Genomic DNA, 72,089 nt, shown 5'->3' with positions numbered 1-72,089 from the left:
AGCATTATACAGATTTACTTCAAAATCCATATCATGATGGGTCCTTAGGTGAATTTTCTTCGTTTCAAAATTTTCATGGTCTTCAAAATCCATCCTCTCCAAGACATAGCGTCTTGCATGGCATGGGGTAAGCTATACTCGAATTGTAAAAGATGAAAATTACATGTTGAAATAGTTGAAGTCATGCTTAATTATGAAAAAACACTTGTCGCTGTTGCATACCGTTTCAACATCGAAGGTCTCCTCGAGCTTAATGCTGAAGCGCTGATCATCGTCCAGGTGAGGCCTGTCGCACAAACCTCGATCGTCGTGGCACCACCCGCACTCCCCCGGGAGACTTTCGTCGTTCGATGATGACATTTCCTACGTTCATAATTCAAAGATTAAACTTCTACAATTAAATATATGTACTACAAAACCTAAATTGGATCATTATTGTTCATCACGGGTTGACTATCGGTTTGTCGAGTCTTTTCTTGAAAACTCTCAGCTCACGTGGTGTATACATTCGACCGATGGTGATGGTCGCTCCTCCATTTGTCCCTGAGTGCATTACACCAAAATGTCTAGCACACGGGAACAAAGGAGAAGCGACCCCCACGACAACAGTCGGAATTCTTCGTCCTCTCATATATATCTGGTGGAACTCTTCCTCACCGATTCCTCTCTGACATTTGCGACCGTCGGTGATGGTAGCTCCTCCTTTCGTTCCCGAGTGCATTACACCAAATTATCTAGCACACGGGAACGAAGGAGAAGCTACCCCCACGACAACAGTCGGGATTCTTCGTCCTCTCATATATGGTGGAGACTCGACAGACTTAAAGTCAACCCGAAATATCGTTTAATTATCTTTCTAAAAGAGGATTTGGCTGGTCTCACCTCGATGTCGGAGGGGACGGTGACGAGGACGACGGCGGGGATGATGGAGGGGCCGGGGGCTCCTAGATTTCTGCGAAAACAAAAACCCTATAAGCTATCAACTAATCATATGCATATGCCTTACATAGTGCTCTCCAATTTCAGCATTCAAAGTAGGAGTAGTTTTCCAATTTGAACATTCAATAAGAAAAATGAAATAGCAAAATAAAGTAGTATTCAAATTAGGATGCATTCAATTATAAGCAAAACTACATCATCTCCATGCGTCCGTACATCGTCGAATATTATCACTAATACACCTCGAATACTATCATACATATCGCCAGTACAGCTAGAACCGTAGCGCCCGACGGGTATCGGCGCGGGCGGTGGACACTGAAAGGGAAGGAACCATCATAGGATCATAGCTCCAGTGAGATCCCTGAAGAACCTGCCAGGTATTGTCAAACCTGCCCTCCAATGCAACCATGTAGCGACGGACGTGCTGGTCCTCCTCGCTGACACGGTTACGTACCACCTCCGCGGTGTCCGGAAGCCTCGGCACCGTCACTGGCCCACGCGACCGCCACCAAACAAGGATCGGGTCAACGACGGGCTGGCTCCTCACCAACCTACGCCCCCGGAAGGTAGCACCTCCCAAAACCAGCCCGACGGAGCCCAGTCCCGGACATGGCCCCTCTGATCAAGCCGGCCTCCTCCGCCGAGTCGACGACGAGGATGCGGGATAGGCATCGTCGATGTCGATGCCGGAATAATTGCTTTAACTAAAAAAATAAACTAGTTCTATTAATTTCCTTACTACAAATAGAATAAAGTAGTACTTACTAAAAATAAACTAGCTAGTTTAACTAGTTCTATTATTTTTCTAACTAATTCTATTAAACACTTTCTAAGTAGTACTTACTAAAAGTTATCGGGGAGGGGGGTACGTATATCGACAACGACATACCCGCTAAAAAAATAAGAAGAGGAAGAAGAAGAAAAAAAAGAGGAGAAGAAGAAAGGAATAGAGGAGGAGATCGAAGAAAAAAAAGAAAAAAAAGAGGAGAAGAAGAAAAAATAGAATAATATATTATTCTATTTCTTCTTCTCCTCTATTTCTTCTTCTTCTACTCTTTTTTTTCTTCTTTTTCATCTTCTTATTTATTTCTCCTCTTCTTCCTCTCCTCTTCTTCTTATGCTTCTTCTTCTCCTTCTTCCTCTTCTTATTTTCATTTTTTCTCTCCTTCTTTTTCTTCTAAATATGAACATACATAAATGACTTTGATCATACACAATTTTTAGATTCCTACACAACATGAACATATACATAAATTGACAAAGAAAATTCTGTGAACAAAAAAAATCATAAAAATTCTATGAACAAAATTACAACAGAAAAAAATCATAAAAATTCTATGAAAAAATTGATACATTCTTTGCATATATATGAACATACAAACATTTGCATATTCAATAATAATATCACAAAAAAAAAATCTAAACTACACATCTAAATTAATACATCTAAATTACAACAACTAAATTAACTACACATCTAACTACACATCCAAATTAGTACAACTAAATTACAAATCTAAATTACACATATATAATAGCTAGCTAGGGGGCGCGACGACGACCATTACAGGGAGGAGGAGGGAATCGGGGCGGCGCTCACAGGGTGCGCGGCGACGGCGACGAGGAGGCAGCGTCGGGGCGGCGACGGCGTCGGGGCGGGGCGGGACGACGTCGGGGCGTGGCGCAGGGGCGCGGCCGGCGACGTCGTGGGCTCGAGGGCGGTGGACGGCGTCGGCGTGGGCTCGGGGGCACGGGCGACGGCGACGGCGGCGGGGCAGCCTGGCGGCGTCGAGGAGGGTCGGTGTCGTCGGGCGGCAACTGGCGATGAAATCTGAAAAAATGCTAAGTGCTGGCTTATATAGGAAAAGCTTTAGTCCCGGTTCGTGGCACGAACCGGTACCAAAGCCCACCTTCAGTCCCGGTTGGTGCCACGAACCGGGACCAAAGGCCCCTTTTCAGCAGCCCAAAGGGCAGGAAGCAGAGGCCTTTGGTCCCGGTTGGTGGCATAAACCGGGACTAAAGGGGGGGCATTGGTACCGGTTGGTGCCACGAACCGGTACCAATGTATGCCTTTAGTACCGGTTGGTGGCACCAACCGGGACTAAAGGCCTTGTGCTGCCCGCATCGCGGCACGAAAGTTTAGTCCCACCTCGCTAGCTAAGGGAGCTCGAGAGTGGTTTATAAGCCCCACTCCCGCTGCCCTCTCGAGCTCCTCTCAAATGCAGGCTTTCGGGCCTAAACACACTGTATCTGCCTGTGGTCCTATTGGGCCTTCTACGGGCCTAAATCCTGGCCCATGGGTGGGTTTCTAGTCGTATTCAGGCCGTGGTGGACCAGTAGGTGGCGTTTTTTTATTTTTTCCCAGTTTATTTCTTTTCTTTTTTGCTTTATTTATTTTATTTTGTTTCTACTTACAACAAAATACTTATTTATTTTATTTTATTTTGTTTCTAATTACTTACGTATTTTACTTTATGATAATTCTTTTCGCTATTAAAGTTTCTAACAAAAAAAGTTCTTTATGAAAATTCTTTTTGCTTTTAATGATTTTGAACAGAAAAAACTTTGATAATTTTAGTTGCATCAATTTTATATAATTTTAGTTTCAGTAATACTAGAGGTTGCTTAGAATGTTTTGAACAGAAAATACGTTGATAATTTTAGTTTCATAAATTTTATTTATGTTATTAAAGTTTATTTTATTTTGTTTCTACTTATATATTTTATTAAAGTTTATTTATTCTGTTTCTAATTACTTATTTATTATTTATGATATTTGTTATTTTTATGCGTTTACTGTTTATTTTGAGCTATAAAACCCTAAAATTGAAAAGCACTAGAAATGAACTCTGAAAAGGTTGAAAGTTGGCATGGTATCATCATTTCACCCACATAGCATGTGCAAGAAAGTAGAGAGGGTTACGGCAAAAACTGGATGCACTTCGTGTACAAAACGGACAATCTCTTTCGAAGTATCAGGGTTTCATTCGGAAACTCGTCTGTTACAAAGGGATTTCATTTTTTTGAACTTACTTGAACTCCACAGTTTTTCTGTGTTCAAAATGCACCATTCAAAGCCACATAATCAATTTTCAACCCTTTCTGACTTCATTTGTTATTTTTCATGCATTTACTGATTATTTTGAGCAATAAAACCCTGAAATTGAAAAGCATTTCAAATCAACTCTGAAAAGGTTAAAAGTTGGCATGGTATCATAATTTCACCCACATAGCATGTGCAAGAAAGTAGAGAGGGTTACGGCAAAAACTGGATGCACTTCGTGTACAAAACGGACAATCTCTTTCGAAGTATCAGGGTTTCATTCGGAAACTTGTCTGTTACAAAGGGATTTCATTTTTTTGAACTTAATTGAACTCCATAGTTTTTCTATGTTCAAAATGGACCATTCAAAGGCACATCATCAATTTTCAACCCTTTCTGACTTCATTTGTTATTTTTCATGCATTTACTGATTATTTTGAGCTATAAAACCCTGAAACTGAAAAGCATTTCAAATCAACTCTGAAAAGGTTAAAAGTTGGCATGGTATCATAATTTCACCCACATAGAATGTGCAAGAAAGTAGAGAGGGTCACGGCAAAAACTGGATGCACTTCGTGTACAAAACGGACAATCTCTTTCGAAGTATCAGGGTTTCATTCGGAAACTCGTCTGTTACAAAGAGATTTCATCTTTCTGAACTTACTTGAACTCCATAGTTTTTCTGTGTTCAAAATGCACCATTCAAAGCCACATCATCAATTTTCAACCCTTTCTGACTTCATTTGTTATTTTTCATGCATTTACTGATTATTTTGAGCTATAAAACCCTGAAATTGAAAAGCATTTCAAATCAACTCTGAAAAGGTTAAAAGTTGGCATGGTATCATAATTTCACCCACATAGCATGTGCAAGAAAGTAGAGAGGGTTACGGCAAAAACTGGATGCACTTCGTGTACAAAACGGACAATCTCTTTCGAAGTATCAGGGTTTCATTCGGAAACTCGTCTGTTACAAAGGGATTTCATTTTTTTGAACTTACTTGAACTCCATAGTTTTTCTATGTTCAAAATGCACCATTCAAAGCCACATCATCAATTTTCAACCCTTTCTGACTTCATTTGTTATTTTTCATGCATTTACTGATTATTTTGAGCTATAAAACCCTGAAACTGAAAAGCATTTCAAATCAACTCTGAAAAGGTTAAAAGTTGGCATGGTATCATAATTTCACCCACATAGAATGTGCAAGAAAGTAGAGAGGGTCACGGCAAAAACTGGATGCACTTCGTGTACAAAACGGACAATCTCTTTCGAAGTATCAGGGTTTCATTCGGAAACTCGTCTGTTACAAAGGGATTTCATCTTTTTGCACTTACTTGAACTCCATAGTTTTTCTGTGTTCAAAATGCACCATTCAAAGCCACATAATCAATTTTCAACCCTTTCTGACTTCATTTGTTATTTTTCATGCATTTACTGATTATTTTGAGCTATAAAACCCTGAAATTGAAAAGCATTTCAAATCAACTCTGAAAAGGTTAAAAGTTGGCATGGTATCATAATTTCACCCACATAGCATGTGCAAGAAAGTAGAGAGGGTTACGGCAAAAACTGGATGCACTTCGTGTACAAAACGGACAATCTCTTTCGAAGTATCAGGGTTTCATTCGGAAACTTGTCTGTTACAAAGGGATTTCATTTTTTTGAACTTAATTGAACTCCATAGTTTTTCTATGTTCAAAATGCACCATTCAAAGGCACATCATCAATTTTCAACCCTTTCTGACTTCATTTGTTATTTTTCATGCATTTACTGATTATTTTGAGCTATAAAACCCTGAAACTGAAAAGCATTTCAAATCAACTCTGAAAAGGTTAAAAGTTGGCATGGTATCATAATTTCACCCACATAGAATGTGCAAGAAAGTAGAGAGGGTCACGGCAAAAACTGGATGCACTTCGTGTACAAAACGGACAATCTCTTTCGAAGTATCAGGGTTTCATTCGGAAACTCGTCTGTTACAAAGAGATTTCATCTTTCTGAACTTACTTGAACTCCATAGTTTTTCTGTGTTCAAAATGCACCATTCAAAGCCACATCATCAATTTTCAACCCTTTCTGACTTCATTTGTTATTTTTCATGCATTTACTGATTATTTTGAGCTATAAAACCCTGAAATTGAAAAGCATTTCAAATCAACTCTGAAAAGGTTAAAAGTTGGCATGGTATCATCATTTCACCCACATAGCGTGTGCAAGAAAGTAGAGAGGGTTACGGCAAAAACTGGATGCACTTCGTGTACAAAACGGACAATCTCTTTCGAAGTATGAGGGTTTCATTCGGAAACTCGTTTGTTACAAAGGGATTTCATTTTTTGAACTTACTTGAACTCCATAGTTTTTCTGTGTTCAAAATGCACCATTCAAATCCACATCATCAATTTTCAACCCTTTCTGACTTCATTTGTTATTTTTCATGCATTTACTGATTATTTTGAGCTATAAAACCCTGAAATTGAAAAGCATTTCAAATCAACTATGAAAAGGTTAAAAGTTGGCATGGTATCATCATTTCACCCACATAGCATGTGCAAGAACGTAGAGAGGGTTACGGCAAAAACTGGATGCACTTCGTGTACAAAACAGACAATCTCTTTCGAAGTATCAGGGTTTCATACGGAAACTCGTCTGCTACAAAGGGATTTCATTTTTTTTGAATTTACTTGAACTCCATAGTTTTTCTGTGTTCAAAATGCACCATTCAAAGCCACATCAACAATTTTCAACCCTTTCTGACTTAATTTGTTATTTTTCATGCATTTACTGATTATTTTGAGCTATAAGACCCTGAAATTGAAGGCAACATATAGCTCTCATGAATAGATAAGTGACCAAATTAATAAAAGTTCATCATCACATTAAAACCAAATTACATACATAGTTCTCATTGAACAACATATATATAGCTCTCCAGAGCATTTAATTAAACCATACATTGAAATTATGTAAAACATTTCAATGCAACAACAAATGCGATCATAATCGCAACCAAGGTAACAATTGATCCAACTGCATAATGATACCAAGCCTCGGTATGAATGGCATATTTTCTAATCTTTCTAATATTCAACCGCATTGCATCCATCTTGATCTTGTGATCATCGACGACATCTGCAACATGCAACTCCAATATCATCTTCTGCTCCTCAATTTTTTTATTTTTTCCTTCAAGTAATTGTTTTCTTCTTCAACTAAATTTAACCTCTCGACAATAGGGTCGGTTGGAATTTCCGGTTCAACCACCTCCTAGATAAATAAAATCTATGTCACGTTGGTCGGCATAATTTTCATAAACAATAAATGAACCAAATAGTTATAAAAAGATAATATATACCACATCCGAATCATAGACAGGACGAGGGCCGATGGGGGCGGATACCAAAACCATTGCACTATATAATAAGAAGGAATAATAAAAGTAACAAAATTAGACAAGTATCTTTATGAAGTAAGAATTTTTTTCTTTCAGAAAGAAGATAAGAACAAGAGGCTCACCACGGTGGTGCTGGCGACGAGATCGGCGCGGGCGATCGACGGCGGCGAAGACGGGGACGGGACGTGACGGACCGCTAAACCTAGACAAATCTCGGGGAAAATGGAGCTCGGAGGTCGAGTTTCGAGAGGAGAAAGATTAACTAGTGTGGCTCAGACATTTCATCGAACACCTCATGTGCATAGGAGGTGAGCTAGAGCACCCAAATGCCCTCCCCTCGACGGCCAGAAAAAATAGAGCACTGTGGAGTGCTTTGCTGCGGCGATGGGGTATATATAGGCAGCTCATTTGTCCCGGTTCGTGGCTAGAACCGGTACTAAATCCGGGCCTTCTGTCCCGGTTCAAGCCAAGAACCGGGACCAATGTTTGTGGGCCAGGAGCGAGACCCATTAGTCCCGGTTCGTGCCTCGAACCGAGACAAATGGTTCCATATGAACCGGGACCAATGCCCACGAGGCCCCGGCCGGCCCCCTGGGCTCACGAACCGGGACGAATGCCCCCATGGGTCCCGGTTCGTGACTGAACCGAGACTAATGGGCTTGCCATGCCCGAACGAAAGCCCTGTTTTCTACTAGTGATGCCACTAAAGTTCTGGGATGAAGCATTCATGACTGCTACATATCTTATTAATTTGCTTCCTAGTAAAGTCATCAAATTTGAGACTCCCATCACACGTCCTTTTGGTATTACTCCTGACTACAAATCACTTCGTGTATTTGGTTGTGCTTGTTGGCCCAACCTTCGTCCATATAATGCACACAAAGTTGCATTTCGTTCCAAGAAGTGTGTATTCCTTGGATATAGTCCAATTCACAAAGGAGTTAAATGCCTTGATGTTTCCATCGACAGGGTTTATATCTCTCGAGATGTCATATTTGATGAGTCTGTCTATCCTTTTGAATCCCTTCATCCTAATGCCGGAGCACTCCTCAAGAAGGAAATCCTTCTTCTTCCACCACATCTCCAAAACAGTGATCATGGGGGCGATAATTGTACTAACCCAACTGATGATCCTACTACCAGGACTGTGTCTTTTGATGTGCAGGATCATGCAGCAGAAACCGGTGCAGAAATTGGTGCAGAAAATGATCACAATTTTGTAGAAAACGATTCGGTATTTCATGTGCCAGAAGAAGACAAAGCAGACGCGGAGCACGAGGCAGATCCGGCGTCACCTGGAACTCCTGTGAGCCAGCTCGCCTCGGATCGGGCGTGCAGATATTCGCCGGATCGCGCGCCAGGCAGGAGCCCATGGCGCCAGTTGGAGGGCGACGCGTCACCACGTCTAGACGGGACGCCACATCCCGCACCGCGTCCCACGCGCGGGCCCGAGATGTCGACGGCGACAGGAGGATCCGGGTCAGCCTTGGGATCCCAGACCCATGCGCATGTGCCGGCCGGCAGCGCGGGATCTTCTACGGCTGCTGCTTTTGATGGATCGCCCACACCGCAGGCTACACGATCGGTATCGGGATTTGCTGTGGAAAGTGAATCTGAGATGTCTCCAGGATCCTCTACAGCTGACCCTGCTGTATCATCTCCTGTGCCGCAGACTGTTACACGAAGAAATCAGTCTCAACCAACTACAGTTTCACGTGTCACGACTCGGCTCCAAAAAGGTATACGAAACCCAAAGGTCAGAACTGATGGCACTATAACATATGGCATGTTGTGTATCATAGGAGAACTAGCAAAATTAGAAGATGCATTAGGGGATCCAAGGTGGAAAAATGCAATGGATGAAGAGTACTCAGCTCTCATGAGGAACAAGACTTGGCATCTTGTACCTGAGAAAAGAGGTAAAAATATCATTGACTTTAAGTGGGTCAAAGTATCAAAAAAGGGCAGATGACACAATTGACAGGTATAAGGCATGTTTAGTTGCAAAAGGTTTTAAACAACATTATGGTTTAGACTATGAAGACACCTTTAGTCCAGTGGTTAAAGCTGCAACTATCAGGCTTGTGCTAGCTATTGTTGTGTTCAGGGGATGGAGCTTCAGACAGCTAGACGTTCAGAACGCGTTTTTTGCATGGTGTTTTGGAAGAGGAGGTTTACATGAGACAACCACCTGGGTATGAAAGTAAGAAAACACCTCATTATGTGGCTAATTTTTTTTAAATAATACATTTTTTTAAATTACAGAAATATTACGCGGAAAAAAGAATTTACAAAAATAATACACCGTCGGCCCGCTGCAGGCCGACTGAGCCCAGTCAGCCCACAGCAGGCCGACTGGTGGCCCATCAGCTTGCTGCTGGCCGATTGGGCTGTCGGCGACCAGATCAGGCCTAGTTGGCCTGCAGTTGGCCGATAGGCCTGCAGTGGGCCGACTAGGCTTGCTGTGGGCCGACTGGTGCATGCCAGCATTTTTTTTAAAACTTTGACGTTTTCTGCACAACCCTTTCCCGCCACCCGTTTCCCGCCACCCCTTTCCCGCCACCCCTTTCCCGCCACCCATTTCCCGCCAACCCTTTCCCGCCACTCGTTTCCCGCCACCCGTTTCCCGCCACCCGTTTCCCGCCAACCCTTTCCCGCCACCCGTTTCGCCACCCATTTCCCGCCATACTGGAGCTCGCTTTCCCGCCATTTTCTCCTGTCTAACTATAAAACCCCCTTCAGACGGAGGTGGATAAGCATTGCAGTGTAGTGTAGTTGAGATATCCCATTATCCTTTCGATCGTAGTTTTCACCCTGGGATGAGCAGGACTCTTCTGAGGCTAGCTACCGATTTCAGGATGGATAATAGGATAGTTCCATGGGACGAACTCACCGGTAGTGACACCATAATGAATGAGTTGGCTCACCAATTACGTAGGTCTGGGTGGCCTGAAAGGACCTATGAGGAGGTACGTAAAGAACTTCTTAGGTTGCATGACAGGTGGAAGAAGGTAGTGGTGACGAAGAGTGAAACTTTCAGAAGGATTGCAGCAAATAATCCATGTTTATGGACTGAGGAGAGCGAGGACGAAGATGATATCTTCATGCCGCCGCTTCCGGGTTCTGCATCGTCGAAGGGCAAGAGTTTTTCATCATCGAAGGGCAAGGTTTCTGCATCATCGAAGGGCAAGAGTTCTTCATCGTCGAAGGGCAAGAGTTCTGCATCGATCGAGGATGACGATGATGACTTCATGTAGTTTTTATGCTGTATGTTGTGAGTTCAGTTACGTGCCATTTAATTTTGATGTAGTTCTATCTAGTTGTTTGTAATGTCTTGTTGTATGAATATTATGTTCTATCTAAATATGATCTTGTAGTTCCGATAACAGAGTACTAAAATAGAGTAGGCATATGTCTCGTACATAAGTACATAGTCATTTGTCTCATACATAGAATAGACATAAGTCTCACATAGAAATAGATGGTAATGTCTCTACTGATAGATAGGAGCGTCAGTGACGACGTCTGGCCTGGCGGGGAGGCGGATCTCGAATGACAAATTCATCACATATAACTCGGTTTCCTGTAGCAATGCAACTCAACAACCCTTTTCCATTCCCATTCGCTCAGCATTTCTTGAATCTTGCCATCATCAGTTATGTCAATCAATTTTCTTTCCCCAGGGCCATCTGACTGCTTCCTGCTGACGTAGTACACAAAATCGTCTTCCTTCAACCCTTGCTTCAACATGAATTTAGTCTTCAACCAATCAAAAGTGAGGTCCACTTCACTAACTTGCACAACAGTTGGAGAAAAGCCTTGGATATGAACAATAGGGCTAAGCACCCACTGAGTACCCTTAGCCATCTCCAACACACAAATCGCATTGCGTACCTAACCTACCCCTTAATACTACCGTAGCACCTACGAAAAATAAAATGTGGGCTGAAACATACCCTTGAAGCGTGCGTGCGAACGAAGAACGACGAACGGCGGCCACCAAACTGCCGGTGCTCCAACGAAGAACGACGAACAACAACTTCACCTCCACCACACTGCCCCAACTTCACCACCACCACACTGCAATGCTTATCCAGCTCCGTCTGAAGGGGGTTTTATAGGTAGAGACGAGAAAATGGCGGGAAAGAACGACTGCGGTAAGGCGGGAAAGGGTTGGCGGGAAACGGGTGGCGGGAAACGGGTGGCGGGAAAGGGTTATCCAGCTCGAACTTTTTATTCATGTTTCCAACTTCTTATCACGCACCTGTGTACGTGTCAAGTATTAAGCAACAACTTATTATCCCCACTAACAACTAATACAATTCACACACCTAAAACTATATTACGAAAATTTGCCGTAGCAACTACAAATATTTACGTATACTACCGGGGCAAATAACAATAATCGCACACAAATTTAATTTCACATCGAACGAACCGTGCGTGCGAACGAATAATATTTACGTATACTACCGGGGCAAATAACAATATTTACGTATACTACCGGGCCAAATAAAAATATTTACGTATACTACCGGGCCAAATAACAATAATCGCACACAAATATTTACTTATACTACCGGGGCAAATAACAATATTTACGTATACTACCGGAGCACCTACAAAAAATAAAATGTGGGCTGAAATATACCCTTGAAGCGTGCGTGGGAACGAAGAACGACGAATGACGAACGATGAACGAAAAACTGCCGGTGCTCCGGCTCCAACGAAGAACGACGAACAACAGCTTCACCTCCACCACACTGCCCCAACTTCACCACCACCACACTGCCCCAACTTCACCACCACCACCTCCACCAAAATGCTCACCACGACCACCACGAGCTACCCCATAAGTAGATCGACACCTCTTTTGGCTGCCCTAAATGAGTTGAACCCCTTCACGGTGCCAAAATCGCGAAAATGTTGCTCATTTAGGTGTATAAATGGGTGCCATTTTTCTGTAGAGAGAGGAGAAGAAGAACACAGAAGAAAGGAGCAACGGGAGAAGAAGAATGGAGGAAGGAGAGGAAGGAAGGAGAGGATAAGGCCGGGCCAGCCAGCGTGTCAGGTGCCAGCCCCCTGTCGGCCAGCAGCTGGCCGATCGGCGGGCGGTTGGCTGACAGGGGCGCACAAGCCGACAGCCCACTCCCTCCCCCTCGCGCGACGTGGCCCGACCAACCACAGGCCGCCGCGTGCCAGCCGGGCCTGCAGTCGGCCTGCTGCTAGCCGATCAGCCTGCTGTGGGCCGATTAGGCCTAGTCGGCCTGCAGCGGGCCGACGGTGTATTATTTTTGTAAATTCTTTTTTCCGCGTAATATTTCTGTAATTTAAAAAAAATGTATTATTTTAAAAAAATTAGCCATTATGTGTGTAAGCTTGATAAGGCACTTTATGGTTTGAAACAAGCACCAAGGGCATGTTATTCAAGGTTGAGTTCTCAGTTAAGGCATCTTGGTTTTGTTGCATCCAAGGCTGACACATCACTTTTCATTTATAACAGAGCAAATACAACTATATTTGTGTTAATATATGTTGATGATATCATAGTTGCAAGCTCTTCACAAAGTGCTAATGATGCTCTTTTGCATGATTTGAGTTCAGAGTTTGCTTTGAAGGATCTTGGTGATCTACACTTCTTCCTAGGTATTGAGGTTAAGAAGATTCAAGATGGCATAGTACTGAACCAGGAGAAATACGCCACTGAACTTCTAGCTCGTATGGGGATGAAGGATTGTAAGCCCTCACCCACACCGTTGTCTTCTTCAGAAAAACTTTCAGCTTTTGAAGGAGAGCCACTTAAGGAAGAAGAGAGCACAAGATACAGGAGTGCAGTAGGAGCCCTACAGTATCTGACACTGACAAGACCAGATATCACTAGTGCAAAACCAGGCTATAGCACTGGTTCGTAAGGGCCTTTAGTGCCGGTTCTGTAACCGACACTAAAGAGTGGGGACTAAAGGTCCCCCCCTTTAGTACCGGTTCTGCACGAACCGCCACTAAAGGGCCACCACGTGGCACGAGCCAGCGCCGGGGGCGGGGAGCACTTTAGTACCGGTTGGTAACACCAACCGGTACTAAAATGTTGGGGGGTTTGGATTCATGATTTCTTTTTCTTTAATTTTGTGTTTTCCATTTAATTCTTTTTCGTTTGCTGGTATTTTACGATACTACATATTGTACGCGTTATGCATATATATAAATATATAGAATTTCTCGTAGAACCGATCATATATATATATATATATATATATATATATATATATATATATATATATATATATATATATATATATATCATCGAATGTCTCACAACCACCATTATTCACACATACACATGTATATATATATATACAATTAGGTATATATACAATTTCTCCTACATGTTGCCTTGGTGCCTTCGGAGCACGATGACAATTGGGAGTGGTTCATGTGGGCGGTAGCGCGTAATAGTATTCTCCTTTGGGATCTATGACCTGGTCGAGCAAAAATCCCGCTATTTCCTCTTGAAGTGCTCGTATACGCTCCGTTGGTAGGAGCTTCTCCCGCACATCTTTGAACTATTAAGAAGGAGATCAATATGCATGCATGTGTATATTAGTTGTGTGACTAGATATCGATAATCATGTAAAAATTGTGAATAGTGTTCTGTCAAACGTACCCATTGCTGTCTATCTGATTTGCTCATTTCGAACGCCATCATGCGAATGTTCTTGCAAACGTAGAATGCACACACATCAGTCCCCGGTGCCTGCTACAGGGCCTTTACGAGAATTTAATTTAATAAGGTAATAATTAATCAAGCATGATAATTAATTAATGGTATTGAAACAAGAATTAAAGGGATGGTAGCTAGCTAGTACTACTTAATTACTTACCTTGGGTCGATACCAAAACAGCTTTTGTCGCCATTTGCCTGGAGTCACCTTGATGAACTTTGCTCAAGCCCTGGCCGCCGGCAAAGAAAATGAATAAGGGTTATTAAATAGTTGATATGAGGAAAATGACGAACTAAATAGGCCGAGATATAGTTAATAATGATTGAAATTACCTGTTGACTATCCCCTTCAAGATGGTGAAGTCACTTTGTTTTTTAAGTAGTGTGTCCAGTACTTCAACTATTCCTTCTTCAACTTTAATGACTAACAAGATCCAGTGGTAACTGCATGCGCACACGTTTGCATGTCTTAATTAAGCGGGCATGTGCATAACACTAATCAACATCCAGCTAGCTAGTATAAGCAAAAACAGAATTTGTAGTACAAGACAGTGTGACTCACAGGAAGTTGTAAGGAAGTAGTATATCTTCATTGGTATTGAGGCGCTTCAAGAACTCTAGCATGTTTTTCTCTACATCTGCGTTACACCATTCCAATTTCCATGTGTGTTCATTAATGGTATTTGGGTCAATGAACCCAATGCCATAGCGTCCAGCTTTTTTCATTTCATACATCTTCATCCTGCATAATACCACAGAAAAGAATATGTAGTGAGGATAATTACAGGTAATGATCAATCAATGAGCACTACAGCTAGCTTGAGACTTAAATTACAGAAAGAAATCACTTACAGACAATAGCAACTGACGATAGATTTGTCGAGTGCATCTTGATTGAATAACTGAAATAGTTCTGAATACTCAATGGACAGAGCTTTCTTATGGAAGTAATGCTCTTCCTTGACTTGCACCATGAGGGACTCTCGATTGGAACTCTTGGTAATTTTCATGTACCAATCATGCAATTCATACATTCTCGTTGGGAGGTTCTTGACCTCCTCGGGCTCGACCAAAGGTTTGCCACGGACATATTTCCGTTTTATTTCCTCCTCTCTAAGGGGAGACATGGGCTCGATCTTGAGGAGTTGTCCAATAGTGATCTTGAGCATTCCAGCCTGCATTACATGCTCCTCGGTTATTACCATATTGCCCAGCTGGGGAACGTTAACGGTTTGCCCACATATATATAGGGCGCCGGTACTCTTATGTTTTGTTGGCACAACAAGCGGGGGATCGATTGTGCCGCCTGTTCTCCCAACTGGGGAACGGTTTTCCCGCATTTTTTGCCAGCTGCTTGGCTCGAGCTCGACTCCTTCTGTACTCGTGCTCGATCTGCCTTCCTGAGGGGAGACATGGGATCGATCTCGAGGCTTGGACCATATTTATATCGCTTGCCTCCGCCTGTACCTTCTGTACTACCTCAACTCGTATCGCTACGCACCATAGCTGCGTCGGCTCTCTTCCGCGATTGCTGAGGCGGCGGACACGGCTGACGTGGCTTCGTTGGAGCAAGAGGAGTGGCCTGACGCCGTGCCGGACTTGAAGTAGGAGGAGTGGCCTCATGCGGTGTCTGACTTGAAGCAGGAGGAGTGGCCTCACGCTGTGCCGGGCTTGAAGCAGGAGGACTGGCCTCACGCGGTGTCGGACTTGAAGCAGGAGGAGTGGCCTCACGCTGTGCCGGACTTGAAGCAGGAGGAGCGGCCTGCTGCTATGCCGGACTTGGAGGAGGAGGAGTGGCCTCACATCGAGGAGGAGTCGGATGACGACGCGGTGTCGGTGGCCTTCGAAAGATGATGCAATCCTTTCTCCATAGGATGATGCGATGTATGGCCTCTCCCACTGTGTGCTCCTCGTCACCTCCAAGAATGTCAAGCTCTAGCCCCGAATATTGGTCCACCACCTCATCAACCACGACACGAGCATAGCCCGCTGGAATCGGGTTGCAATGGAAGGTTGCATCGGGGGGATTTGTATAAGCAATGGCGTCCGCCACCTTCATGGATATGTTCTTCATTTTGAAGTGTAGCTCACAGTTAGTGCTCTCCATGATGTCATCCACAGGGTATCTATCCAGCAGTGCGTCGCCCAGGGCGGAACCAACGCTGCTTCTCGGCATGGATGGGACGGTGCTATCCAATGATGGATCATCCGCTAGCTGCTGCCGCTACTGAGACCCCCTTTCCTGGCTAAGTGAGTCGATCTGCTGTTGCTGCCGCTGGAATTTGAGTGCCAAGTCCGCGTGCGCTGATTCTAGGCCTAGAAGGCGTTCTGCTTCCTGCTTCCTCTGCTCCTCCTCCAGCTTCCTCTTCTTCTACTCCTCCATCTTCCTTCTTGCACAGCTTCTGTAGTCGGCGTTCCAGTCCAAAAAGCCCTCATACCACGGAACAACGCCCTTCCCTCGTGTTCTTCCCGAGTGTTCAGGATTTCCCAGGGCGCACGTAAGCTCGTCATTCTCTCTGTTGGGCGTGAACACCCCCTTTCGAGCATCTTCTATTGCTTCAAGTAACTTTTCTTCGGCTCCTTTAGACTTGCCTTCTTCGAAACCAGTCATGTCTTCAGCCCCCCCATGCGCATAGAACCAAGTTCTGGACCTGGGGGCCAGCTCCTAGTAACTGGAGTGACCCCTGTGTTGGGGAACGTAGTAATTTCAAAAAATTTCCTACGCACACGCAAGATCATGGTGATGCATAGCAACGAGAGGGGAGAGTGATGTCCACGTACCCTCGTAGACCGACAGCGGAAGCGTTATCACAACACGGTTGATGTAGTCGTACGTCTTCACGATCCGACCGATCAAGTACCGAACGTACGGCACCTCCGAGTTGTACACACGTTCAGCTCGATGACGTCCCTCGAACTCCGATCCAGCCGAGTGTTGAGGGAGAGTTTCGTCAGCACGACAGCGTGATGACAATGATGATGTTCCACCGACGCAGGGCTTCGCCTAAGCTCCGCAACGGTATTATCGAGGTGTAATATGGTGGAGGGGGCACCGCACACGGCTAAGAGATCTCAAGGATCAATTGTTGTGTCTATGGGGTGCCCCCCTGCCCCCGTATATAAAGGAGCAAGGAGGAGGCAGCCGGCCAAGGGAAGAGGCGCACCAAACGGGGGAGTCCTACTCCCACCGGGAGTAGGACTCCTCCTTTCCTTGTGGGAGTAGGAGAAGGGAAGGGGGAAGGAGAAAGAAGGAAGGGTGCGCCCCCCTTCCCTAGTCCAATTCGGACCAGACCATGGGGAGGGGTGCGGCCATCTTTTGAGGCCTTTCTCTCCTTTCCCGTATGGCCCATTAAGGCCCAATACGAATTCCCGTAACTCTGCGGTACTCCGAAAAATACCCGAATCATTCGGAACCTTTCCGAAGTCCGAATATAGTCGTCCAATATATCAATTTTTACGTCTCGACCATTTCGTGACTCCTCGTCATGTCCCTGATCTCATCCGGGACTCCGAACTCCTTCGGTACATCAAAACTCAATAAAACTGTCATCGTAACGTTAAGCGTGCGGACCCTACGGGTTCGAGAACTATGTAGACATGAGCGAGACACGTCTCCGGTCAATAACCAATAGCGGGACCTGGATGCCCATATTGGCTCCCACATATTCTACGAAGATCTTTATCGGTCAGACCGCATAACAACATACGTTGTTCCCTTTGTCACCGGTATGTTACTTGCCCGAGATTTGATCGTCGGTATCTCGATACCTAGTTCAATCTCGTTACCGGCAAGTCTCTTTACTCATTCCGTAACACATCATCCCGCAACTAACTCATTAGTCACAATGATTGCAAGGTTTATAGTGATGTGCATTACCGAGTGGGCCCAGAGATACCTCTCCGACAATTGGAGTGACAAATCCTAATCTCGAAATACGCCAACCCAACAAGTACCTTTGGAGACACCTGTAGAACACCTTTATAATCACCCATTTACGTTGTGACATTTGGTAGCACACAAAGTGTTCCTCCGGTAAACGGGAGTTGCATAATCTCATAGTCATAGGAACATGTATAAGTCATGAAGAAAGCAATAGCAACATACTAAACGATCGAGTGCTAAGCTAACGGAATGGGTCAAGTCAATCACGTCATTCTCCTAATGAGGTGATCTCGTTAATCAAATGACAACTTATGTCTATGGCTAGGAAACATAACCATCTTTGATTAACGAGCTAGTCAAGTAGAGGCATACTAGTGACACTCTGTTTGTCTATGTATTCACACATGTATTATGTTTCCGGTTAATAAAATTCTAGCATGAATAACAAACATTTATCATGATATAAGGAAATATATAATACTTTATTATTGCCTCTAGGGCATATTTCCTTTAGTCTCCCACTTGCACTAGAGTCAGTAATCTAGTTCACATCGCCATGTGATTTAACATCAATAATTCACATCACCATGTGATTAACACCCATAGTTCACATCTCTATGTGACCAACACTCAAAGGGTTTACTAGAGTCAATAATCTAGTTCACATCGCTATGTGATTAACACCCAAAGAGTACTAAGGTGTGATCATGTTTTGATTGTGAGATAATTTTAGTCAACGGGTCTGTCACATTCAGATCCGTAAGTATTTTGCAAATTTCTATGTCTACAATGCTCTGCACGGAGCTACTCTAGCTAATTGCTCCCACTTTCAATATGTATCTAGACCGAGACTTAGAGTCATCTAGATTTAGTGTCAAAACTTGCATCAACGTAACCCTTTACGACGAACCTTTTGTCACTTCCATAATCGAGAAACATATCCTTATTCCACTAAGGATAATTTAGACCGCTGTCCAGTGATCTACTCCTAGATCACTATTGTACTCCCTTGCCAAAATCAGTGTAGGGTATACAATAGATCTGGTACACAGCATGGCATACTTTATAGAACCTATGGCCAAGGCATAGGGAATGACTTTCATTCTCTTTCTATCTTTTGCCGTGGTCGGGCTTTGAGTCTTTACTCAATTTCACACCTTGTAACACAGGAAAGAACTCTTTCTTTGACTGTTCTATTTTGAACTATTTCAAAATCTTGTTAAGGTATGTACTCATTGAAAAACTTATCAAGCGTCTTCATCTATCTCTATAGATCTTGATGCTCAATATGTAAGCAGCTTCACCGAGGTCTTTCTTTGAAAAACTCATTTCAAAACACCCCTTTATGCTTTACAGAATAATTCTACATTATTTCCGATCAACAATATGTCATTCACATATACTTATCAGAAATGCTGTAGTGCTCCCACTCACTTTCTTGTAAATACAGGCTTCACCGCAAGTCTGTATAAAACTATATCCTTTGATCAACTTATCAAAGTGTATATTCCAACTCCGAGATGCTTGCACCAGTCCATAGATGGATCGCTCGAGCTTGCATATTTTGTTAGCACCTTTAGGATTGACAAGACCTCCTGGTTGCATCATATACAACTCTTCTTTAATAAATCCATTAAGGAATGCAATTTTGTTTATCCATTTGCCATATTTCATAAAATGCGGCAATTGCTAACATGATTCAGACAGACTTAAGCATATATACGAGTGAGAAACTCTCATCGTAGTCAACATCTTGAACTTGTCGAAAACCTTTTTGCGACAATTCCAGCTTTGTAGATAGTGATACTACTATCAGCGTCCGTCTTCCTCTTGACGATCCATTTATTCTCAATTGCTTGCCGATCATCGGGCAAGTCAACCAAAGTCCACACTTTGTTCTCATACATCGATCTCATCTCAGATTTCATGGCCTCAAGCCATTTTGCGGAATCTGGGCTCACCATCGCTTCTTCATAGTTCGTAGGTTTGTCATGGTCTAGTAACATAACCTCCAGAACAGGATTACCGTACCACTCTGGTGCGGATCTTACTCTGGTTGACCTAGAAGGTTTAGTAACAACTTGATCTGAAGTTTCATGATCATCATCATTAACTTCCTCACTCATTGGTATAGACGTCACAGGAACCATTTCTTGTGATGAACTACTTTCCAATAAGGGAGCAGGTACAGTTACCTCATCAAGTTCTACTTTCCTCCCACTCACTTCTTTCGAGAGAAACTCCTTCTCTAGAAAGGATCCATACTAAGCAACGAATGTCTTGCCTTCGGATCTGTGATAGAAGGTGTACCCAATTGTCTCCTTTGGGTATCCTATGAAGACACATTTCTCCGATTTGGGTTTGAGTTTATCAGGATGAAAATTTTTCACATAAGCATCGCAACCCCAAACTTTAAGAAAACACAACTTTGGTTTCTTGCCAAACCATAGTTCATAAGGCGTCGTCTCAGCGGATTTTGATGGTGCCCTTTTTAACGTGAATGTAGCTGTCTCTAATGCATAACCCCAAAACGATAGTGGTAAATTGGTAAGAGACATCATAGATTGCACTATATCCAATAAAGTACGGTTATGATGTTCGGACACACCATTATGCTGTGGTGTTCCAGGTGGCGTGAGTAGTGAAACTATTTCACATTGTTTTAACTGAAGGCCAAACTCGTAACTCAAATACTCTTCTCTACGATCAGATCATAGAAACTTTATTTTCTTGTCACGATGATTTTCCACTTCACTCTGAAATTCTTTGAACTTTTCAAATGTTTCAGACTTATGTTTCATCAAGTAGATATACCCATATCTGCTCAAATCATCTGTGAAGGTGAGAAAATAACGATATCCGCCATGAGCCTCAATATTCATCGGACCACATACATCTGTATGTATGATTTCCAACAAATCTGTTGCTCTCTCCATAGTACCGGAGAACGGTGTTTTGGTCATCTTGCCCATAAGGCACGGTTCGCAAGTACCAAGTGATTCAAAATCAAGTGATTCCAAAATTCCATCAGTATGGAGTTTCTTCATGCGCTTTACACCGATATGACCCAAACGGCAGTGCCACAAATAAGTTGCACTATCATTATTAACTCTGCATCTTTTGGCTTCAACATTATGAATATGTGTATCACTACGATCGAGATCCAACAAACCATTTTCGTTGGTGTGTGTGACCATAAAAGGTTTTTATTCATGTAAACAGAACAACAATTGTTCTCTAACTTAAATGAATAACCGTATTGCAATAAACATTATCAAATCATATTCATGCTCAACGCAAACACCAAATAACACTTATTTAGTTTCAACACTAATCCCGAAAGTATAGGGAGTGTGCGATGATGATCATATCAATCTTGGAACTACTTCCAACACACATCGTCACCTCGCCTTTTACTAGTCTCTGTTTATTCTGCTACTCCCGTTTTCGAGTTACTACTCTTTAGCAACTGAACCAGTATCAAATACTGAGGGGTTGCTATAAACACTAGTAAGTACACATCAATAACATGTATATCCAATATACCTTTGTTCACTTTGCCATCTTTCTTATCCACCAAATACTTGGGGTAGTTCCGCTTCCAGTGACCAGTCCCTTTGCAGTAGAAGCACTTAGTCTCAGGCTTAGTTACAGACTTGGGCTTCTTCACTTGAGTAGCAACTTGCTTGCCGTTCTTTTTGAAGTTCCCCTTCTATCCCTTTGCCCTTTTCTTGAAACTAGTGGTCTCGTCAACCATCAACACTTGAAGTGGTCTCGTCAACCATCAACACTTGATGTTTTTCTTGATGTCTACCTTCGTCGATTTCAGCATGACGAAGAGCTCGGGAATTAGTCATCCCTTGCATACTATATTTCATCGCGAAGTTCTACTAACTTGGTGATGGTGACTAGAGAATTCTGTCAATCACTATTTTATCTGGAAGATAAACTTCCACTTGATTCAAGCGATTGTAGTACCCAGACAATCTGAGCACATGCTCACTAGTTGAGCGATTCTCCTCCATCTTTTAGCTATAGAACTTGTTGGAGACTTCATATCTGTCAACTCGGGTATTTGCTTGAAATATTAACTTCAACTCCTGGAACATCTTATATGGTCCATGACATTCAAAACGTCTTTGAAGTCCCGATTCTAAGCCGTTAAGCATGGTGCACTAAACTATCAAGTAGTCATCATATTGAGCTAGCCAAACGTTCATAACGTCTGCATCTGCTCCTGCAATAGGTCTGTCACCTAGCGGTGCATCAAGGACATAATTTTTCTGTGCAGCAATGAGTATAATCCTCAGATCACGGATCCAATCCGCATCTTTGCTACTAACATCTTTCAACATAATTTTTCTCTAGGAACATATCAAAAATAAACACAGGGAAGCAACAACGCGAGCTATTGATCTACAACATAATTTGCAAAATACTATCAGGACTAAGTTCATGATAAATTTAAGTTCAATTAATCATATTACTTAAGAACTCCCACTTAGATAGACATCCCTCTAATCCTCTAAGTGATCACGTGATCCATATCAACTAAACCATGTCCGATCATCACGTGAGATGGAGTAGTTTCAATGGTGAACATCACTATGTTGATCATATCTACTATATGATTCACGCTCGACCTTTCGGTCTCCGTGTTTCGAGGCCATATCTGTTATATGCTAGGCTCGTCAAGTTTAACCTGAGTATTCCGCGTGTGCTACTGTTTTGCACCCGTTGTATTTGAACGTAGAGCCTATCACACCCGATCATCACGTGGTGTCTCAGCACGAAGAACTTTCGCAACGGTGCATACTCAGGGAGAACACTTATACTTTGATAATTTAGTGAAGGATCATCTTATAATGCTACCGTCAAACAAAGCAAGATAAGATGCATAAAGGATTAACATCACATGCAATCAATATAAGTGATATGATATGGCCATCATCATCTTGTGCTTGTGATCTCCATCTCCGAAGCACCGTCATGATCACCATCGTCACCGGCGCGACACCTTGATCTCCATTGTAGCATCGTTGTCGTCTCGCCAACTTATTGCTTTTACGACTATCGCTACCGCTTAGTGATAATGTAAAACTATTACATGGCGATTGCATCTCATACAATAAAGCGACAACCATATGGCTCCTGCCAGTTGCTGATAACTCGGTTACAAAAGATGATCATCTCATACAACACATTATATCACATCATGTCTTGACCATATCACATCACAACATGCCCTGCAAAAACAAGTTAGACGTCCTCTACTTTGTTGTTGCATATTTTACGTGGCTGCTACGGGCTTAGCAAGAACCGTTCTTACCTATGCATGAAAACCACAACGATAGTTTGTCAAGTTGGTGCTGTTTTAACCTTCGCAAGGACCGGGCGTAGCCACACTCGGTTCAACTAAAGTGAGAGAGACAGACACCCGCCGGTCACCTTTAAGCAACGAGTGCTCGCAACGGTGAAACCAGTCTTGCGTAAGCGTACACGTAATGTCGGTCCGGGCCGCTTCATCTCACAATACCGCTGAACCAAAGTTTGACATGCTGGTAAGCAGTATGACTTATATCGCCCACAACTCACTTGTGTTCTACTCGTGCATAGCATCAACGCATAAAACCAGGCTCGGATGCCACTGTTGGGGAACGTAGTAATTTCAAAAAATTTCCTACGCACACGCAAGATCATGGTGATGCATAGCAACGAGAGGGGAGAGTGATGTCCACATACCCTCGTAGACCGACAGCGGAAGCGTTATCACAACGCGGTTGATGTAGTCGTACGTCTTCACGATCCGACCGATCAAGTACCGAACGTACGGCACCTCCGAGTTCTACACACGTTCAGCTCGATGACGTCCCTCGAACTCTGATCCAGCCGAGTGTTGAGGGAGAGTTTCGTCAGCACGACGGCGTGGTGACGATGATGATGTTCCACCAACGCAGGGCTTCGCCTAAGCTCCGCAACGGTATTATCGAGGTGTAATATGGTGGAGGGGGCACCGCATACGGCTAAGAGATCTCAAGGATCAATTGTTGTGTCTATGGGGTGCCCCCCTGCCCCCATATATAAAGGAGCAAGGACGAGGCAGCCGGCCAAGGGAAGAGGCGCGCCAAAGGGGGGAGTCCTACTCCCACCGGGAGTAGGACTCCTCATTTCCTTGTGGGAGTAGGAGAAGGGAAGGGGGAAGGAGAAAGAAGGAAGGGTGCGCCCCCCTTCCCTAGTCCAATTCGGACCGGACCATGGGGAGGGGTGCGGCCACCTTTTGAGGCCTTTCTCTCCTTTCCCGTATGGCCCATTAAGGCCCAATACGAATTCCCGTAACTCTCCGGTACTCCGAAAAATACCCGAATCATTCGGAACCTTTCCGAAGTCTGAATATAGTCGTCCAATATATCGATTTTTACGTCTCGACCATTTCGAGACTCCTCGTCATATCCCCGATCTCATCCGGGACTCCGAACTCCTTCGGTACATCAAAACTCAATAAAACTGTCATCGTAACGTTAAGCGTGCGGACCCTATGGGTTCGAGAACTATGTAGACATGACTGAGACACGTCTCCGGTCAATAACCAATAGCGGGACATGGATGCCCATATTGGCTCCCACATATTCTACGAAGATCTTTATCGGTCAGACCACATAACAACATACGTTGTTCCCTTTGTCACCGGTATGTTACTTGTCCGAGATTTGATCGTCGGTATCTCGATACCTAGTTCAATCTCGTTACCGGCAAGTCTCTTTACTCGTTCCGTAACACATCATCCTGCAACTAACTCATTAGTCACAATGCTTGCAAGGCTTATAGTGATGTGCATTACCGAGTGGGCCCAGAGATACCTCTCCGACAATTGGAGTGACAAATCCTAATCTCGAAATACGCCAACCCAACAAGTACCTTTGGAGACACCTGTAGAGCACCTTTATAATCACCCATTTACGTTGTGACGTTTGGTAGCACACAAAGTGTTCCTCCGGTAAACGGGAGTTGCATAATCTCATAGTCATAGGAACATGTATAAGTCATGAAGAAAGCAATAGCAACATACTAAACGATCGAGTGCTAAGCTAACGGAATGGGTCAAGTCAATCACGTCATTCTCCTAATGAGGTGATCTCGTTAATCAAATGACAACTTAGGTCTATGGCTAGGAAACATAACCATCTTTGATTAACGAGCTAGTCAAGTAGAGGCATACTAGTGACACTCTGTTTGTCTATGTATTCACACATGTATTATGTTTCCGGTTAATACAATTCTAGCATGAATAACAAACATTTATCATGATATAAGGAAATATATAATACTATATTATTGCCTCTAGGGCATATTTCCTTCACCCTGTATCCACCAACTCTTGCTCAGACTTATCCCACTTAGGCATTGCCACCGCATAGCCACCTGGCCCCAACCTATGGAACTGCATGTTTTTTGCGGCATTGGCCTTGTTTTTTCTCGACCGTTCATTAGATAATTCCGATTCCTTGAATTTCACAAAATCGGGCTAGTGTTCTCTTTGCTTCTCAAGTGTTCCCTTGAATTCTGGAGTCTTCCTTCCTCCTTCGACGTAGTTGGCCCATACAGTTTTCTTGTAGGTGTTGAATGCAATTGCCATCTTCCTAAGAGCAGCGTCCTTGACTTTCTGCACATTTGCATCAGTGAAATGATTTGGTAAGGTGAAATGTTCCATGAGAGATTCCCAAAGCATTTTTTTGCTCTGTTGTCGACCCAAGTAACATCTGGACGTTTATTTTTTGGCTCTTTCCATTCTTGAATGGAGATCGGGAGTTGGTTCCTCACAAGAACTCCGCACTGACCAATGGACTTGTTCGCAATGTTCTTAGGCATGCTTGGTTCGCCATTAGCTTTGATGGCATCGATGTTGTACTTTACACCCTCCTTCAACTTTTTGCCCGGGCCTCGCTTTGTCCTGCCGTCTGTAGAAGCAGATTAGCTCGATCCGAAGGGCTGAAAGAAGAAAGATCAATTCGTTAATATATCTTCAAATAAAAAAACATGTGATGATCACCAGATGCATGCTTATATAGATATACCTCGCCGGTCTCTGTTATTTCAAGATCAACATTGTTGGCGTCATCATAATCATAATCATAGTTCATGACTTCATCAGTTCGGTCGTCGCGATTGAATATCATATCATCACCCTCCCCGGTATTGTTCAGATATTCGGAGCCGTCATAGTCTTCATTCTGATCATCTGGCCCGCGAGGGCTGCGTATGATCTCGAACAGGGTCTCTTCTCCCTCTCTGCCGGTATTGTCCGCCATAGCTTTTATTTAACTAATCTAGAAGAAATATAAAACAATTTAGTATTCAAATTACAATGCATGGATGCAATCAATAAGGAAAAACTGAATCGTAGTACATAATATGCATCGTCTCGAATATTATATATCAAATACATCACTAGCTAGCTAGCTAATAAAGATTGAATACTACAGAAGAATCTAGGCCGCTCGCGGTTCCTGAGGTGCGGGCGGTAGACACCCAAAGAGAAGGAACCATCACAGGATCATATCTCCGGTCATCTGCCCAAAGAACCTGCCAGGTATTGGAGAACCTCACGTCCATAGCAGCCATGTAGCGACGGACATGCTCGTCCTCCTCCCTGACACGGCGACTCACCACCTCCGGCAGGGCCGGCTCCCTCTGCACCAAATGTGGCCCACGCGAACGCCACCAAAGGAGATCAGGGTCGACGACGGGACCCGGGGCTGGGTTCCTCACCAAGCGGCGCGCCCCTGAAGGTAGCACCTCCCAGTGCCAGCCCGGCAGAGCCCAGTCCCGGAGATGGGTCCTCTGAAGCAAGACGTCGTCGCGAACGGGTCGATGGCAAGGATGCGGGCCGGGCATCGTCGAAAACAAATACTATATGCCTGCAAAAAGTAACATATTTTAAATTATTGGATTGTGATAACTAAAATTCTATATGCAAATTCTAATTTTTTCTATAACTAAAATTATAAGAAACTAAAAAACCATCGATCATCGTCTAACAATTTGACATTAATCTAATTCATCTACCTAAAACTAACATTTCTAAAATTTCTAACATTTCTATATAACTAACATTTCTAATATTTCTATAACTAAAAAACAGAAAAATTTCTAACATTTCTATCTATAACTAAAAAACAGAAAAATTCCTAACATTTCTATAACTAAAAAAATAAAAAATACTAACAATTTTACAACTAATTAACAATGTGTTTGTGTGTGTGTGTGGACATGGCGGCCGGGGAAGGAGCTCACCGGCGAGGCAAGCCGATGGGGGGCGGCGACGGGCAACGACGGGGACGGCGCGGCGATGACGGGGATGGGGCCGGACGGCTGGGGCGGCGACGACGACGGGGACGGGGCGGCGACGGGGGCGTCGACGGGGGCGGCGACGGGGGGCGGTGCGCGGGCGGGGCAGAGGAGAAGAAGCAGATGAAAACTGACGAAATTTGTAAGTGCTGCTTATATAGGATGGGCCTTTAGTACTGGTTGGAGCCACCAACCGGTACTAAATGTCAAATTTGGCCAGGCCAAGCGGCAGGAAGCGACCCCCTTTAGTACCGGGTGGTGGCTCCAACCGGTACTAAAGACCACCCCTTCGGTACCGGTTGGAGCCACGACCCGGTACTAAAGGGGGGTGCACTACCAGGCGAGGGGCGCAAAGTTTAGTCCCACCTCGCCTAGCGAAGGGCAGCCGCACTAGTTTATAAACCCAGCCGCGGCTGCTCCTTCGAGCTCCTCTCCAAAGCAGGCCTTCTAGGCCTACCTATTCTTTGCTGCCCTGTGGGCCTACTGGGCCTTGCGGGCCTGCATCCTTGCCCAACAACAAGTTGGGGTTCTAGTCGTATGCAGGCCGTTGTGGCCCAGTAGGCAGGCTTTTTTATTTTTTTGCTTTATTTATTTTCTTTCATTTTTTTGAGTTGTTTTTTGCTATATTTACAGTTTCTTTGTCAATATTTTTTCTTTAGGTACAAAAAATTACAAACTTTCTGTTAGTGCTTAAACTTTTCAAATTTGAATTGTTTAAATTTTGAATTATTTGAAATTTGTGTGAATCACTAGTTTGTGAATAACTTAACTTTTAAATACATTTTTCAGTGATTCTTTTTTTATGTTTAATATTAGTGTGTTTTATCATTATATTCAATTTGGTAATGCTTAGGTTATTTAAAAAATGAAATGCCTTTGTAACAGATGAGTTTTCGTCCGAAACCCTGATACTTCGAAAGAGATGGTTCATTTTGTACACGAAGTGCATCCAGTTTTGGCCATAACCCTCTCTACTTTTATGCACATGCTATGTGGGTGAAATTATGATACCATGCCTACTTTCAACCTTTTCGGAGTTCATTTGTAGTTCTTTTCAATTTCAGGGTCATTTAGCCGAAAAAATCAGTAAATGCATGAAAGAATTTGTTTGCACATAAAATTTCTTCGCGTTTCAAATGCCAAAACACATAACTACCCTAACTATTACAGAGATCCCCTCCTGGGTGTGAAACACAGAAGAAAGTGATGATAGTGAAGCCGATCACATCCCAGATCTTTGGGTGTGAAACTTTTTCTTCGCGTGTGTCCCTTTGCGTCGTAGCCATGGAAAATCTTCATCATTTAACTGGATGCTCGGGTCAATATTCACTGTGAATGGAGCAATTTCATCAAACTTTTCATAATCTTCTGACATGTCTGTCTTGTCATCCACTCCCACGATGTTTCTTTTCCCAGAAAGAACTATGTGGCGCTTTTGGCTCATCGTATGATGCATTCCCTTCCTTATCTTTTCTTTTTCTCGGCTTGGTAGACATGTCCTTCACATAGAAAACCCGTGCCACATCATTGGCTAGAACGAAAGGTTCGTCTGCATACGCAAGATTGTTGAGATCCACTGTTGTCATTCCGTACTGCGGGTCTTCCGTTATCCCGCCTCGTGTCATATTGACCCATTTGCACCGAAACAAAGGGACCTTCAAACCACGTCCATAGTCAAGTTCCCATATGTCCTCTATGTAACCATAATATGTTTCCTTTCCCGTCTTGGTTGTTGCATCAAAGCGGACACCACTGTTTTGCTTGGTGCTCTTCTTATCTTGGGCGATCGTGTAAAATGTATTACCATTTATCTCGTACCCTTTGAAAGTCATTATATTCAAAGATGGTAACTGGAAAAGCGAGTACAGGTCATCTTCAATAGAGGCGTCATGAATGGTACGTGTCTGCAACCAGCCGGCAAAACTCCTCGTTTGTTCACGTGTAATCGAGTCATCAGACCCCTCCGGGTGTTTGGAGCGTAGAAAATTCTTGTGTTAGTCCATATACGGAGCCACCAAGGCGGAATTCTATAGAACTGTGTAGTGTGCTTCAGTGATAGAATGTCCGTCCATACATATTATTTGATTCCCTCCTAGCGTGCCTTTTCCATCCAGTCTGCCCTTATGCCGCGATTCAGGAACACCAATCGGCTTAAGGTTAGGAACAAAGTCAATACGAAACTCAATGACCTCCTCATTTTCATGGCCCTTGGAGATGCTTCCTTCTGTCCTAGCATAGTTATGAACATAATTCTTTAAGACTCCCATGAACCTCTCAAAGGGGAACATATTGTGTAGAAATACAGGACCCAAAACGTTAATCTCTTCGCATAGGTGAACTAGGACGTGCGTCATGATGTTGAAGAAGGATGGTGGGAACACCAACTCGAAACTGACAAGACATTGCACCAAATCATTCTCTAACCTTGGTAGGATTTCTGGATTGATTACCGTCTGAGAGATTGCATTGAGGAATGCACATAGCTTCACAATGGCTAATCGAACGTTATCTGGTAGAAGCCCCCTCAATGCAACCGGAAGCGGTTGTGTCATAATCACGTGGCAGTCATGCGACTTTAGGTTCTGGAACTTTTTCTCTGTCATATTTATTATTCCCTTTATATTCGACGAGAAGCCAGACGGTACCTTAAATACTGAGCAGGCATTCAATGAAGATTTCCTTCTCTTCTTTGGTAATAGCGTAGCTGGCATGACCCTGATGTATGCCGTCTTTTCCGTGCATACGTTGCTGGTCCTCCCGTGCCTCAGGTGTATCTTTTGTCTTCCCACACACGCCCAAGAAGCCAAGCAGGGTCACGCAAAGATTCTTCGTCACGTGCATCACGTCGATTGCGGAGCGGACATCTAGGTCTTTCCAATAGGGCAAGTCCCAAAATATAGATTTCTTCTTCCACATGGGTGCGCGTCCGTCAGCGTCATTCGGAACAGGTTGTCCGCCAGGACCCTTTCCAAAGACTACCTTCAAATCCTTGACCATATCATGTACATCAGCACCAGTACGGTGGCGAGGCTTCGTCCGGTGATCCGCCTCACCTTTGAAATGCTTGTCTTTCTTTCTTACGGGATGCCTGCTCGGAAGAAATCGGCAATGTCCCAGGTACACATTCTTCCTACAATTATCCAAATATATACTGTCAGTATCATCCAAACAGTGCGTGCATGCGCGGTATCCCTTGTTTGTCTGTCCTGAAAGGTTACTGAGAGCAGGCCAATCATTGATGGTTACGAACAACAACGCCTTTAGGTCAAATTCTTCCTGTGCGTGCTCATCCCGCGCACGTGCACCTGTTTCGTTCCACAGCTGTAAGAGTTCTTCAACTAATGGCCTTAGGTACACATCAATGTCGTTGCCGGGTTGCTTAGGGCCTTGGATGAGCACTGGCATCATAATGAACTTCCGCTTCATGCACAACCAAGGAGGAAGCTTATACAAACATAGAGTCACAGGCCAGGTGCTATGGTTGTTGCTCTGCTCCCCAAAAGGATTAATGCCATCTGCGCTTAGACCAAACCATACGTTCCTTGCATCACCTGCAAACTCCTCCCTGTACTTTCTCTCGATTTTTCTCCACTGCGACCCGTCAGCGGGTACTCTCAACTTTCCGTCTTTCTTACGGTCTTCTCTGTGCCATCGCATCGCCTTGGCATGCTCTTTGTTTTGGAACAAACGTTTCAACCGTGGTATTATAGGAGCATACCACATCACCTTGGCAGGAATCTTCTTCCTGGGGCGCTCGCCTTCAACATCACCAGGGTCATCGCAGCTGATCTTATAGCGCAATGCACCGCATACCGGGCAAGCGTTCAAATCCTCGTAATCACCGCGGTAGAGGATGCAGTCATTAGGGCATGCATGTATCTTCTGCACCTCTAACCCTAGAGGGCAGACATCATTCTTTGCTTCGTACGTACTCTCGGGCAATTCGTTGTCCTTTGGAAGTATATTCTTTATCATTACCAGCAACTTTCCAAATCCCTTGTCAGATACACCATTCTCTGCCTTCCATTGCAGCAATTCCAGTGTGGTGCCCAACTTTTTCTTGTCAGCTTCGCAATTCGGGTACAACAATTTCTTGTGATTCTCTAACATGGGGTACAACTTCTTCTTCTTTAAATCACTTGCACAGTTTATCTTTGCATCGGCAATGGCCTGACCTAGATCATCAGCGGGCTCATCTGATGCCTCTTCTTCAGCTTCTTCCCGCATTGCCGGCTCAGCTTCTTCCCCCATTGTTGTATCATCGTATTCAGGGAACCCATGGCCAGGATAGATGTCGTCGTCCTCTTCTTCTTCATTGTCTTCCATCATAACCCCTCTTTCTCCGTGCTTGGTCCAAACATTATAGTGGGGCATGAAAACGGACTCAAACAGGTGGACGTGAATGGTTCTTGACTTAGAGTAATTGTGATCATTCTTACACCCAGCACATGGACAAGGCATAAAACCATCCGCCCGCTTGTTTGCCTCAGCCGGAAGCAGAAAAGTTTGGACGCCATTAATGAACTCGGGAGAGCATCAGTCATCGTACATCCATTGTCGGCTCATCTGCATTACACAACACCGAAAAGACCAAATTAATACAAGTTCATACATAAAGTTCATACATAAAGTACATACATAAAGTTCATACAACACTTAAATGCAACAAACAAATAACTCTCTAGCTAAAGCATTTAAATGCAACAACAAATGCGATCAAGATCGCAACTAAGGTAACAATTGATCCAACAGCATAATGATACCAAGCCTCACTATCAATGGCATATTTTCTAATATTTCTAATCTTCAAGCGCATTTTCTCCATCTTGATCTTGTGATCATCGACGACATCGGCAACATGCAACTCCAATTCCATCTTCTCCCCCTCAATTCTTTTCATTTTTTCTTTCAAATACTCGTTTTCACTTTCAACTAAATTTAACCTCTCGACAATAGGGTCGGTTGGAATTTCCGGTTCACATACCTCCTAGATAAAAATATCTATGTCAACTTGATGGGCATAATTTGTCATAAACACGAAATGCAACAAATAGTTTTAAAAGAGAATATACCACATCCGAATCATAACACGAACGAGGGCCGACGGGGACAGATATCAAAACCATGACACTATGTATAACAAACAATGTACGGGTAAGATAATTATACGAGTAACTATATATCCAAATCACACAAACATGAATTTTTTATATAGAAAAGATAAGAACAATAGGCTCACCACAAGGTGGTGCCGGCAACGGGACGGTGCGGGCGATCGACGGTGGTTACGACGGAGATTTAGAAGGCACTAAGTAACCACACCTACATATGCAAACTAAGTGTTATTTTGACCTCAAATTGCATATAAATCAAATACTACCAGATATAATTCCTCCCAAATTACTAAAACCCACAATTAATCACTATATAAACCAATGCAAGAGCTAATCTAGCAATGAGAGATGAAAGGACAAAGTTGCTAACCTTTGTGATCATTTGAATGGATGGGGGCCTGCAAATCTTGACAAATTTCACTACAAAAAAAGACACATCCATGACATTTTGGGCCGAACGAATTTTTTTCTGTCATACATATGACACTTCTATGACGATAATTGTGAGAAAACCCGGTATCATCATAGATGTGGTGGGCTCCTACTTCTATGACAAAAAATCATGACAGAAAATGGGCTTTTCGTCCTGGGCGGGCCGGAGACGCAGCTGCATGACATTCTTTGGGCCGTCCATGACGGAAAAAACTGTGGTAGAAGCGAGGGGGAGGAAAATTTCGGGGAGTTCCCGGTTACGGTGGGAGGTCGGGGGCCGAGCGATGCGCGTTTCCCTCGTACACGTACGCGCGTGTGTGCGAGGCGTTGGCTCTAACTGAACCCGAGCGAGGCGTTGGGCTCTAACTGAACCCAAGCGATTGCACTGCAGGCTACGCATTACTGAACCCGAGCGATCGATCGATGGCTGTTAACTGAACCCGATCGAGCGATTCCTTCGCTACTGCTGCTAACTGAAGTCGATCGATTGGATGAACAGTGAGTGTTGCGGGGGGTTTGGATGAACAGTGAGCGGTGGCGTTGCCTCTGGATGAACAGGACCCCGTGGTGTGGAGGGCTGGATGAACAGTAGACGGTGGAGGGGTGCCCGTGGAGGGGTGGTTGAACAGGACCCCATGGTGTGGAGGGCTGGATGAACAGTAGACGGTGGAGGGGTGCCCGTGGAGGGGTGGTTGAACAGTAGCCGGTGGTGTAGCGCGCGGCAGAGGCTGGATGAACAGGAGCCCGTGGAGGCTGGAGGAGGTCGACGGTGGAGATGAATAGTATCCCGTGGAGTCCCGTTTTGCGGTACGCAACACCCCTCCCGATGAACAGGACCCCCGTTTCGACCATAGGAGGTCCGTTTCGTCCGTTTTGCGGTACGCCACACCCCTCCGGATCAACAGGACCCCCGTTTCGACCGTAGGAGGTCCGTTTCATCCGTTTTGCGGTACGCCACACCCCTCCCGATCAACAGGACCCCTGTTTCGACCGTAGGAGGTCCGTTTCGTCCGTTTTGCGGTACGCCAGACCCCTCCCGATGAACAGGATCCCGTTTCGAACGTGGCCGGTCGAACACAAGGCCGTTTCTTCCGTTCTGCGGTACACCAGGCCTCATTTCCATCGCCTGTTTCGTCCAAGCCCTCCCGATGAACACGACCACGCATTCCGTTCCGACCAGCCGGTTGGCTCCCACGCGTTCCGTTGCCTCCCGATGAACACGACGCATTCCGTTGCCTCCCCATGAACACGACGCATTCTGTTGCCTCCCCATGAACACGACTACAACGCTTTTCTCCATTCCGACCCAGCCATGTCAACGAGCCCTCGCCGTACGTATGCGCGAGTAGGCGTTCGAGACCCCGCCCGTATGTACACATACGTGGCCGTATTTTCTTTCTTGCACCCTGGCCGCTGTACGTACGTGTACATGCTACGTGCGCGCCTCTACTACTACACGTGCGCGCCTCTACATCCACCAGTATATATGTATGTACACGTTCGTGACCAGAATGACAAGGCTACGTACGCTTCGACCATGTGGGTCCCGACTGTCAGGTACTTCCTTGCGTGCGAAGATGTAGCTGGTGGGTCCCAGCAGTCAGGGGGGCGAATCGTTTTGTTTTTTTTGCCCGGACGCACTTCCTTGCATGCGAAGGTGTAGCTGGTGGGTCCCAGCAGACAGGGGGAAACATTTTTTTGCGAAATACGGTGGCCCGTCCAGTGGGTCCCCGCTGTCAAGTGGAGGAATAATTATTTTGCGCGTAATAAGGAGGCACTTCCTTGCTGCGGCCGTGGACCCAGCTGTCAGCGTCTCCACGCACAGTACTCTTCCGATGGAAGTCGGTCATTGACCACATTGACCACGCCGCACCGAGAGCACCACGGCGGTGGACGACGGCGAGGCCTAGGAAGGGGACGACACGGAGGCAGGGAAGACTCGGCAGTTGTTTCCCACGCGGAGGGGCGTACGACTGTACGAGGGTTTACTGGTTCGTTTGCCATCGCCGGAGAATAACAGCAGGTGTGGGTGAGTAGAGGGATGGCTAGGCCAGCGATGGGAGTACGGTGGGGCGGTGAGGCCTGCGCGGCAGCACAGCCGGCCGCGGGGAGGAGGGAGCAGGCAGTCCCGCCGGCGCTTGTTTGAGCGGCTGGAGAAGGAAGAGCAGAGATTGAAGAAGCACGACGGCCGTTGGATGGACATCCAACAGTCAGTGCTTGTGCGTCAACCTTTTTTTTAGGAAAGCATCAAATCTGTGGAAAACAGCATACAACCCATCTGCCATTATTTTTAATAATTTACAGCCCATTTGCTAATTCTTAAGGTTTTTTTTGAGCCCATATTCTTTTTGTTAGTATTACAACCCATATTGTGGCCACGGTTAAAAAATTATACGAAATTTTGCATATTTCGGTGCGGTCCGAACTGTTTTTAATCCCGAAATTTCGACTCACATTCAAACTGATTTTAAAAATAAATGTATATCAATATAAAATCCAACAAATTTTCCACGCATAAAAATTAATGTAATTGAAAATCTTGAAATGAAAAAAAAAGATATTTGAAACTAATTGCCGGTTTGATGTGTTTTAAAAATGTACAGCCCATTTCTCATTACTGATGGGCCATTTTCTTAGCCAGCCGAATGAAAGCTCTCCTCGTCTTGAAAGATTTGTAGCCCAACAGGCCTGACAAAGTGACTTACTTGGCAAATCACAAAAAAACTGGGTTGTGGCCGTGGACCCAGCTGTCAGCCTCTCCACGTACAGTACTCTTCCGATGGAAGTCGTTCCTTGACCACGTTGACAACGCCGCGCGGAGAGCACCACGGCGGTGGACGACGGCGAGGCCTAGGAAGGGGACTATACGGAGCCGGGGAAGACGCGGCAGTGGAAGCCCGCGCGGAGAGGAGTACGAGGGTTCACTGGTCCGGCTACGGTGTGTGGCTGCCGTCGCCGCAGGGCCTGGCCAGCGGTGGGAATAGTAGGGGGCGGTGAGGCCTCTGCGGCAGCACAGCCGGCCACGGGAGGCAGGAGCATGCGGCAAGACCGGCGCTGCTTTGGGCGGCTGGAGCAAGAAGACCAGAGCTTGAAGAAGCACTACGGCCGTTGGATGGACATTGTATGGTCACTGGAGCTAGAATCGTTCATATTTACTAAGTAGACAAAGCCCTTCGTCCCCGTCAACTTAGTAGGCCCACAAGTCAGCCTCCCACGAAGGTGGGTCCCAGCTAGCCGGGGGAGTATTCATTTTTTGTGCATAATAAGGAGGCACTTCCGGTGGGTCCGAGCTGAAAGCGGGGGGAACGTTTTTTTGTGAAATACGGTGGCCCGTCCGGTGGGTCCCAGCAGTCAGGGGGAAATGATTTTTTTCGCAAAATACTGGTGGCCCGTCCGGTGGGTCCCCGCTGTCAGGTGGAGGAATAATTATTTTCCGCGTAATAAGGAGGCACTTCCTTGCGGCTGCCGTGGACCCAGCTATCAGCCTCTCCACGTACAGTACTCTTCCGATGGAAGTCGGTCATTGACCACATTGACCACGCCGCGCCGAGAGCACCACGGCGGTGGACGACGGCGAGGCCTAGGAAGGGACGACGCGGAGCCGGGCAAGACGCGGCAGTGGATGCCCACGCGGAGAGGAGTACGAGCATTCACTGGTTCGGCTGCGATGTGAGGGTGCCGTCGCCGCAAAATAACAGGGGGTGTGGGTGAGTGGAGGGATGGCCTGGCCAGTGGTGGGAGTAGTATGGGGGCGGTGAGGCCTCCGCGGTAGCACAGCCGGCCACGGGAGGCAGGAGCAGGCGACACGACCGGCGCTGCTTTGGGCGGCTGGAGCAAGAAGACCAGAGGTTGAAGAAGCACTATGGCCGTTGGATGGACATCATACGATCACTGGAGTATTGACTAAGTTGACCAAGCCATCCGTCCCCGACAACTTAGTAGGCCCACAAGTCAGCCCAACAATATGGTGGGTCCTAGCTAGCAGGGGGTATTCATTTTTTTGGGCGTAATAAGGAGGCACTTCCTTGCGTGCGAAGATATAGCTGGTGGGTCCGACCTGTCAGCGGGGGGAACGTTTTTTTCGTGAAATACAGAGGCCCTTCCTGTGGGTCCTAGCTGTCAAGTGGAGGAATCATTATTTTGCGCGTAATAAGGAGGCATTTCCTTGCGTGCGGCCGTGGACCCAGTTGTCAGCCTCTCCACATACAGTCCACTTCCGATGGATGTCGTTCATTGACCACGTTGACCAGACCGCGCCGAGAGCACCAGGGCGGTGGACGACGGCGAGGCCTAGGAAGGGAACGACACGGAGCCAGGGAATACTCGGCAGTTGTTTCCCACGCGGAGGAGTACGAGGGTTTACTGGTTCGTTTGCCGTCGCCGGAGAATAACAGCATGTGTGGGTGAGTAGAGGGATGGCTAGGCCAGCGATGGGAGTACGGTGGGGCCGTGAGGCCTGCGCGGCAGCATAGCTGGCTGCGGGAGGAGGGAGCAGGCAATCCCGCCGGCGCTTGTTTGAGCGGCTGGAGCATGAAGAGCGGAGATTGAAGAAGCACGACAGCCGTTGGATGGACATCCAATAGTCACTGCTCTCGTGTGTTGACTAAGTTGACAGGGCGTCGCGTGTGCGTCAACCTTTTTTTTATGAAAGCATACGCGTCAACCTGTAGTAGGCGCACAAGTCAGCCTCAAATATGTGGAAAACAACATACAACCCATCTGCCATTATTTCTAATAATGTACAGCCCATTTGCTAATTCTTAAGAATTTGTTTGGAGCCCATCTTCTTTTTGTTAGCATTACACCCCTTATTGTGGCCGCGGTTAAAAAGTACACGAAATTTTGCATATTTTGGTGCAGTCAACTATTTTTAATCCAGAAATATCGATTCACATTCAAACTATTTTGAAAAATAATTTATATAAATATAAAATCCAAATAATTGTCCACGCATAAAAATCAATGGAATTTAAGATCTTGTAATGAAAAAATTGAAACTAATTCCCGGTTTGATGTGTTTTAAAAATGTACAGCCCATTTCTGGGCAAACCGAATGAAACTCTCCTCGTCTTGAAAGATTTGCAGCCCAGCAGGGCCGATAAAGCAAGTAGGCCTTGTTTGGGTATTTCTTTAAAAAAAATAGAACTAGGCTAGCCATTTTCAGCAAGAAAAAAACACAACTGGGCTCATGATGTGGTAAACATAAATAAAACCCTGGCTAGATGGGCCACAGCCCCCGCACAGCCCCGTTGTTACCCCGATCCGTCGCTAAAACTAGTATAAATAACAACTACTTGTTCCTCAAAAATAACTGCGCGACTTGCTGGGTCCCTGGTGTCAGCCGCTCGTAGTGTAATTCTCTCGTTTATTTACTATGTTGACAATGGCGTGAGCCTCAGATGTCCAACCATTAGGAGGAACCGTATTTTTGGGCTTGTACTATAGAGGCACTTGCTTGCGTACTGCCATGACGCTGGTGGGTCCCTACTGTCATCCTCTCCATGTACAGTCATCTCCTTGTTCCTCTCGGTTGTTGACGACGTTGACAACGCAAGAGGGCGGCGCACCGCGCACGGCGAGCGAACCAAGGCCGCAAGGCGGAGGACGACGGCGAGGCCTCAGATGGAACGAACAGGAGCCATTGAAGATGCACTGGTCTAGTCGCAGGCGGAGGGGAGTACGAGGGTTGACTGGTTCGGGCGCGGGTGCGTGTTGGGGCTGACGTCGCCGGAGAATAACAGGACGTGTGGGGGAATAGAGGGAGGGACTGGCCAACGTTGGAGGGTACGTACGGTAGGGCGGCGGAGGCGCAGCCAGCCATGGGAGGCAGGAGCAAGCGGAGCCGACGGGGTGGTTTGGTTTGGGCGGCTGGAGGAAGAAGAAGACAAGAGATAGAAGATACATAGCAGATGATGGATGTCAATCCAACGGCTGGTAGGCAGAATCGTTTGTTGACTGGCTAGTAAGTCGACACCACCTTGGATAGGCTATTTCCTCGCGGGTCCCAAATGTCAGAATCTAAATCTGTCACGGTCATGCAGCCTTTCCTATGAAAATTTACAGCCCATTTGATGTGCTAGTTCGAAATAAGTTTGTGGGTGCTGGTGGGGGCTAATCACTTGGCTTCTGTAATGCACACTGAGCTCAAGCAGCCGGCGAGAGTGATGTTATTTCCCTTGGTTGGGATTTGTTACAATATTTCACTCTAAATTAAACTAATGGCAAGCCATTTTCCTTGTTTCAAAGAAAATATGACAGTCACAGCCGAGTTGAAAAGGGCAGGAACATCTAACTCCAGCTTACAAACTGTACAAAAGCACGAGGGTTAATTGTTCATCAGGTTTACAAAAAAAAAACAGATTGAAAAGGGCAACAAGATCTAACTCCAGCACTGTTTTCGGCAGTCACAGTCAAATGGATCGGTCAGGTCCATAGAATGAACATCCTGGGTCGTCAAATTTACTGGATTATGACCACAATATGTTGTAAATAGAAGCCCGGCACGTTCAGAAGCTCTTTTGCCCACCTGAAACTCCTTTTTTTGCTCTTCGACATACCCATCCGTCAAAACCATGCTGCTGATAAACTTAAGCCTGATGGACAATAGTAACCTCGCATTCAGCAGGAAGAATGTGACAAATCTTGTGTTTGCACTGTTGGCTACATATCGTTCTAGCGTTATTGTCTTCAATCGAATCTCATGAGAAGTGAGAAAATCCCGATGCTTACGAATCCACCGATTGGTTATAACTTTCTTACCCCATCCTGTTGCCTAAATAGACATGAAGATTGAAAACAGTTAAGGTCTAAAAGAAGAGTGTCGAAAGAGCAACAGCTGAACGGTTAATTCTAGTACACTATATGCGGGCTTCCAATGTGCGTGAAATTGTCACCTTTATATACAACTTCTCCAGACATGGAAAGCAGTGCAGCAAGCCAATAATCTTGTTCAGATCAAAACTATTCATTTGGATATATAAGATCTTGACAGAATCCAGCACCATTGATAGGCCATCCATGGAGAGAAACTCTTCATTGAGCATAGAACATAATATTAGTACAAAATGTGTACTCCAAGATGATATATAAATTATGCGCAGAAATTTAAAATGCAGCTTATGGTTACAAGTGTAGATGATAATATAAAGTACCTGAAGAACTGTGGAGCCAAACACCATATTGAAATGAGCACAGAGATCATGTATTACACCCAAGGTCTCCAGTTTAGGCGCAGAGAGGACGGTTCTTTGCAACGGTGAATAACTAGAATCAAGGATCAACCTTTGAAGTGAAGGGGCATATTGTATGATGAGCTGCCTTCCGTCAAAAGAAATTCCAATTCTTGCAAGGTTAGGCGACTTTATTTGGAGACAACCGATTCTAACTGTGAAAACAAGCACCAAGCACTCCAGCGCAGGGCAACTGGAGTGGATGATGTTGTGCAATGAGGCCTCCGATATACGAACCCGCACAAGTGAAAGGTTCTTGAGAAATGGGAGTCGAAGGTTTAGTACCAGATTGTCTGGTAGGTAGCACAACGCAAAGGTGGCGGTGTGGAGAGAGGATGAAAACCGCGAGATGGACATCGATGCTGAGGGCACAAGTTCATGGCGTTCGGTATGTGGTATGTGATTTCCAGGGGAATAGTAGAACTCAAGCAGCTGTAGTTCTGTGAATTCAGGGGATTTCAGCCAGGCGTCCACCGTGCAGGGCATGGTATGCTTGCTCAGGTAGCATGAAGGGATGCAGAGGCTTTGAACGGAGCCCTAGTGGGAGGAGATGATGGCTCTGGGGATTTCAAAATCATTGAAGAGAGATAGCTGACGACAGTCGAGATTAAGGGGCACGGCGTGCCATAGAAGGCGCCACCGAATTGAGAGGACTTGGGTGCGGCAGCAATCCTTGGTGGGGAGAAGCGAGATGATCTCCCCAAGGACGGCGTCCAGGAGATCGCTGATGCGGTCCACCCAAGATTCTACGGGTTCCTGGGATCCGGTGGGGGCGGGGTCACCGCTTCTCCCGGTGCTGCCGGGTGCGGGATCTACAACAGGCGTCGCCGCTGGCGGGAGCCTCAGCCGACTCCATTTTCCTCGAGGGCGTCGCGTCGCGCTTACGGATTTGAGCAGAGTAACGAATGACGAGCCTAGTTGTAGTGCGAGCGAAGAAGAAGGGGAGCTGGGGGTTTTCTGTAGGAGTGAGGAAGAAGGGGAGCTGGGGTTTTCTGTAGGAGTGAGGTGAGGAATTTGGGGGTACGAGTGGAGCGAGCTGACGTGAGGTGGGTGGGAGCGAGGAGGAAGAAGAGCACCCAGTGCGGATGGGCTTTTGAATTGATTTTACTATTTACTAGTGTGGATGGGCTGTTTTGTCTTGGGCCCAGAGAAACAATTACTACTAGTACAGTGGAGACACTCTACAGCTACCCAGAAAAACAATTACTACTAGTACAGTGGAGACACTCTACCGCTTCTGGCTCCTCCTAGGTCATTGAAACGTCTCCCTCTACTGAATGCCGTTATACTTTTGTTCACCGACATGCGGGCCATGCATCGCGCGGGCCCAAATGCCATCCACCAAATTAGAAGGCAGTATGCAGGCGGAGAGTCACCCCGGTCGTAGCGCGGCAGTAACGAGCCGTTGTATCACAAAACCCCACCTCCCCGCAGTCTAAGTTTGACGGACGAAGAAACCATCATTTCACTCTTCGCTGAATCCCCTTCTCCCTCGGACTATCCTTCTCCCTCGGACTATCCTTCTCCCTCACCGTCTTCAAGAAAGGCAACACTCGCATCTGCCACTGTTCTTCTCTCCGAACGAAGGGAAGGTAAGCGGATCCGTGATTTTGGTATATTTTCGTTCAGAGAACAAAAAACTTTTGGAAAGCAGTAACTGATCCTCACTCTCTTTTTTGTTTCATTCTCATTGCGATTATGTTTTCCTTTCCGTGCTCTCCTAGTATTCGTCAGTTTCATGATGGACCAAGGAGAACCAGGCAAAGATCTGCCGATAAAGGAGCAGACGCGGGAGGCTGATCCCCACGAGACAGAGAGCTCCAAGAAGATGGAGGCAACCACCGAGCTGACCCCAGATACGCTCACGGCCACTACTGAGATGGTCAACGCCCGGTTTGAGGTTACAGCCCCCGTGGCACTGCAGGAGTAGTTTTCCCCCTTCGAGGATGTGCCCCCCCCCCCCCGCTGAGCTGCCCAAGGTGATTTCCTTCTTTGCCGATCTCGATTGTAGTTTTTCATCTAAGTATGTGGTGATTTTTTTAGAAAAGGAAGTATGTGGTGATTAATAATGCAAAATTTTATTAGCTTCGATTCCATGCTATACATAGTGGTTTAAATAACTTGTGTTTCTTATACTGAAAAGTAATTCAGAATTTGTTTCTGTTTCAGTTAGAGCCCTGATGCAGACAAGGATTGTGTGGTTGTACATGTCACTCGCTATGAGGCGGACGACCTGAATATATGCACTTGGAAAACAGAGTTCTTAGGCTGTTGAATCCTGGAAGCCATTTGCGGTTATGCCAATGAAGAGTTGTATTCCAGCCTCACTGTTGTCAGGCGTGTTGTCCAGGGTGTACTGAAGCACAAGAAGTTCAAAGCTACCCCTTTGTTTGTGAGGCATATGTTCTTGTCAAGCTTACGCATGAAGATGACGTGGCATGCCTCCACAAACAAGTTTATCAGTGGCAAGGCCACAAAGTTGTCTTCATGAAGGTTCACAGGATTGAGCTGCTGCGGGACGTCCTCGATGATGTTCATGGCAAGGTCCGTCTTGTGTCCAGCCCAAATTAGATCAAGGCATGAAATAGTTGCCCCAGCTAGTGTTTAATAGTTTTTTGGATTGTGTCTAATTATCCGAGCCTTGCATGTTATCGACCCCTCTGGGGCTAGTACTCTGTTTGAATCCGTCTATGGGAACTGCTGCTACTTTTGTGTGCCCGTGAATCATGTGAGAACCATCGTAATTGTTGCCGAAACAGATGCGTCCTCACTAGTTTTTTCATGAATATGGCTTGGTAAGACATAAGTTGTCACGGTTTATCATACGAGCAGTGTGTGTTTTGATGAAATAGAGCACTCGTTCGAGAACCGTGCGCTGACGTATACATAAGTACTTGTAAACACTGTTGGTGCTACCCCACTTGTAAGCAGTTGTGCAAAACACGGCACATTGGCTCAGCTCGCTTCAACACTAGGCTATCGACCAGCTAACAATCAACAATCTGTTGTCTGACATATAATCAACTATGTATCTTGTTACACTGGTTCATGCAGTAAATTGAGGCCACAATGTAATAAATTCCAAATCTTCACACGCTAGTCCAGCGCTCATGTGGAACACTCACATTAAACTCGTCTTCATAAAAAACTTGAAAAGCATAAGTTAAGCAATTTTATACATCTCAATGATTCATAAAACATAACAAACATATACTAGTTCATAGCAAAAGACAAAGTTGTGAGAAGGTTTACAAATCAGGAAAAAAATAAGCAAGGCTTCTCTGAGCAAAGGGCCTCCCGGCAGGCTTAAATTTCCTGGAGTTCACTCTGGTTTTTTCTTGTTGCCACCATTCAGGGTTAGGTTCTCTCATTCCAGAATAACCAATTATAATTGTGGTCTCAGCTAGAATGCTGAACTGAACCATGCAGTGTACTGACCAGTTGAAATGCTTGTGCATTCCACTAAATTTAAGCACCGCTATTTGCAGAAATAAGCAGACCACAATGCCTCTTGTCCGCGCACCTGTCCAAAAAACCGTCGTGTAGCCATGCCAGCTAGTCCTCGGTCCATGGATGAACTGGTAGAAAGTGCATTCCGGACTAGGATGCAGTTGTTTTCGCTCGTCCATGCACTGCAATCAGGAAGTAAAACGTACGAATCAGCTTCTTTTAGATTGCGTTGGTCATTCTACCTTAGTTACTAGTACCAATGTAGGGATACCTTGAAGACGGGAGGTTAGACGACGGCAACGAGGGATAGCCATCTCATTTTGCGCAGTTGTACTAAAACTGAGTTGTGTGCTTTTGATTGCGCGGATAGAAACGATACGGAGACAGACATCCCTGTTTGCGCAAATACGAAATGCGGTTATTTAAACAGTGACAGATATTACTACTTTCCCCCGTTTCCTCTTAGAACCAAGTCCTAGATTCATGCTACAGCTTTCCCACTTTCTTCCCTGTTTGAACCAACGCTTTGAGTCGACTGTATGACCTAGCTTTGCTTCTAATAATAGTAGAAGTCTAGGTGGCTTTGGAACAGCGGACGTAAGTAGAAAAGGATCCACACAAAGGGAGCTGGGGCAGTAGAGCAAGGCAGGTTTTGAAGGAATATATACCTGAGGGTCGTCGGCATGTGGCAAAGACGGCGTCGGGAGGCCGCATCTTGGCCAAAATACTGCAGGGAGGAAGAAGGGGTTGGAAGCCCTCCCGAGCCGGCGCTCTCTCGGAGAGAACGGCACGGCCGCCGATCGGGACGCGCGGGCAGCCGTTGGTCTCCTCCGTCGCCGCCGACGACAGCGTGAACGATGCACCTACACCCCTGCCCCAGTCGAGGTTGTCCGGCCGGATTTGTGACCAGCCGTGAGCTGAGAGAGAGTGTGGCTGCCTATGTGTTGCTTAGATCTGGAGAGCATGAGAGAGTGAACGAGAGGAACCCTAGTAAAGCAAGCGCTAAGGCTCCTGCTTTTATGTATAGTGGAGTGATTTTGTTGTACCAGCTTCAAAAAAATGCGCTCCTACGTGTACCCGCGAGTGGGTGTGAGAGAACTAGTGCGTGTGTGCACCGCTTCTCTTCGTGAGAGTACAATATACTATGCCCAAAGAACGTTCGCCGCAAGAGTAATAGTATAAGTGTGTGACGTGTGAGCTAAAATAAAATGTGCGCGCCGTCTTTTGTTTTCCAGAAGTTCTGAGGGTAGGGTGTGAAGAGCACATATGTGCGTGACGTCTACCTGCAGATAGACGGTGGGTGCGACGTGTGAGTCTGCGAGAGGACTCGGGAGAGTCGTGACTCGTGAGGGTGCGTGTGCGTGAGAGAGAGAGGGCACGTATCAATGCAATGCATGTGTCCGTAAATCATTATCCGACAAACGTTCGCCACAAGCCTTTTCCTGACGAACGCCGTAACAACCGTTAGATCGGCATCCGACAGTGTCAGTTTTGCCATGTCATTTAACAGAACAGCCACTCCTCCTACACACAAATCTTCCATGTGAGTGTTAGCAACTGCCGTATGCTCCCTCCGTTCCGAAATGAAGTGCATATAGCTTTATTGAAAATTCGAACCTCGCAAACTTTTACCGAGTTTTCGTGTACCAAATTGCACATGTAGAATACCATGTATATATCATTTCATTCATCTTCGAGAGGGAACTATAAAGATGGGTGAGGAGTCTACAAAGAAAGACCATCGTATCACCCGCAGCAATTTCAAGCATCCTTTAGTGTCGAGGAATATCATAGGAACTCTATATGATATGATTTTTATAGGATTTTTTCCTTTAGAGCCAATTGGTTCATAGGAATAGATTCATATACTCCACATTTCAAAGGAAATAAACATGATATCATTTCTATAGCTTTAGAGCCACTTGGTTCATATGAATGGATTCCTATACTCCCTTAATTTCAAAGGAAAATAAACATTAGCATATATTCAATAGAAAAGTTCCTATGATATGAACCAAATTACATCTCTTTTCTAATCCCTCCTCATAGGAATTGAGATACATGTCATCTATAGATTCAATAGAAAAGTTCCTATGATGTGAACCAAATGACATCTCTTTTCCAATACCTACTCATAGGAATTGAGATGCTCCATGTCATCTCTTTCCCTACAACTTCCATGTATACATCTTCTCTTCCTAAATAGATAGTACTACCCACTAGTAGCTTTTTTCCAAAACATGCAACTATGTCACAAGAACTATATAGTGTGCCAATAACTTTGAAAGATGGTCGTTGGATGAAGCTAACCCGACAGTGCAGAGATAGGCAAATCCGAGCACTACTGGCCATTGGATATCATCAACATTCCACCAGATCTGCCACATGTACAATTTAGAAGACTCCATGGTTGAACTTAAGCATAATGCACAAACCTCAAAACACAAGCACTTCTCCTTTGTTCTAGAATCTTCTGTATCATAATTGATTATTTTTTTCTAAATGAATTTCCATTATTTGTTTTTTACTTTATGATTTACAATGCACAACCCCATGAATCTTAACATTTTTATAAAACTAATTGATTTTGAATGAGATGAACTATAAGAACTAAACGAACATCTACATCATGCATATATGACTCAAAGCTTTACATGCTATAGTGTGTATTTATTCGTAATTTGGTTTCGAAATCTCATGCGTTCAATACACGTGTACCTTACTAGTTTTGAGTAGAGTAGAAAATTTCACGCGGCCCCGGGTATATCAAAATGCAGGGCCCATGCATCATTGCCTTTCGGTCAAACCTACGTCCACAATTTTTTGTACGTACTATATCTCCACTGGTCCCCGAACCCAAAATGCTGCCTGGTTCCCGTAAAACCAAGCGGCCCACACATATTTAAGGCGTCGACTCAAACCCGTTTACTACGACGTGGCCCCGAACGCCGTAGTACCCGCACGCCGTAGTACTCCTACAAACCCTACCGCCGCACTCATCATCGGTTTTCTTCAAGAGGACGAGGGAGAAGCCGATTTGTAGTGGAGGCGCTTTCAAAAAAAAGGATCTATAGTGGAGACCCCTACCCTAGGGTGCCCTAGGTAGCTGCCGCACGCATCATTGTTTTCTCTTTTCTTTATGCTCTTGCGCACTAGAGTGAAATGATGGTTGCTTCGTCCGTCCAGCTTAATGCGGGAAAGGTGGGGCTTTGTGATTTGACCCCTCATCGCTCATTTTCTACTACTGCGGCGCTACGACCGGGGTGCCTCCAATTCCAACCGCTGCTCCGAACTGTAATTTGGTGCATCGCACGTGGAACAAGACGGTGGATGAGCCACATGTCGGCCAAAGGGGTCCTGTTAAGTGTGTCGCCATTTCGTGTGTGGACTGACCCTGCTTGAGTTGCTACGCCAACACGACAGGAGCAGCCTACCACTTGGTTTTGCTCCTTGGTGAATCCCGACTATATTGATCTAAAAAGATACGTGCTGAACTACCCTCTCCGTCTCGGTTTCTTTTTTATTTTTAGGCGTCTCGGTTTATAGGGCCTGCACGTAGTTCTAGGTCATCCATTTGACTAACTAAATATGAGTTACTATGTCACAAAAAGTATATCATTGGATTCTTAAGCAGATGTAGTTGTATTGAAAAGTCGAGGGCGGGGCTTTTCCTGCGCGGTAGGCGGGGCAGTTCCCCCTAGTCGGTTCAACAGAGACGCGAGAAGACGAGGGAGTAGGCTGCCGCAAACGTAGGGCTGTGTGATTTGACAGCGAGTTACTGCTGGACAGGTGGGGCCCCATGATTTGACTTGCCATTATCATTTTAACTACGGCGCTACGACCGGCGTGAGTCTCCCGATTCCTGACCACCTCCATACAGGTGCCTCTCCCAATGCTCCACCATGTAGTAGAGGCTGGCACTTGCATGAGAGCCCACTTCTCCACTTTTTCCTTGCCTCTCTTTCCTCCACATATGCAAAAATGCCATGTAAAGCGCACTATTGTACTTACTTTTACTTGCTCCTACAGGTGCTTAAGCTTGCCACATAGGCATAAAGTCTGATGTGGCAAGTTAATCAAGAAGAGAGAGACTAGTTTGGTGACCCAAGGAAGAAACGGTGCTAAGCGCGTGTACCTAGGTGAAAAGACAATTTTGAGTCTATAGCTAATGAAATGAAGCAAACTTAGCAACACCATTTCATTGGAAGAGGTCACTCCTTGGCAAATGCAATAAATACTAGTACTCCCTGTGTCCCATAATATAAGAACGTTTTTGGCACTACACTAGTGTAAAAAAGTTCTTATATTATGGGACGGAGGGAGTACGAAGAAAGAGATAGAGAGGAGTAAAAAAAATTACACTTATAGCCAACCTTATAGCCAACCTTGTTGTAGTATGAGTGACTAAGTGATGACTATGTATGATATGCCAACATGAGATAGCCTAACGCACCGTGTTAAATCTCCAAGGGCGCGACCGCGCGAGCGACGCGACGGTCGTGGTAGGCGCGACCATGATACGGGCTGCTGGCAGCCCTTGGATCTCAGATCAAACGGTCGCATGCTAAGTTGCTGAAAATTTACAGAATAACCCTCCAGGATAGGATATTCACCCATAGGTCTAGGATCACGCCATGCAACCGTTCGATCTCAGATCCAAGGGCTCTCGGAAGCCCGTATCATGGGAGAATGGAAAGCCACTACCCTGCCGTTCGCACGCTGGCAGTTCGCTCCTACTCGTCCCCGCACGTCCTTCAATACTACGGCGGTTCGCTCCTAGTCGTCCCGTCCATTCACATTACGGCAGTTCCACTAATCCTAACCCTCCTCCCAAATCCATGGCGTCCCAAATCTCCACGATCGGCGGTGAGTACAAGGTTAGAACCATCACCGGCGATGAGTTCGACGTCATCTACACCCGTTCTTCCGCGACGGTGAAAGGATGCCTTTCTCGCTTCAGACGCATGTTCGAAAACTCAGATGATTAGTGGGTCCCTGGGCTAGATGTTTAGTACACCACAGTCCTGGGACGAGAGAAGGATCTAAAGGATGAAGTGAGGAAGAAGCCCGCCGTGATCTAGGTTTGCGTACATAACGTTTGCTTGGTCTACCACATATGCCATGCCGACGTTGAGTGCCAGGATTTTAAGAACTTCCTCAAGGACAAAACAGTGAAATTCGTTACTATAGACTTTAAGAACGACAAAGAAGTCCTGGGTCGGATAGGCCTCGTTGTAGGCAACCCCTTCGACCTCCAGAAGAATCGGCTGGTGCCCTCTCGTCAGCCTTCAATGCTGACCCTGGCAGGAGCCATGGTTCATCCTTCGTACCGTAAACTGGAGAAACCTCATTACACGTTTCATCGTCATGCATGGGAGCGGAATGTACTATATATAGACCACATCCAGTACGCTGCAATGGATGGCTACTTTTGTTTCAATATCTACAAGGGTTGGATGAAGAGCAACAGCCAAGTGTGCGGTTCAAGCAAAGAAGTATCGGCCAAGAGGAAGAGGGACAAGGACGAAGTCGAGGACGTGGACGAGGACTCCGAGTAAGGTGGCAGTGTCGTTGCTCATGGTGGTTCTAAACTTCTAATGCAGTGTCTACCGGATTAGTTGCATAGTTTAATTTCAGGTGTGCTTAGTTTAATTTGAGGGGTGTGTTGTGCTGAGCCCCCAGCAGAACTATGTTATGTTTCTTCTCGTTACTTTAACTCTTCAGTATGTACATACTACTAGTATTTCTTTAATAGAATTTAGCACCCCAATTAAGCACGTACTAGCTTTTTTAATAGTACTATATGCATAATTTGGCGACGAGCGCTCTCTATATGTACCACCTTTTTTTTAATTTCAATTTTTGCTCCATGGCGCAATCCATCGATAGTACTACTGTACAAAAGTATACATTTTTTAAAAGGCTAGATTACTGTTCATCACATATATAGCCAGTTAAATTCTCAACCTAGAACGACGTGCATGCCATGTAGTAAACCGATACGGAGGAAGTATAGTAAAAATGAGGTGATTTTACCGAGCGATCGGCGGGGGAGCATGGCCTGTCATGCGGTCCCACGTGTCATGATGTACCAAGGCGATGCGTGTGTCCCTCTTGAGGTAGAAGCAATACTACGTGGTTTGAGATGATGGCGAACCGAAGTGTGAAATAATGGTTGCTTCGTCCGTCTGGGAAGGTGCAGCATTGTGATTTGACGTCTCATTGCTCATTACTACTACTAGACCGGTGCGAGTGGGGTGAGTCCCCCCTGCTTTTCTGCACTGTTATTTGGTGCGTGACACGTCGACCCGGTTGCTATATGTCCCACATGTCGGCGACAGGAAGTACAGAATTCATGAAAGGGAGCGTCGACGGAGGAGTATACTACAGAATTCATGAAAGGGCGCGACTTAGTTTTGGAAAAATCTGTTTTACGGAGTACGTACCCACTAGGGTGTATAGGGCTCATCTAAAAAACATTCGTTTTTTCCGTTTGATAAGTCTCAATTCTACTATACTAGTAGTAGTACCATTACATGTTGGATTTCGAGGTGCGTTAGATCACCCGACGCAAGCAGTGTCAAGAGGAAACTAACAAATGCATGTACAAGTTCATGGAAATTTAGTGGTCATTCATGCATTCATTCTAATTAATGCCTTGGTAAACATAACTTCTTGAGAAAAACGAGCGTACTAATTACTTGTGCAAACTACGAAATTAATTCGACCACTCACCGTCTACCTTGGTTGGAGACATTTTGAAATTGAGCCATAAACTGGAAAGGAGGGAGTAGTAACTTTTGTCTCGATTACTATTTGTGGCCTTATATAGATGCAAATTTTTTTTTATAGTGGCCTTGTATAAGTAAATGGAGGGAGTACTAACCAAAGTACGTAGTAGGGACGAGGAGTAAACGGAGGGAGTAGTAAAATTTTCTCCTCGTGCTGCGAGCCACCGCTCGCGTGGGCGAGGGAGCGGGCGTAAAGGCGTACAGTAGTAGTAGTAGTACTACTACTACTCGTAAGCAAGCTTCACCTCATCCCGCGGGCCACCGTGCCCATGGGCGGGGGAGACGGCGTACTAAGCAAGCTTCTCCTCGTTCTGCGAGTTGACGGGACACATCAAAAGTACTCCAGTGTATAGAGCCTTGCCTCTAAGGTAGGCCCCACATGGTTTGCCTCTTTTTTTAATTTAACATAACGCGTCAAGTCGCAATTTGTTTGTTCACCCGTGGTAGACGATCCTCCCTCCACCAAGTGGACAACCAGTACACATGCCAAATTACCACGTGGGCTGCCTTTTTCGTACAAAAATGAGCTCCACCGTGTACCCGCGCGGGTGTGGTTGGGAAAGAGACGGGAGTACGTGCGCCGTGCGTGCACCTCTTCTCTTTGTGCACGTCCCCCACCTACGTGGGTGTGTGTGAGAGAGATACAAACCTAGACATAATGCGCCGTCCATCCCCATGCCTCCGCCCAGTCCGACCACCAGTCACCACCACGCCCCACTCCTCCTCACCTTATCTCTCATCTTTCTAACTCCATTTTTATATACAAGGGGCTAATATCAAAATTAGAATTTGCAGATATACAAGACCACTAACACTAATCGATGCAATATTAATGGTGTTTGCCTCGTGGTACTAGCAAAGGAGGACATTAATTATCCCTTGCATGCATGCGGGAGTTTGTAAAAAAATGCATCTTGATGTTCCGTGCAATGCACGGGCATCTTGCTAGTCCATGAAAACAACACATGGCAAAGTTCCACGGCGAACGAGGGATTTGAATCTTGTGGGAGGGGCTGTTTGGATCTTGCCCGGGGTAGCCAAAATATTGGTGACCCTTTTGTCCACCGGTGCCTTTGCCACCGACGAACGAGGAATGGCTCGGGTGCTTATGCTGTCATGCATCCTCCAGCGCGCACGTTGGAGACGAGCTCGCACGAGCTGTGTTTTTTTGTCCCACAACGCCGCCCGAGCCGCCCGCGGACCGACCGGCGACCCGCAAATTACGCCATCCAACGGTAGCCACACACATTATGACAGCAACTCAACCAACCGGACGAAATTCACGCAAACACGTAGACAAACTGATATTTCATATAAACAACGACAGGAATCATATAAAATACCGGATTTTCATACAAACATGACGGATTTCATTACATTCAAATGAACTACGCGGTGGTAGTTCTGGACAGCAAAGGTATATAATACCTGGCCTAAATGGTCGCCCGCCGATCGATTTGTGTTCCTCATGTCCGGCAGCACGATCACCGGACTGCCGGGAGCCCCGGAGGTATATGCTTCAGCGCAAAGGACGGCTTGCTTCCCCACTGCCCAACTGATATCATTGGGTGGTGCCGAAGATGATGGTGGCCGGCACCGGTTCGAGTTCATCACCGGCCACTACTTCGCCATGGCCGGCACCGGCTCGAAATCATCCTAACATTCCCCTCTTCCGTGGAGCCCATGCGGGGTCGACGAAGGTCGTCGCAACAAAAGGGTCGGGCAAGACACCTGCTATGTACGCCGGCGTCGCCTCCGCGGTGGCCTTCATGGGACCCAAGCGGCGGCGGCCTCCCGTGTTCTACTTCTCCTCGATGATGGCGGCGGACGCGGAGGCGCTGGCCACCGACTCGTCGCTCTCCGCGCACCCGGCTTCTGTCGCTGCTTGTATGGCGCGGCCGCCAGCATGGGAGTCTCGGCCACAGAAACGGGAGACGCGGTACGAGGCGGCGGCGTGGACGACAGCAACGACGACCGTGCGCCGCTCCTCGTCGAGCTGGCCTGGAGCGGCGAGTTGCTGAACCGCGCGCCGGCTTGGGGCGGCAACTGGCTCCGTCAGGCGAGGGGAGGAAGGTGGATCAGCGAACTGCATAGCTCGTATCCGGCGGGCTACCCAGCCGGCTTGGATGCGGAATAACTACTCTTCGTAAGCCATTGTAAGAGTGGACAAAATGGTGGAGGAGATAGGGGAGCGGCGGAGGTGTGCGATTCTTGGCCGGCGTTTGGCCTCGTTTAAATAGAAGATTAAATAGACGGCGGACGGGAGGAGCTCGGCCGGTGTTGCGTTTAACGCCGGCCCGGTCATGAACGGACGTGTGTCCAGAGTGGGTTTCTCGGCTTCCACACGGGCGGGTTTCATGGAGGCGTTTGAATGCGGCACGGAGGCGTGTTCAGCCGGGCGTGCCGCGAGTGGCGCCCTCGACTCTGACCTAGGACACCGCGCCGTTCTTCCACTGACGTGTGGGCTCTTTGGGTGCATGGCCTGCATGTCAGTGACCCAACGCAGGCAGCGCACAGCAGAGGAACCTTTGGTGGGCCAGGGCGGTCAGAAGCGGGCATTTTATAAACCGATGATTGTTCATTGAGTGTGACGTCATCTTTTTCATGTAGATAAGCCTACTATGTTGATAGCCCGTTCGATACGTTGTGATTCATAAAGACCGCTGCAAACATCAATGTTCTGCTTATCACAGATAAGATTGATTAATACCCGTAACAATCCATGTCCTTAACAAAAGGTGCATGCACGTATAGGTTGAGCGTGTGTCTTGCATCGTGTGCTGTGTGCATGCAGGCGTGCGAGTGTTGTGTGCGTGCAAGGGTACGTTTCAGTGTTGCATGCATGGGTGCGTACGTGCGTGTGTTCGTGAGTGCATGTGTACGTGTCAGTGTTGCACGCCAGCATGCGTGCGTGTGTACGTGTCAGTGTTGCACGCCTACATGCGTGCGTGCATGTGTACGTGCGGTGTGAGGCTACACGTTAGTCGACTGACTTTTTCATCTCTGGTCATCAAACTCCACCCCCCTGAGCCGCCAGCTACCACCGGCTGAACCGCCAGCCCCCGCCGCCTGCGACCGGCCCGCCCTCCCCGAAACCACTCCCCACCGCCGGCCCACCGCCGCACCGGCCATCCCTCTAGCCCCCCCCCCCCCCCCGCCGAGCTTTTTCTCCGGGGATCCCCACCCCACCGCCCAATGAACGCCCCCCAACCGCCGGTGACTGCTAACCAGAGGTCTCACGACTTCGAATACCAACCAACCACTAATTTATTACCATTTCCATCCTTCATATACGCGCTGACGGGTGGGCCCTATGGTAATGTGCGCTGCTGAATGTGGACCATTTGACTGGTCAATTGATCGTGTTATCAACAAATTACGGAGCTGTATGGTGAGCCAGTGACCGTATGATCACCCTAAAATGTACTCCTATTTTATTAACACAGTACAGACTCAAACTACCATTTCTTTCTTTCATATACGGGCTGACAGGTGGGCCCCACGGTTACGTGCCCCGATGGTGCAACACTAGTTGCACCGCGTGGAACGTTTGACTGGTCAATTGATTGTGTCATCAACAAAATACGGAGTTGTACGGGTGAGCCAGTGACCGTATAATCATAATAGGTATTTGTTTAACATGGTACAGACGCAAGGGCTCATATATACGCGCAAGCACTCACCGCTATAAGCGCACAGACGCGAACCCTACCCCTATGAGCACCTTCGAGAGAGTGGGCCAGCATATATGATCTTGAGATTTTACGAAGTCACCATAGGTGCCTTGTAGTCGAGTGGAACGTCTCCTCGCACTGAACGTACATTGCCGGAAAATACTGAAATTAACACAAGATAAATGCGAGCACCGGGACTTTAACCTTGGTGGGCTCGAGAAACCACTGTCCTCTAACCATCCAACCACATGTTGGTTAGCACGACAAAATGTATGTGGTGACCGTGATGAGCTTATTCTGAAGTCCAGTGACCATATCGTGCTTTCGCTTCAAATACAATGACCGTAAGTGTCGTCAACAAAATACGGAGCACGCATCAAATGCAAAGTCCGTCAGTGTCATCACCAAAATATGGAGACGTATCGTGAGCTAGATACCATTGTACTATTGTATATGCTTATTTTCTTAGTGGCCGATTGCGTGTGTGGTGTGGTGGGCACATCATTTCTAGTTGTGGTGGGTCAACATGAAGACTCATGGGTCAGTTCCATCCTGCGCCACATATAGGTTGGACCGAGACGTGTTATACGAAGACCCATGTGGAGGAATCGGCGTACAACATGAAGCTACCAGAGTCGCGGAGGACTCTATCCCCACTAGTGATAAGCCGACTATATATGATTTGTATTCCTGGGCCCTTAGTATGTTATACAAGCTTGGGGGCTAGTTCGTCGATAGTATACACACACGCACAATGCCTGGTATTCACGTGTGCTTTGTACACACCCCTATCACTAATATACAGTACCAGGAGTAGGCTCTTTCTTCAACTGCAAGGGTCCGATCCGAACTAGGGTAAAACTTTGCCTCGTATTACCATCCAGCCTAACAGCCAGGGGTATCCTACCGAATGATATGATGAAATCCTATCTGCCAACTACTAAGAGAGAGGTGTGTCGGGGGGGCAATGTGTGCGAGAGAGGCCTAAAGATAATGTGCGTGCGGGAGACACGTAGGCACATATATGTGCGTATAGAGGGCTAGTAGAGACCGTGCATGTGTATATATGCATGTGAGAGAAATAGTGTTTTCCAACTGATATTAGTGAAAAGAGTGGTACATAGTAGTCAGAAAGAGAGAGAGAGAAACAGAGAGAGCATGTGCATGAGACACCCCGACACCCTGAGAGAGATTGTGAGCATGTGTGAAAGAGAAATGCCGATGCATATAAAGTGTGTGCACTTATGCATTAGATAGAGAGATATATAACGCGTTTGTGAGAACGGGGCGAGGCATAGTGCATCTACGTGTAAAAGGCGGTTCTACGCATTAAATTAAAATATAAATGGCATTATTATTTTTCGATGAGATCATGAATTTTGCAAATTGCGTATGGACGAAAATGGTCTATCAGACACCCATACTCTATTGAATTCTAGCATGTGCACGTGTTTATTTCATATTATCGATCCATAGAGTGAGAGCGGTTTGAAATACAGGCAATGGATGCTTTTGCAATTCATATATAAACATTAATTAGTGCACTCCATGTTGTTAGTGTGAAGCACTTTATACATTTGTCACTTGCATGGATACATTCCAAATTGCTAGCTACTAAATAGAATACATGTCGAATTCAACATAAAGGGGGTTTTGAAGATTCGAATTCATAGGAAGTGCATTCATCTATTTGAACCCGAGATAATGGCATTTGTAAATCAGATGTAAAAGGGGGCATCAATCTTTGTTGTGAGTTTGAACATGCTATATATATTCATACGCATATCTAACTTTTTTTTTTGCAACCAAGGAGATTATATCTGGAACCATGCATGAACCGAGGTAAGTTGCATATTTTTTAATATATACTCGTGTACAATGTATATTCAAATGTACCCCCTCCATTCCAAAATAATCGTAGCTTTAGGATTTTCAAGAGTAAAGATTTGTGAAGTTTGACAAGTCCTGAAAGTTCAATTCAAGAGAACCGAAAATGTTAATGCTTCTGCTCCCAAATATTGAACGAAGCGCCAAATAGGCCTCTGGTCACCCGAAACCGCACGAGACTAATGTTTTGGTGGTAGGAAATTGCTGTCCTAACTCTGGCCCATGTAGCCTATCGGCCCGATGTCCAAAGGTCTAAACTGGGGTAGGTTTGTAACTTCACCAAGACGCCAGTCTCAACCGCCTCCGAGAAGCATTCATACGCCGTGGGCGCCTACCCATGCGCTCTGCCGAAATCTATCCCGCCCACATTTGGGACACCTGACATGACTGTCCTACCCCCCAACCCGCAATATGTCCGAAATTTTAGATGGGGGCAAAGTTTGTAACTTTCCCCAAATTTCAAACAAGCGAGTCTCAAATCGAAACATTGTTCCCCCTTAGTTCCCTGCCTCCCTCCGTTTCCCCATTCATACTCCGTGGGCGCGAAAATGCCCTCTCCACCAGCCGCGAAACCCCAGCCTCCTCCGTCCTCCACCCCATAGCGGCCAATCCACCGCCGCCCTCCTCCATCACGCCGGAGCCGGTACCCCGACGTCATCGTCCAACGCAACCGCAACTGCAAGGCCCTCAAGGACTTAGCAGCTGAAGCCGAGACAGAGCTGCCTCCACGACGCCGACGCCGACGTGCGCCGTACCAGAACCACTCCGACCACGCCGTCCTGCGCCTCACTGTTGCGGCTCCACTGTCTCAACCGTCCACCGCACCGGAGCTGTTCCCGCTACGCCGTCGTTCACCGCCTCGGATCTGCTTCCCCGCCGCCGACGGACGGCCACCGCACCACACTCAACAACCTGGCCATGGGTTCGTCCAAGGCTGCACCGTCCTCCACAACTTCTGGTTTCCGGCGAACAACAAGAAGATTGTCGGAAAAACAGAAGGAGGACACAACACTGCCAGCAGAAAGAGGTACTCCTCTTCCCTTATTCGTGCAAATCTTACGTCTTCGCTCACACCGTATTCATCCCACGAAAGAAACTAGTTGAGCGCTTCTTACTGCATCTTCTCCATGATACTAAATGCACAAGGTTTCCTCCCTTTTACTATTTCACCTTTGCTAGAGGTCAGTAGCCCGCCTGGATTTCAATTCAGGGTCAGTCAAACCGCAATTAAAAGAAGCAGCACCCGCTTAGGCGCGCGGAGCACCTAGTCCGCCTGTTCCCCGGGGAAGCGGCGCATCGGTGTCTATCATAGGGGTGTGGGGCGCAGGAGCTGCTTGCGCCCGATCTGGAGGTCGGCGGGGCTTGAATGGATGGCCGGGGGGGCGGTGCCAAGCACGGCGGTGCGGTGAGGTCGAGGGGAGGGCGCAGGCAGGGGAGGAATACTAGGCCGGTGGTCGCTGGCGTTTCGAGGAAGATCGTCAACACTGACTGGCTGGAGGTAGATGAAGGCGATCTGCCCGTTCTTTGTACATCGGACGGTGTAGAAAAAATGGACTGACCTATTTGCTTTCAGTCGACTGTTATTTCCATAGAATCCTGTAGTAATTTAGTGTGCCATGCATGTTGTAGAGCTATCATATGTCTCCCGTCATTTATTTCTCACCGACCTGGTATCTGCTACCTTTACACTGTACTAATTGTGCACACACTTCACCCATACTCACACTATTGTTTTTTTATGCATGGGTATTTCAGACTCTGTCGCAGTGTTGATGAATGCAGAAAAGAAAAGACAGAAGTCGCTCCAGTGTAATTCGAAGATAAGCACTAAGTGTTTCAGCGCTCTAATGGGTGCAGTGTCAGCAGTTGGAGACAGTAAACGTAGCTCTGCAGTTGATGATCTCAATTGCCACACACAACCATCCCAGGTGCTTGCTTTAACTTCACGCTGTCAAATGTGGTTGCATGTTGCATATGGTGTCTAGCTTGTATGCTTCCAATTTGGTTAAATTGCATCTGCTTACTTTACACATTATACCTTTGATAATGACATGCCTTCCTATTTTTGATACATACTACATATGTCTATTAACCATGTTCGTACATCAAACTAATGCTCTTTTGTATCCCTCGTCAATCGCTTATGATGAGACAGTCACCCGAGTGGGTTACTGTGAGACGCCCTACTTGTTTAAAGAGTGCAGTGTCATCCTCCCCACATGATTCTCAAGAAACAGCAAGGCTAAATGAAGATAGTCAACGGTGCTCTCTAGTTGATCACCGCAATTCCCCCACACCACCATCGCAGGTGCTTGCTCTTACTTGGCAGTGTGATATGTGGTTGCATGTTGCATATGGTGTCTACCTTGTAATGCTTCTAATTAGGGTAAATTGCATCTTCTTAGTTAACACATTATACCTGTGAATATGACATGCCTTCCTGTTTTTGGTACATACTACGTCTTTCTATTAACCATGTTCTTACATCAAACTACTTTTCTTGTGTATCCCTCATCAATGCTCATAATTTGTTAAATTGCATCTCCTTAGATTACACATTATACATGTGAATATGACACGCCTTCCTGTTTTTGGTACATACTACATCTGCCTATCACACCATGTTCTTACATCAAACTACTGTTCTTGTGTATCCTGCGTCTATCGCTTATGATGAGACAGACACGCGCGTGGGTTAATATGAGACACAATACTCTTATAAAGAATGCAATTTCATCCTCTCCACATGATTATCAAGAAACAGCGAGCCTAAATGAAGATATTGAACATAGCTCTGTACCTGAAGACCGCACTTCCCCTACACCACCATCACAGGTGCTTGCTCTAACTTCGCAGTGTGATATGTGGTTGCATGTTGCATACGGTATCTAGCTTGTAATGCTTCTAATTAGGGTAAATTGCATCTGCTTAGTTTACACACTATACCTGTGAATATGACATGCCTTCCTATTTTTGGTACACACTACATCTATGTGTTAACCTTGTTCTTACATGAAACTACCTCTCTTCTGTATCCTGCATCAATCACTTACGATGAGTCACCTTTATTCGTTGCATATTGCATATTATTTCTAGCCTGTTGCCATGTATTACTTCTAATTTGGTCAAATACATTTGTTAGGGCACCCTTTCAATTTGGCAGAGTGATATTGGTTTCATCTTTCATATGGTTTCTAGCTTGCATCGATTCTAACAAGTTCAAGCACCTTGTGCTTAGTTTACACTTTATACATCATACATGTCAATATGTCACGCCGTCCTGTTTTTCATACATATTCCATCCTCCTATCATGCGGCTGCCTTACATGAAAGTAGTGTTCGTCAGTATCATGTATCAATGAGTTCTGAAGAGAAAATTTTATTCCTTTTTCTTGTGGGTTTGACTTGACAAGGCAAAATCAAGAAAGAGGAAGGAAAAGAGTAAGGAAGGCGATGATGGTGGTCCTCTGCAGCAACGTAAACGGAGCATCTGTACCGATTCTCCTTGTACTGATAGTGCATTACGAGGTCCAAGTCTCCGCTCCCCTACTCCACCATCCAAGGTGCTTGCTCTAACTTGGCAGTGTGATATCTGGTTGCATGTTGCATATGGTGTCTAGCTCGTATTGCTCCTAATTAGTGTAAACTGCATATGCTTAGCTTACACATGATACATGTGAATATGACACGCTTTCCTGTTTTTGGTACATACTATATCTGTCTATCACACCATGTTCTTACATGAAACTACTCTTCTTGTGTATCCTGCATCAGTCACTTATGATGGGACACCTTTAAGTTGGAAGTGTGATATTGGTTTGCGTCTTGAATATGATTTCTAGCATGTATTGCTTCTAGTTTGATGAATGCCACCTATGACGAGACAATTTTAACTTGGCAGAGTGATATTGATTGCACCTTCCATATGGTGTCTTGGAGTGTTTCTAATTTGTTGAAGTGCCTTCTGCTTAGTTACCACATCATAGGTGTGAATATGTCAAGCCGTCCATTTTTTCGTACATATTCCATCCTCGTATCATGACTTTGCCTTTCATCAGAGTAGTGTTCATCAGTATCATGCATGAATGAGTTCTGAAGAGCGAATGATATTCCTTTTTCTTGTGGGTATGACCTCACAATGCAAAATCCATAAAGCTGAAGGAAATTGGCAAGGCATTGGATGATGGTGGTCCTTCCGAGCAACTGAAACGGAGGTTGTCTACAGATTCTACTCCGCCATCCTCCCAACAAGATTCGCAAGACAACGCAAGGCTAGACAGTCAACGTAGCTGTGTAGATGATGAGCACATCTCCCCTACTCCACCATCATAGGTGCTTGCTCTAACTTGGCACTATTATATGTGGTTGCATGTTGCGTATGATGTCTAGCTTGTATTGCTTCTAACTTTGTTGAATTGCATCTGCTTACTTTACACATAATGCCTGTGAATATGACATGTGTTCCTGTTTCTACATCAGACTACTATTCTTGCATATCCCGCATCAGTCACTTATGATAAGGCACCTTTAAGTCGCCACTGTGATATTGGTTGTGTCTTGCATATGATTTCTGGCATGTACTGCTTCTAATTTGTTGAAACGCCATACAGTTTGAACTTGGCAGAGTGATATTGGTTGCATCTTTCATATGGTGTCTAGCTTGCAGTGCTTCTAATTTGTTGAAATGCCTTCTGCTTAGTTACCACATCATAGGTGTGAATATGTCACACCATCCTGTTTTTCATCCATATTCCATCCTCGCATCATGTGTTTGCCTTTCATCCGAGTAGTGTTCATCAGTATCATGCATGAATGAGTTCTGAAGAGCGAATTTTATTCCTTTTTCTTATCGGTTTGAATTCACAATGCAAAATCATTACAGATGAAGGAAATTAGTCTGGCAGTGGATGATGGTGGTCCTTCGGAGCAACTCAAACAGGGGGCTCTACAGATTCTACTCCACCATCCTCCCAACAAGATTCGCAAGACAACACAAGGCTGGACAGTCAACGTAGATGTGTAGATGATGAACACATCTCCCCTACTCCACCATCACAGGTGCTTGCTCTAACTTGACACTATTATATGTGGTTGCATGTTGCGTATGATGTCTAGCTTGTATTGCTTCTAACTTGAATTGCATCTGCTTACTTTACACATAATGCCTGTGAATATGACATGTGTTCCTGTTTCTAGAACATACGTGTACATGATGAGCGCATCTCCCCTACTCCACCATCATAGGTGCTTGATCTTACTTGGAACTGTTATACGTGGTTGCGTTTTCCGTATGATGTCGAGTTTGTATTGCTTCTGATTATGTTGAACTGCATCTGCGTAGCTTACAACTTATACCTGCAACGATCACTTACCCATAAGACACATTTAACTTGGGACTGTGATGTAGGTTGCATCTTGCATTGTCTTCTAGCTTGTACTGCTTCTAATTTCTTGAAATGGCACTTACGACGAGACACTTTTTACCTGATAGACTGATATTGGTTGCATGTTCATATGGTGCCTAGCTTTCATTTCTTCTAATTTTGTTGAAATGCCTTCCGCTTACTGTTTTTTCCTACATATTCCGTCCTCCTATCGTACGTGTGAATATGAAACGCTATCTTTTTTTGTATATATTCCATCCTCCTATCCTGCGCTTGCCTTACATCAAAGTAGTGTTCGTCTGTATCATGCATCAACCAGTTATGCAGAGCTAATTTTATTCATCTTCTTGTGGTTTTGACTTCATAAGGCAATATCAGAAAATAGGAAGGAAAAGAGTAAGTTAGGGGATGTTGGTGGTCCTCCGGACCGACGCAAACAGAGACTCTCTAGATTTGCCACTGCTACTGCTAATGAAGTTGAAGTCCCAAGTCTACATGATGAGTACATCTCCCATACTCCACCATCGCAGGTGCTTGCTATAAGTTGACAGTGTGATAATTGGTTTCATGTTGCATATGTTGTCTAGCCTGTATTTCTTCTATTTTGATTAAGTTGCACGTGCAGAGTTCATACGTTATACATGTGCATATGACATGGCTCTCTGTGTCTAGAATACACTGCATCTATCTATCATACCATGTTCTTACATCAAAGTATTGCTGTTGTGTATCCCGCATCAGTCACTCATGATTGGATGCTTTTAACAAGGCAGTTTGATAGTGGTTGCATCTTGCATTGATTTCTACGTTGTACTGCTTCTAATTTTTCGAATTGCCACTTATGACAAGACACTTTTAACTTGGCAGAGTAATATTGGTTGCATCTTTCATATGGTGTCTAGCTTGTATTACTTCTATTTTCTTGAAAATCCTTCTGCTTAGTTTGCACATCATAGCTGTGAATATGTCATGTCGTCCTGTTTTTCTTACATATTCCATCCTCATACGGTTGTCTTACATCAAAGTATTGCTTGTCTGTATCATGCATCAATGAGTTCTGAAGAGTGATTTTATTCTTTTGTGTTGTGGGTACAGCTTGACATGGCAAAGTCAAAAAAGAGCAAGGAAAATAATATAGTAGGGAGTGCTGTTACTCGTCGGGTGAAACGGAAAAGGTTCTGCCGTCGAGATTCTGCTAGTACTTATAGTGCAGTAGAAGGTCCAAGTCCACCGGCTAAATCTACAAACACAGTATCACCTGCTCCACCAGCTGCAGCATCCGCTTCAACTGTACCAGCATCTCAACCAGTTACTCGTTCATTTGCTCCGGAACTGGCCAGTTCCCAAACTGCCTTCACACCTAACACTACTTCCGAAGCACAGCTGACACAACAGGACTTGGCAAGGTCAGATGAACCTCATGAGCATCAACACCAAGACGGTACCTGACCGAGTCAAGTTGCAGTTGCATGCTCCTTTATATGTACTCTCACAGTTTGATGTACACTAACACTTTCAATATTCGTTGTTGAACTAGCACCACGACGCAAGCGGAAACAGACATCAGGAATAATGCTTGACAGATTAACAAAATCTAAAGGAGGAATAATGGAGATCCATTTTGAGGCAGGTTTAAAAAGGCCACGTGATGCTACAGAGTCAGCCAAGTTAGTATCAGAGGCAGTCGTTGCCATTAGGTGTCATGCACGTATCCTCCCAACGTGGATCTAGTACAGGAATGAGAAAGACAATACCCAGTTTAACACCTTCCTTGACCATTTATCCGTAAGTAGTGTTATTCATCGCAATTAGTAATATTGTCTTGCTCTGTCCCATACTTTCTAGCTTCCTCCTAATAAGACTCACATTCTTTTTTCAACAGATGAGGTTCAAGTTGGATCCGAAAGATGATGCAACTAAACAAACATGCACTCATGTTTTTCAGTCTGCTGTGTGATAGTATCGGTACCACCTTAGAAAATCTCACTTTGAAGGCAAGGCTAACAATGAAATCGCCCAAACATCTCCAGTGGAATATATTACAGATGAAGACTGGACAACCCTCATTAAACACTGGTCCTATCCAAAGTATCAGGTAGGCTATATGTATTTGATCAGACCACATATTGAACTTGTATTTATGTATGTGCCTTACAAGTGTATCTTCTTCTAGGCTAACTGTTTGAATAACAAAACCAACCGTTCTAAAGTGAAATTCCAACAGACAACAGGATCTCGTAGCTATATTGCACATTGCGAGGCTCTTGTAAATAGTTGCTACTTCCTTCTTCTTTTTGTGCCATATTATCGTATCTATATTGACTTGTTCCAAATACAGAGGAAAGCCCGTGCGGACCAAAAACAACCTGAACCGAATGCAGTGCAAATCTTCAAGGATTGCCACACCAGCAAGATGAAGGGCATGAGCACACTAGTTCAAGCCGCTGTTGTAAGTCCTTACTCCTCCTGCCTTGAACTGATTGGTACTGTGATGTGTTCATTTAACTACTTGGTTTGCAGCCAATGTCAGTTACTCTGTTCACTTTTATTCACAGTTGTCTTAACGTATCATTTCACCTTACATGGTTTAAAAGAGATGAAGGATATTCTTTTGGTCTTGATCTGTAATCTAGTTGTTATGTTCACGTGCGCACACAATGATAAAATAGCATGTTTCTTTTATATATGTTTGCCCATGATATGAATGATGTCATACTATGTTCATCCTACTTTAAACCATGTCTCTTTATCCTTAGATGTCAACGAATGTGAGGAAATAGACAATACAGTAGGCATGCTACATGGACATATGTTCCGAAAGTGATTTTATTATGTAGTTGGCACTACAGTACATGCTAATGTATTACAGTAGTTCACCAAAATAAGTTATGTATAAGCGTTTAACCTATTTTGTTTGTTTTTGTCTCATTAGTAACTTATCGGGTACACTAATCTACAAGTTCAAACTTTCAGGAAGCTATGGAACAAATGATTGAACAGCCACAACCACCTGAAGGTGACGAGGCTACTACAGGCATAATGTCACCTCTTGCTGCAGTGCTCCAGTATCTCTCCACTAACAGTGCAAAAAGCACCTTCCTGCGTAATTCTGGGTTGGTTGTCAAGGTAACCTCGTCCAAATCGCCTACTGAACAAAATCTTCCTGCTAGACAGAGTGATATATCTTTGCTCCAGACACAAGTCCAATCCCTAATGGACGTTGTTTCGGAAACAAGAATAGTGGTTGAGAAATGTCGTCAAGATATGAATGGTTTTGAAACCAGACTATTAGAAATTCGCTTCGTTGTTCAAGAGCAATGGCGGCAAAAAGGTGGAGATCGTGCTGCTCCATCAGATTCTACAGCCTAAAACATTAGCACTCAGGTCAAATGATCTGTGCTTCTATACATCTGATGGTGCTTTTATCTCGAAGGACTGTAAACTTTATGCCAACAGGCCTTTTGTTGTATGGTTGGAATTTATTTTGTTGTGATACAACATTTATGATGCTGCCTCAGGCTGCAGTAATTACGACGCTGTTTTTGTATAGTGTAGGTTTATCTTAGTAATGTATTCGGCCGAAAGCTTCGTAGGAGCCCAACATGCCAACATTCGTCGGGCCCATTCCAATTGGGCTAAAAATGATTACGGGCCGAAATTGGCATGTAGCCCACTAAAAATATCTGGGCCTAAATCAGCATAAGCTTTCATATTTTTCTGGTAGGCCTGTGACCATAGTGGGCCTTTAATAGGCCTAAATATAATTTGGGCCCTCAGTAAAAATCGGCCATTTACAGGTGTAAATATCTCGAGCCCATAAAAAACATGGGCCTTTAATAGACCGAAAGTGAGATTGGGCCCTGATTGTGCCAAATAACCGATTGGACTTAGCTGGCCGAAATGGTGGCCCATTTACGATGCGGATCTTTGACAGGCCGAAATTCGGACGGGCCGTAAATGCGCCGACCTAATACACGGGCCTTTAACAGGCCGGAACTTCGGTCGGGCTAGATTATCGTCATTTTTATATGGGCCGTTAATGGGCCCGATATGACATTGGGCCACATATGGCGCATGGTTTACGTCCGGCGTTAACAGGCCGAAAATGACAACAGGCCGAATGTGGCCCAAAGCTATAGTGGGCCTCTAACAGGCCGAATGTCAGACATGGCCGAATATGATCCAAATCCTTCACGGTCGTTTATGGGCCGAAAGTTTTGATGGCCTGTAAATGGGCCCAAATAAAGCCGGACCTTTAACAGGCCGGAAATACACCGGACCTTAATTCGGCCCAATTACTTAGCGGACTGTTAACGGGCCAGAAGTGACCATGGGCCGCGTTGATGACAAGTTTAGGACAGGCCGTTGACGGGCCGATTTGACCGAGAATGTTGGGCCTTTAGCCGGGCCGGCCCATTATGGTCTGCAGAATCTTGTGGGCCTTTAGCTGGGCCGGCCCATTGTGGTCCGCAAAATCTTGTGGGCCTTTAGCTGGGCCGACCCATTATGGTCTGCAAAATCGTGGGGCCTTTAGCTGGGCTGGCCCATTATGGTCCGCTAAATTTTGTGGGCCTTTAGCTGGGCCGGCCCATTATGGTCCGCTAAATCTTATGGGCCTTCGGTTGGGCCGGCCCATTTAAACTTTGTGGGCCACTTTTGGGCCGGTCCACGTGTCGGTCCGTCAGCCAATGAGAATTTTACACGTGGAAAATCAGCATTGGTCGTGGCTGTTAATGGGTTATCAGATCCAAAATCCGACCCGATAGCTTAACGGCGTTCCGTTACGGTGGATGCCACGTGTCGGTCACCCTTGACGAAAGCACTTCTGTGACGCGCGATTTATCGTCATGGAAGTGGACACTTCCGTGATGATAATTTTGGCAATGTCAGGGAACACTTCTACGACAGCACAGGTATGACTATCTTGATTCTGTCATAAATTTGTCATGGATGTACATGCATGACAGAAAACGCGACCTACTGTGACAAACACGTATCATCACGGAAGTGTATTTTTTTGTAGTGTTTTGGGCAAAATTTGTGATGAGTTCGAGAGGAAGAAGGGAAGAACAGAGGAGAGGGAGAGGGGAAAGGGGAAGAACAGAGTGCGGGTGGACGAAGGGTTTATATAGGACGACCTTTAGTACCGGTTCGTGCCTCGAACCGGTACTAAAGGTGCTGCAGGGGCCCGAGTCTGACAACATCCTGCCACCACTCTCTTTAGTACCGGCTCGTGGCACGAACCGGTGCTAAAAGTTCGGCACGAACCGGTACTAACGAGGGACGCCCGCATAGCCGTTGGAACCGGCACTAATGGTCACATTAGTGCCGGCTCAAATTCAAACCGGGACTAATGAGCTGAGCATTTGACCCTTTTTCTACTAGTATATATCCTTTGCTGTTAACAAGGTTTTTCAGTATCTTCATGCACCTACTACTATACACTGGACAGCTGTTAAAAGAATTGTACGATACATAAAGCATACTGTGAGCTTAGGTCTTCAGTTCAGAAGCTCTAACTCTTCTCTTGTTAGTGCTTTCTTTGACGCTGACTGGGCAGGATGCAGTGATGACAGGAAGTCAACTGGATGTTTCGCAGTTTTCTTTGGCTCTAATCTTATTTCTTGGAGTGGTAGAAAGCAAGCCACAGTGTCCAGGTCAAGTACTGAAGCTGAATACAAGTCGTTAGCCAATGCTACTGCTGAAATCATTTGGTTAGAATCATTGCTTAGAATTGGGAATCAAGCAACATCGTGTGTCTTGTCTGTAGTGTGAAAATTTGGGAGCCACATATCTCTCTGCGAATCCAGTCTTTCATGGTAGAACCAAGCACATAGAAATTGATTTTCATTTTGTACGAGAAAGAGTTGCAGAGAAGAAGTTGGACATACAATTCATTCCTTCCAAAGATCAAGTAGCAGATGGTTTCACTAAAGCCTTGCCAGTCAAGCTGTTTGAAGAATTCAAGAAGAATCTTAATATAGAATAGTTGAGATTAAGGGAGGGTGTTAGAATTAGAGATAAACTTCTATTGTAATCTCAACAAACTCTCTCTCCCTCTCTCGTTCTCATATCTATCTCTGTACCTACCGTATCCTAGCGATCGGTAATTCTTGTAAGCCACGGCAGAGGCTTTCTGCCCTCGATCAATATACCACGCGGCTCCCTTACGAGTGAGTAGGAACGCTTCCATCTGACACTCTATTGGTTTCGTTCTGGGCAATGCTTAACCCTCTGATTCTACACCAAGAAATAAATAGTGGATTTTTTTCTGTTCATCTTGTGAACATGATTTGAATATTATCTACAGCCCAGGCTGGAAAGTTATTTGGCTCTTTCATCAGAGCATCGAAGTGAAAGAAACAATGGATTTGCTAATTAATTCTCATCTAGATTGGAATCAGCAAAGTCTCATCTAACACCTTGTAACAACCAATCTAATAAACCATCGCAAAAAAAAGACCAATCTAATAAGGTTTAAGTGTACGTGCTTACCATGCTAGCCCAGAATTGATTCACCAACGTACACGGTACTGATGTAATACCAAAAGCAAATGCATCATTCTATTACATCACAAAGATCCAGAATAACATACGCCCTCAATTCCAAAATAAGTGTCGTGGTTTTACTTCAAATTTGAACTAAAACCATGTAGTACGCTCTCAAAGGAACAAAAAATATATGTGCTGCAATCATGCCATTTTTGAGCATCGGCACTTACTTTCTACAGAGATACCAACATAAAATATATGTGATTTTACGTATATTTGCGGCTGGTCTCAACACTCTTCTCTTTCCCAAAGTAAGTTGAAGGTAAATTTCAAAGTTGGTGCTCATTTTTTTCCTTTAATTTAAATGGGTGTGCACACTGTCTTGTGAGAACAAATCAGTTTTCTGTAGCATCATTTCTTTGAGCATTGTATCCTGTACTCTCCTCTCTCTCTCTTAAATGGGCCAACACAGTGCAGGCCAGGTAAGTGGCTCAGGTACTCTCCTCTCTCTCTCTTTACTTTATGTTTTCTATTTATTTTGATCTGTTTTGAATTAGTAAAAATACTAACTCATTTTGTAAAATCCTGGTAAAAATTGTGGGCACTATTTGAATTATTTCCAACAGCCCCCAATTGTTTTCAGAAGTATTGAAGCATTTAAAATATTTATAGGCATTAAATGCTCCAATTCAAATACAATATGATTTAGCTCAAAAATCCATAAATGGCCAAAAAATATGCTCATCATTTCTGGCAGAGGTTTTCACCTTTATTAGAAATCATGAACATTTTCCATGACATTTTGGGTTCTTTGCACCAGATTTTATTTAAACCTATTTGAATTCTTTCTGGTGCAAGGGTTTGATCAATCCCCATTTCAGCTTTACATAAAATTTAAACATGATGCAACACCAGACACTAGCACTAGGCATTACTAGAACTAGGGATGTGACAACTCGCCCCCACTAAACAAGAATCTCATCCCGAGATTCAGGCGTAGGGTAAGAGGAAGAGGGGACACAAAAGCTAACACAATCTTCACGATACAATTGTTCTTCTCGAAGATGTTGATTCATTGCATCATCTTGATCTTGACATCTTTTCTTTCGAGAGCTTCATCCAACTATGATGACGGAAGAGAGGGAAACTCTGCAGGATTGATCTTCTCGAAGATCGAGCTATACAAGATCAACTCGCGGAATGAGATGTTGAAACATCTCGAGTTGAGACACAAAACACATCGAGAGGGATGGAAGAACAAACGATGAGATTTGATTTGGTGGGCAACAATCCCACGCTTAGATAATATGGTGCATGGGTTCCAAAGCAGCGAGGAGTTAATTGCCATGACTCCATAACGGGGCACCTTAGGAAAAGTGACTTGCAGGATTTTTACTGAAGTGGCAAAAAGAATTACTTTTGATCCATAGACCATTGGAACTCTTCATACCAGCCTAAGGCAATTTACAAATGATCGTTTGAAGGAATTCAAAAGAATGGCACACTCAATTTGGAAAGGAAACTATGGTTATAGAACAACTCGGCAAATGGAAGGCACTTTCCAGTTGATACCAAGGATAGAACCTAGTGACTAAGCGTGCTTTCAAGAACTTGAGCATTTCCATATTCATCAAGGTTTTACCAACATCCGTGCCGAGGATCCTGGCAACACATCATACTACCATGATGAACAGTGATGGAGGATGCAGATGCAAAGGAAGATAACACCTTCTTAGATTTCACCCTAGCGAGACCAAGGAAAAAAATCTGGATGATCGACCGAGAGACATTTAGCACTCCGCTTCTAATGTTCTCCTTGATGTGCTAGCGTAACCCATTTATTGATATGGTTTGGTATCTAGAACATCAAGTAAAAGGTCGGACTTCGGGAACACAAAAATCCATAAGGAACAACTATTGGAATAAATCCTACGAGATCCTTATGGGGAGGTGGCCAATTTCTCAATCAAGATACTACAATAATGGGTCTTTCGGCTGGGTGTGTTGGCCACGACATCCACTTTACCGGGTTACAGGGAGACCAATATTATAGTTCTTGAGAAACGTTCCAACCATCATATCTGCCTGAGATTCAGATCTGATTGGAAACAGGATATTTCAGACAACATGTCTGGAAAAGAAAGTTTGCAACACAAACCGACGAGATGATGTTGCGAGATTCTCGGGAAATGAACTATGATAGAAAGCTCCAAAACATGAGCTGGTTCTGCTACACACCTATGAACACACTATCCCAGACAAGCATGACCACATGGTAGTCTTATAAAACACTACCGAGTTCGGGTTGGGAACCATCATCGTGGATAACGAAGTTCTTACGTAAGGCATATGATTAGCTCTTATGAAGAAACTTCTTCTCCTTGAACAATTCAATCAGTGGCTTGGTGTCCTAGGGACACATATAGAATGGAGGTAGCGAGCCTATCAAACCATAACATAATTCGCACATGCATGACTGACTTGGGATGGTTCCAGAGAAACAAAAACAATCTTTCTCGGATCCACGGCGACAACTTACATCAAGTGCAGGTGAATTAAAGAAAGCCACTTCTTTCATCCAAACATATCCTTCATGAGCTAGCACGACGAAAATGCTTACACAAGTTTCCAACAGTAGCTTAGATGTTCAACATGAATCATGGACAAGATGAAAATGTTGTCAATGGGCTCAACAACAATCCATGCAGGCTTCCATATAAGTGGAATTCCACAATTAGGTGAACAAGCGATAGCATTGGTCAGACCCAAAAGATATAATGGTGTATGCTCGAGGGATCAACCGCGAGTAAGACAACATTATGAACATCGTTGGTTCTGATTTGATTTGATATTAGCCCATACTCAAATCAAAGTTTGGTTAAGATGATAGGTCCATTAATTGATCACGAGGACCAATCGATGAAGAAATCATCTTTCTACAACAAACACACACACAAGAGATATCCTTTGGAATGAACTAAGTTAGGCAAGCTTTTATCTTCCAACTCTCCAAGTTGCTGTTCAGCTTAACCAACTAGCTCAGGGGTATCCAACACAGATTCTTGGAGAAGGGGTGGTTTATAAGAAAACCAACTTGATCACGAGCTCAACATAACAGTCAGGGGATAACCTAGTAACACTTCCGAGAAGATATTCGGAAAATCACGAGCCACCGGTACGTTGCTAAGCTCGAGATCAATCTTGCTTTTCAGGGCAAGACGATGTGATCAAGAGAGTAAGGGTTTGACAAAATCCTAACTCATTGATTGAAGTGTGCACCAAAAATAAGGACTAGGTAGCACGATCAATCCTGGAATAGTTATTCGATAACCAACACGCTAAGAATGATATTAATGTCCATAAACTACCAAGCAATGAGTTGCTCAGAGTATTGATTTCACACATCACGGTTCACTTGTCGGTATTCCGGTTGTGACAACATGGGACCGAGGAATCAATAATGATGGCGAGAAGTATCACTGCGTCAAGAATTCATAAGAGGTGGTGCAATTCTCATGACACTCTTGACATAAAGGTGGTTACACTCCAAGGTAGAACAGAACAAAACTGGATTGGCATTTTGATCTGTGGAATACAACTACTTTGACCCATCCTAGATATGGACCAGGTTCTGGAGTTTGTTTCTCCTAGTCATTCTGAAATAGAACGGCTTGATAGACCACAAGAATAATAGGCATCGATAACACGGATGCACAACTAGTCCTGACTATCAATTGATAGACGAGGGCCAGAAAATAACTAAAGAGGGACAACCCAAAGGAACATATGTTTTTCTGAGTTGTGGATGCATGAGTTAGTATGTCGAACAAATTCAACATATTTCTTCCGGATAACCCATGCAGAGGAGGAAGGACTCGCAGAATCACAATTTGGATGGAGAGCTCGTCAAGAGCACTCTGGTTGTGATCTTTTGGTTAAAAGAACTTCTGCCAAGGATGGTTCATGGTATTTGGAAGAATGGTATACCACGGACCTCGAGGACTATCGCAAAGGTTACTAATATCCTAAAGGTACGAGCAACACTATCAACACGAGGTAAGTAGAGTGAATCTTGGGTCAAGAACCCAAGAGTAGAATACCTACTACTAAATAGCATCACGAGATGCTTTCGAGAATGGTGGCCAGAATCATCACACTGGGGATACAAAGCATGGCTAGATTACTAGGTGACTCCCTAAAACACCTAGGGTCATAATAATAGCTCCAACATATATACCGAGGCAATAGAGTGCGTTAACGCACCGGTAGTGTGCTTAATCTGGCCCAAAGGGACGCAAAAATAGAGGGA

Source organism: Aegilops tauschii, chromosome 7, assembly GCF_002575655.3.
Source record: "Aegilops tauschii subsp. strangulata cultivar AL8/78 chromosome 7, Aet v6.0, whole genome shotgun sequence".
NCBI classification, from domain to species: domain Eukaryota; kingdom Viridiplantae; phylum Streptophyta; class Magnoliopsida; order Poales; family Poaceae; genus Aegilops; species Aegilops tauschii.
Note: the sequence above shows the minus strand (reverse complement) of the source record.